Consider the following 72,089-nt stretch of genomic DNA (forward strand, 5'->3'; position numbering starts at 1 on the left):
ACAGTAAGCACACAAAGCACAGCAAGCACACAAAGCATAGCAACAAAAAAGCACTGCAAGCACACAAAGCACAGCAAGCACAGCAAGCTCACAAAGCACAGCAAGCTCACAAAGCACAACCAGCACACAAAGCACAGCAAACTCCCAAAGCACAGCAAGCACACAAAGCACACAAAGCACAGAAAGCACAGCAAGAACCACCACAATGCAGAGCAACAACAGCAAACATGGAAAAATAGAACACATTTGAACTACAGACAGGTTGAGAAGAACTGATGAGGAAGAACAAAATACCTGACTCAGGTGGGATTCAAACCCAGGAACTCAGAATCTCAATACATATGATTAACTTGATGCGCCACTCAGATGACACAGCTCATGAGGCAGCAGAAAAGAGATTAGAAAGCTACAAGGATTAACATATGTCAAATTAGTTTATAAACCCTAGGTGGCGCTGTACTCTGACTTCTCAGGTACCTTCAGGATATCATGTCAAAGCTCCTTATCAATTTTTGCACAGATATGTCCAATAGTTCAAAAAATATAACAATTTATGTCAAATTTCAAAATGGTGGACAGGCGGTTCAGTCAAACCTGGCATAATTCACATCGACAGATGCGGCACGAGGTAAGCAATCCATAGACATCAAGATCATAATTTTCTGACAAACAGTTCAGAAGTTATGGGCAAAAATAGCCTATTTTATTATCTCATAACCCATAGGTGGCGCTGTCACCAAATTTGGCATGGACCCCAAGTTCATGGTCGACATGAAGTGTACCAAATTTCATTTCAATTGATCAAAGAATGACCGAGCTACAGCTTCAGAACCATTTTTGCGTCAACCTTGTTAAGTTTGCGCATTTATTACTTTTGAACAAAGATAAATATCAAAATTCTGTTCGGTCATTTCTATGCGGCTCACTCCAAAGATCATCTGTGCCAAATCTCATAAGAATTGAACCGCATTTGAAGGAGGAGTAGCGAAAAAACGAAATACTGTACATTTCAAAATGGCTGCTACTGTAATGGGTGGAGTCTTACTGTAAAGTATCAAATTCAATAAGCGGGATGAGAGCAATCACGTGTACTAAGTAGAATTTTCATAGATCAAATGGTTCACCAGTTATAACAGTTTGAACATTGAATTTTTGGACTACTGGTGGCGCTATAGAGTTACTGCTAAAGACCCCATTTTTGGTCACATGACTATTTATGACCACCTCTACAACTGTGCCAAATTTCATCATTTTCCTATGTACGGTTCATAGGGCTGCCATAGATGCCTATGGCTAAGAAACGGCAGAATAATAATAATAATAATACTAACAATTACAATAGGTGTCTCAGCACCTTCGGTGCTTGACCCCTAATAATAAATATAGCTGCAAGCAGCAATACGGGGTCAAGCACCTTCAGCGCAATGAGCACCCAAAGCACAGCAAAAACGGCACGACGCAGCAAATGCGCAAAGCGCAGAAAGCACGCAATACAGAGCCCGAAGCAAAGCAAATGCAGAGCAGAACCACTGCAGTGCGGAGCAACAACAGTAAAGATGGCAAAAATATAATATCAGACAAAGTATTCAGAAGTTATAAGCAGTTCCATAAGAACTGTTATAGTTTATAACCCCTAGGTGGCGCTGTACTCTGACTTCCCAGGTACCTTCAGGACATCATTTTGAAGCTCCTTACTAACTTTTGCGCGGATATGTCCAATATTTCCAAAAATATAACAAATTATGTGAAATTTCAAAATGGCGGACAGGCGGTTCGGTCAAACCCGGCATAATACACATCGACAGATGCGGCACGAGGTAAGCAATCCATAGACATCAAGATCATAATTTTCTGACAAACAGTTCAGAAGTTATGGGCAAAAATAGCCTATTTTATTATCTCATGACCAATAGGTGGCGCTGTCACCAAATTTGGCATGGACCCCAAGTTCATGGTCCACATGAAGTGTACCAAATTTCATTTCAATTGATCAAAGAATGACTGAGCTACAGCTTCAGAACCATTTTTGCGTCAACCTCGTTAAGTTTGCACATTTATTACTTTTGAACAAAGATAAATATCAAAATTCTGTTCAGTCATTTCTATGCGGCTTACTCCAAAGATCATCTGTGCCAAATCTCATAAGAATTGAACAACATTTGAAGGAGGAGTAGCGAAAAAATGGAATACTGTACATTTCAAAATGGCCGCTACTGTAATGGGTGGAGTTTTACTGTAAGGTATTAAAATCAACAAGCATGAGGAGAGCAATCACGTGTAATAAGTAGAATTTTCATAGATCAAGCGGATCAGAAGTTATAACCCTTTGAACATTGAATTTTTGCACTGCTGGTGGCGCTATAGAGTTAGTACTAGAGACCCCATTTTTGGTCACATGACTTTTTAAGACCACCACTACAACGGTGCCAAATTTCATCATTTTCCTATGTACGGTTCATAGGGCTGCCATAGACACCTATGGCTAAGAAGAAGAAGAAGCAGAATAATAATAATAAATATAGCTGCAAGCAGCAATTGCGGGGTCAAGCACCTTCAGCGCAATGAGCACCCAAAGCACAGCAAAAACCACACGACGCAGCAAATGCGCAAGGCGCAGAAAGCGCGCAATACAGAGCCCGAACCCGAAGCAAAGCAAATGCAGAGCAGAACCACTGCAGTGCGGAGCAACAACAGTAAAGATGGCAAAAATATAACACGTGTGGAAAACCAGACAGGTCGAGAAGAACGTGTTAAAGGGAACACAAAAGGAAATCTCAACAAGTGAAAGTAAGAGCTGGGATTCGAACCCTTGACCTCAGGTTCCCAAAGCAACGCACTAACCGCATGCGCCACTGAGTAAACGATTAAACCACTGAGTTGGTGTGTCCAAGCTATAGAATAGAGATTTAGAACTGTAAACATTGATATCCAGCAATTACTAAAAGTGCAGAAATGACAACAGAGAGCACAAATAACTGAAATACAATGTATAGTATGACAATCACAAAACTTAAGTGATAAAAAAGTTAAGACAAAAACCACTGCACATGGGATTCAAACCCATGAACTCAGGTTCCCAAAGCACAACAGTTACCGCATGCGCCACTGAGTAAACGATTAAACCACTGAGTTGGTGTGTCCAAGCTATAGAATAGAGATTTAGAGCTGTAAACATTGATATCCAGCAATTACCAAATGTGCAGAAATGACAACAGAGAGCACAAATAACTGAAATACAATGTATTGTATGAAAATCACAAAACTTAAGTGAGAAAAAAAGTTAGGACAAAAACCACTGCACATGGGATTCGAACCCATGAACTCGGGTTCCCAAAGCACAGCAGTTACCGCATGCGCCACTGAGTAAACGATAAAATCACTGAGTTGGTGTGTCCAAGCTATAGAATAGAGATTTAGAGCTGTAAACATTGATATCCAGCAATTACCAAACGTGCAGAAATGACAACAGAGAGCACAAATAACTGAAATACAATGTATAGTATGAAAATCACAAAACTTAAGTGAGAAAAAAGTTAAGACAAAATATCACAGCCCATGGGATTCAAACCCATGACCTCAGAATCTCATGGCATGTGGTTAACCAGATGCGCAACTCAGTTAACACAGCTCAAAGGGCAGCAAAAAACAGCTTAGGGGCTGCAAGGATTGACATATGCCAATCAACACAGATGCAGAACTGACAGTGCAGAGCAGAACTAACAGAAATACAATGTATATGAGAATCAAAAAGCTCAAGTGAGATTGAAGACAAGAAGATCATTCTGTATAGTAATAGTAATATACAGTCACATTAATTTACTATGACAAATAGACAACGTCACAGGCACGGTCAACTTTGGAGTGGTATTTCTAAGAAAGAGAACAGAATATCAAAAATCTGTTCAGTCATTTCTGTGCGGATTGCTCCAAACATTATACGAGCAGTACCTGGCATAAAATAAACAAAATTTGTAAAAAGAGTAGCGAAAAAATAATCTACCATATGCTTTACAATAACACATGAACAGAATGTTGGAAAATGACAAACGAGGTATCGTTGCAATCGGCATAAACCAGTGAATACAATATCACAAAGGAATTAATATCAGACAAAGTATTCAGAAGTTATAAGCAGTTCCATAAGAACTGTTATAGTTTATAACCCCTAGGTGGCGCTATACTCTGACTTCCAAGGTACCTTCAAGACATCATGCTGAATCTCCCTACTGATTTTTGCACGGATATGTCCAATAGTTCAAAAGATATAACAATTTATGACAAATTTCAAAATGTCGGACAGATGTGTGTGGTCAAACCCGGCATAATACACATCGACAGATGCGGCATGAGGTAAGCAATCCATAGACATCAAGATCATAATTTTCTGACAAACAGTTCAGAAGTTATGGGCAAAAATAGCCTATTTTATTATCTCATGACCCATAGGTGGCGCTGTCACCAAATTTGGCATGGACCCCAAGTTCATGGTCCACATGAAGTGTACCAAATTTCATTTCAATTGATAAAAGAATGACTGAGCTACAGCTTCAGAACCATTTTTGCGTCAACCTCGTTAAGTTTGCGCATTTATTACTTTTGAACAAAGATAAATATCAAAATTCTGTTCAGTCATTTCTATGCGGCTTACTCCAAAGATCATCTGTGCCAAATCTCATAAGAATTGAACAACATTTGAAGGAGGAGTAGCGAAAAAATGGAATACTGTACATTTCAAAATGGCCGCTACTGTAATGGGTGGAGTTTTACTGTAAGGTATTAAAAGCAACAAGCATGAGGAGAGCAATCACGTGTACTAAGTAGAATTTTCATAGATCAAGCGGATCAGAAGTTATAACCCTTTGAACATTGAATTTTTGCACTGCTGGTGGCGCTATAGAGTTAGTACTAGAGACCCCATTTTTGGTCACATGACTTTTTAAGACCACCACTACAACTGTGCCAAATTTCATCATTTTCCTATGTACGGTTCATAGGGCTGCCATAGACGCCTATGGCTAAGAAGAAGAAGAAGCAGAATAATAATAATAAATATAGCTGCAAGCAGCAACTCGGGGCCAAGCACCTTCAGCGCAAAAATTAGCACCAAAAGCATGCACACAAAACACAGCAAGCTCACAAATCACAGCAAGCTCACAAAGCACAGCAAACACACAAAGCACAGCAAGCTCACCAAGCACACAAAGCACAGCCAGCACACAAAGCACAGCAGGCACACAAAGCACAGCAAGCACACAAAGCACAGCAAGCTCACAAAGCACAGCAAGCTCACAAAGCACAGCAAGCATACAAAGCACAGCAAGCTCACAGAGCACAGCAAGCTCACAAAGCACAGCAAGCTCACAAAGCATAGCAAGCACACAAAGCACAGTAAGCTCACAAAACACAGCAAGCACACAAAGCATATCAAACACACAAAGCACAGCAAGCTCAAAAAGCACAACAAGCTCATAAAGCACAGCAAGCTCACCAAGCACAGCCAGCACACAAAGCACAGCCAGTACACAAAGCACAGCAAGCTCACATAGCACAGCAAGCACACAAAGCACAGCAAGCACACAAAGCACAGCAAGCACACAATGCACAGGAAGCTCACAAAGCACAGCAAGCACACAAAGCACAGCAAGCACACAAAGCACAGCAAGCACACAATGCACAGGAAGCACACAAAGCACAGCAAGCTCACATAGCACAGCAAGCACACAAAGCACAGCAAGCACACAAAGCACAGCAAGCACACAAAGCACAGGAAGCTCACAAAGCACAGCAAGCACACAAAGCACAGCAAGCACCATAAAGTGCATCAAACACGCAAGGCTCAGGAATCACAGAGCAGAACCACCACAATGAAGCGCAACAACAGTAAACATGGAAAAATAGAACATATGTGAACTACAGACAGGTTGAGAAGAATTGATGAGGAAGAACAAAACATTAATAGAAAAACCTAATACATGACTCATGTGGGATTCGAACCCAAGAACTCAGAATCTCAATGCAGGTAATTAACTGGATGCGCCACTCAGTTGACACAGTTCATGGGGCAGCAGAAAAAGATTAGATATCTGCAAGGATTGACATATGTCAATCACCAAAAATGCAGAAAAGACACAGCAGAAGCAGAAATAACAGAAATACAATGAACATGAGCTCAAGTGAAATTGAAGACAAGCAGATCATTATGTATAGTAATGCTATACAATGTAATATACAGTCACATTAATTTGCTGTGACAAATAGACAACGTCACAGGCACGGTCACCTTTGGAGTGGTTTTTCTAAGAAAGAGAACATAATATGAAAAATCTGTTCAGTCATTTCTGTGCGGATTTCTTCAAACATTATACGAGCAGAACCTGGCAAAAAATAAACAAAATTTGTAAAAGGAGTAGCGAAAAAATCATATACCATATGCTTTACAATAACACATGAACAGAATGTTGGAAAATGACAAATGAGGTATCGTTGCAACCGGCATAAACCAGTGAATACAATTTCACAAAGAAATTAATATCAGACAAAGTATTCCGAAGTTATAAGCAGTTCCATAAGAACTGTTATAGTTTATTACCCCTAGGTGGCGCTGTACTCTGACTTCCCAGGTACCTTCAGGACATCATGTCAAAGCTCCTTACCAATTTTTGCGCGGATATCTCGAATAGTTCAAAAAATATAACAATTTATGTGAAATTTCAAAATGGCGGACAGGCGGTTTGGTCAAACCCGGCATAATACACATCGAAAGATGCGGCATGAGGTAAGCAATCCAAAGACATCAAGATCATAATTTTCTGACAAACAGTTCAGAAGTTATGGGCAAAAATAGCCTTTTTTCATATCTCATGACCCATAGGTGGCGCTGTCACCAAATTTGATATGGACCCCAAGTTCATGGTCCACATTAAGTGTACCAAATTTAAATTCAATTGATCAAAGAATGACTGAGGTACAGCTTCAGAACCATTTTTGCATCAACCTCGTTAAGTTCATGCATTTCTTTCTTTTGAACAAAGATAAATATCAAAATTCTGTTCAGTCATTTCTATGCGGCTCACTCCAAAGATCACCTGTGCCACATCTCATAACATTTTAATCAAATTTGAAGGAGGAGTAGCGAATAAACAAAATACTGTACATTTCAAAATGGCCGCTACTGTAATGGGAGGAGTCTTACTGTAAGCTATTAAAAGCAATAAATGTGAGAAGGGCAATCACGTGTACTAAGTAGTTTTTTCATAGTTCAAATGTATCACCAGTTATAACAGTTCGAACATTGAATTTTTGATCTGCTGGTGGCGCTATAGAGTTACTGCTAAAGACCCTATTTTTGGTCACATGACTTTTTAGGACCACCACTACAACTGTGCCAAATTTCATCATTCTACTACTTACGGTTCATAGGGCTGCCATAGACTCCCATTGGACAAGAGTAAGAATAATAATAATAATACTAACAATAGCAATAGGTGTCTCAGCACCTTCGGTGCTTGACCCCTAATAAATATAGCTGCAAGCAGCGATACGGGGTCAAGCACCTTCAGCGCAATGAGCACCCAAAGCACAGCAAAAACGGCATGACGCAGCAAACGCGCAAAGCGAAGAAAGCGCGCAATACAGAGCCTGAACCCGAAGCAAAGCAAATGCAGAGCAGAACCACTGCAGTGCGGAGCAACAACAGTAAAGATGGCAAAAATATAATATCAGACAAAGTATTCAGAAGTTATAAGCAGTTCCATAAGAACTGTTATAGTTTATAACCCCTAGGTGGCGCTGTACTCTGACTTCCCAGGTACCTTCAGGACATCATGTCGAAGCTCCTTAGTAATTTTTGCGCGGATATGTCCAATATTTCCAAAAATATAACAAATTATGTGAAATTTCAAAATGGCGGACAGGCGGTTCGGTCAAACCCGGCATAATACACATCGACAGATGCGGCATAAGGTAAGCAATCCATAGACATCAAGATCATAATTTTCTGACAAACAGTTCAGAAGTTATGGGCAAAAATAGCCTATTTTATTATCTCATGACCCATAGGTGGCGCTGTCACCAAATTTGGCATGGACCCCAAGTTCATGGTCCACATGAAGTGTACCAAATTTCATTTCAATTGATCAAAGAATGACTGAGCTACAGCTTCAGAACCATTTTTGCGTCAACCTCGTTAAGTTTGCGCATTTATTACTTTTGAACAAAGATAAATATCAAAATTCTGTTCAGTCATTTCTATGCGGCTTACTCCAAAGATCATCTGTGCCAAATCTCATAAGAATTGAACAACATTTGAAGGAGGAGTAGCGAAAAAATGGAATACTGTACATTTCAAAATGGCCGCTACTGTAATGGGTGGAGTTTTACTGTAAGGTATTAAAAGCAACAAGCATGAGGAGAGCAATCACGTGTACTAAGTAGAATTTTCATAGATCAAGCGGATCAGAAGTTATAACCCTTTGAACATTGAATTTTTGCACTGCTGGTGGCGCTATAGAGTTAGTACTAGAGACCCCATTTTTGGTCACATGACTTTTTAAGACCACCACTACAACTGTGCCAAATTTCATCATTTTCCTATGTACGGTTCATAGGGCTGCCATAGACGCCTATGGCTAAGAAGAAGAAGAAGCAGAATAATAATAATAAATATAGCTGCAAGCAGCGATTTGGGGCCAAGCAGATTTAGCGAAATGAGCACCCAAAGCACAGCAAACAACATAGAAGGTATCAATCCCCCAATGCGCATTGAGCACCCAATCAAAAACACAAGGCGCAGCAAGTACCCAAAACGTAGCAATCACAGATCAGAACCACTGCAGTGCAGAGCAGCAACAGAAAACATGACAAAAATAGAACATATGTGAACTACAGACAGGTCAGGAAGAATAGGTGGGAAAGAACAAAACTTTAATAGAAGAAATTAACACCTGCCTCAGGCTGGATTCGAACCCATGAACTCAGGATCTCTATGCATACGACTTAACAGATGCGCCACTCAGTAGACACAGCTCAAGGGTCAGCAGAAAAGAGCTTACATGCCAGAGAATTCAGAAGTTATAAGCAATTCGATAAGAACTGTTATAGTTTATAACCCCTAGGTGGCGCTTTACTCTGATTTCCTCAGGACATCATGCCGAAGCTCCCTACCGATGTTTGCGCCGATATATCCGATACTTCAAAAGTTATAGCAAATTATCACAAATTTCAAAATGGCGGACAGACGGTTCGGTCAAACCCGGCATAATACACATCGACAGATGCGGCATGAGGTAAGGAATCCGTAGACACCAAGATCATAATTTTCTGACAAACGATTCAGAAGTTATGCGCAAAAATAGCCTTTTTTCCTATCTCATGACCCATAGGTGGCGCTGTCACCAAATTTGGCATGGACCCCCATTTCATGGTCGACATGAAGTGTACCAAATTTCATTTCAATTGATCAAAGAATGACTGAGCTACAGCTTCAGAACCATTTTTGCGTCAACCTCGTTAAGTTTGCGCATTTATTACTTTTGAACAAAGATAAATATCAAAAGTCTGTTCAGTCATTTCTATGCGGCTTACTCCAAAGATCATCTGTGCCAAATCTCATAAGAATTGAACAACATTTGAAGGAGGAGTAGCAAAAAAATGGAATACTGTACATTTCAAAATGGCCGCTACTGTAATGGGTGGAGTTTTACTGTAAGGTATTAAAAGCAACAAGCATGAGGAGAGCAATCACGTGTACTAAGTAGAATTTTCATAGATCAAGCGGATCAGAAGTTATAACCCTTTGAACATTGAATTTTTGCACTGCTGGTGGCGCTATAGAGTTAGTACTAGAGACCCCATTTTTGGTCACATGACTTTTTAAGACCACCACTACAACTGTGCCAAATTTCATCATTTTCCTATGTACGGTTCATAGGGCTGCCATAGACGCCTATGGCTAAGAAGAAGAAGAAGCAGAATAATAATAATAATAATAATAATACTAACAATTACAATAGGTGTCTCAGCACCTTCGGTGCTTGACCCCTAATAATAATACTAACAATTACAATAGGTGTCTCAGCACCTTCGGTGCTTGACCCCTAAATATAGCTGCAAGCAGCGATTCGGGGCCAAGCACCTTTAGCGCAATGAGCACCCAAAGCACAGCAAGCAACATAGAAGGTATCAATAACCCAATGCTCACTGACCACCCAAGAGGCATCAAGAACACAAAGCGCAGCAAGTACCCAAAGCGTTGCAATGACAGAGCAGAACCACCGCAGTGCAGAGCAGCAACAGAAAACATGGCAAAAATAGAACATATGTGAACTACAGACAGGTCAAGAAGAAAAGGTGGGAAAGAACAAAACTTTAATAGAAGAAACTAACACCTGCCTCAGGCTGGATTCAAACCCATGAACTCAGGATCTCTATGCATACGACTTAGACAGATGTGCCACTCAGTAGACACAGCTCAAGGAGCAGCAGAAAAGAGCTTACATGCCATACAAAGAATTCAGAAGTTATAAGCAGTTCTATAAGAACTGTTATAGTTTATAACCCCTAGGTGGCGCTATTCTCTGATTTCCTCAGGACATCATGCCGAAGCTCCCTACCGATGTTTGCGCCGATATATCCGATACTTCAAAAGTTATAGCAAATTATCACAAATTTCAAAATGGCGGACAGACGGTTCGGTCAATCCCGGCATAATACACATCGACAGATGCGGCATGAGCCAAGGAATCCGTAGACACCAAGATCATAATTTTCTGACAAACAATTCAGAAGTTATGCGCAAAAATAGCCTTTTTTCCTATCTCATGACCCATAGGTGGCGCTGTCACCAAATTTGGCATGGACCCCCATTTCATGGTCGACATGAAGCGTACCAAATTTCATCTCGATTGATCAAAGAATGACCGAGATACAGCCTCAGAACCAATTTTGCGTCAATCTCGTTAAGTTCACGCATTAATTACTTTTGAATAAAGAAAAATATCAAAATTCTGTTCAGTCATTTCTATGCGGCTCACTCCAAAGATCACATGTGCCAAATCTCATAAGAATTGAACCAAATTTGAAGGAGGAGTAGCGAAAAAACGAAATACTGTACATTTCAAAATGGCCGATACTGTAATGGGTGGAGTCTTACTGTAAGGTATTAAAAACAATAAGCATGAGGAGAGCAATCACGTGTACTAAGTAGAATTTTCATAGAGCAAATGAATCACCAGTTATAACCATTTGAACATTGAATTTTTGAGATGATGGTGGCGCTATAGAGTTACTGCTAGAGACCCCATTTTTGGCCAAATGACTATTTATGACCACCACTACAACTGTGCCAAATTTCATCATTTTCCTATATACGGTTCATAGGGCTGCCATAGACTCCCATTGGGGAAGATTAAGATTAAGATTAAGAAGAATAATAATACAAACAGAAACAATAGGTGCCACAGCACCATAGGTGCTTGGCCCCTAATAATACTAACAATTACAATAGGTGTCTCAGCACCTTCGGTGCTTGACCCCTAATAAATATAGCTGCAAGCAGCAATACGGGGTCAAGCACCTTCAGCGCAATGAGCACCCAAAGCACAGCAAAAACGGCACGACGCAGCAAATGCGCAAAGCGCAGAAAGCGCGCAATACAGAGCCCGAACCCGAAGCAAAGCAAATGCAGAGCAGAACCACTGCAGTGCGGAGCAACAACAGTAAAGATGGCAAAAATATAATATCAGACAAAGTATTCAGAAGTTATAAGCAGTTCCATAAGAACTGTTATAGTTCATAACCCCTAGGTGGCGCTGTACTCTGACTTCCCAGGTACCTTCAGGACATCATGTCGAAGCTCCTTACTAATTTTTGCGCGGATATGTCCAATATTTCCAAAAATATAACAAATTATGTGAAATTTCAAAATGGCGGACAGGCGGTTCGGTCAAACCCGGCATAATACACATCGACAGATGCGGCACGAGGTAAGCAATCCATAGACATCAAGATCATAATTTTCTGACAAACAGTTCAGAAGTTATGGGCAAAAATAGCCTATTTTATTATCTCATGACCAATAGGTGGCGCTGTCACCAAATTTGGCATGGACCCCAAGTTCATGGTCCACATGAAGTGTACCAAATTTCATTTCAATTGATCAAAGAATGACTGAGCTACAGCTTCAGAACCATTTTTGCGTCAACCTCGTTAAGTTTGCGCATTTATTACTTTTGAACAAAGATAAATATCAAAATTCTGTTCAGTAATTTCTATGCGGCTTACTCCAAAGATCATCTGTGCCAAATCTCATAAGAATTGAACAACATTTGAAGGAGGAGTAGCGAAAAAATGGAATACTGTACATTTCAAAATGGCCGCTACTGAAATGGGTGGAGTTTTACTGTAAGGTATTAAAAGCAACAAGCATGAGGAGAGCAATCACGTGTACTAAGTAGAATTTTCATAGATCAAGCGGATCAGAAGTTATAACCCTTTGAACATTGAATTTTTGCACTGCTGGTGGCGCTATAGAGTTAGTACTAGAGACCCCATTTTTGGTCACATGACTTTTTAAGACCACCACTACAACTGTGCCAAATTTCATCATTTTCCTATGTACGGTTCATAGGGCTGCCATAGACGCCTATGGCTAAGAAGAAGAAGAAGAAGCAGAATAATAATAATAATAAATATAGCTGCAAGCAGCGATTCGGGGCCAAGCACCTTTAGCGCAATGAGCACCCAAAGCACAGCAAGCAACAAAGAAGGTATCAATAACCCAATGCTCACTGACCACCCAAGGTGCATCAAGAACACAAAGCGCAGCAAGTACCCAAAGTGTTGCAATGACAGAGCAGAACCACCGCAGTGCAGAGCAGCAACAGAAAACATGGCAAAAATAGAACATATGTGAACTACAGACAGGTCAAGAAGAATAGGTGGGAAAGAACAAAACTTTAATAGAAGAAACTAACACCTGCCTCAGGCTGGATTCAAACCCATGAACTCAGGATCTCTATGCGTACGACTTAGACAGATGTGCCACTCAGTAGACACAGCTCAATGAGCAGCAGAAAAGAGCTTACATGCCATACAAAGAATTCAGAAGTTATAAGCAGTTCTATAAGAACTGTTATAGTTTATAACCCCTAGGTGGCGCTATTCTCTGATTTCCTCAGGACATCATGCCGAAGCTCCCTACCGATTTTTGCCCCGATATATCCGATACTTCAAAAGTTATAGCAAATTATCACAAATTTCAAAATGGCGGACAGGCGATTCGGTCAAAGCCGGCATAATACATATCGACAGATGCGGCATGAGCCAAGGAATCTGTAGACACCACGATCATAATTTTCTGACAAACAATTCAGTAGATATGGGCAAAAATAGCCTTTTTTCATATCTCATGACCCATAGGTGGCGCTGTCACCAAATTTGGCATGGACCCACAGTTCATGGTCGACATGAAGTGTACCAAATTTCATCTCGATTGATCAAAGAATGACCGAGTTACAGCTTCAGAACCATTTTTCCGTCAATCTCGTTAAGTTCACGCATTAATAACTTTTGAATAAAAAAAATATCAAAATTCTGTTCAGTCATTTCTATGCGGCTGACTCCAAAGATCACCTGTGCCAAATCTCATAAGAATTGAACCACATTTGAAGGAGGAGTAGCGAAAAAACGAAATACTGTACATTTCAAAATGGCCGCTACTGTAATGGGTGGAGTCTTAATGTAAAGTATCAAATTCAATAAGCGGGATGAGAGCAATCACATGCACTAAGTAGAATTTTCATAGATCTAATGGATCATGAGTTATAACCATTTGAATATTGAATTTTTGAGATAATGGTGGCGCTATAGAGTTACTGCTAGAGACCCCATTTTTGGCCACATGACTATTTATGACCACCACTACAACTATGCCAAATTTCATAATTTTCCTACATACGCTTCATAGGGCTGCCATAGACTCCCATTGGGGAAGAAGAAAAATTTACTAACAGAAACAATGACCAATATAGCTGCAAGCAGCAACTCGGGGCCAAGCACCTTCAGCGCAAAAATTAGCACCAAAAGCATGCACACAAAACACAGCAAGCTCACAAAGCACAGCAAGCACACAAAGCACAGCAAGCTCACCAAGCACACAAAGCACAGCCAGCACACAAAGCACAGCAGGCACACAAAGCACAGCAAGCACACAAAGCACAGCAAGCTCACAAAGCACAGCAAGCTCACAAAGCACAGCAAGCATACAAAGCACAGCAAGCTCACAGAGCACAGCAAGCTCACAAAGCACAGCAAGCTCACAAAGCATAGCAAGCACACAAAGCACAGTAAGCTCACAAAACACAGCAAGCACACAAAGCATATCAAACACACAAAGCACAGCAAGCTCAAAAAGCACAACAAGCTCATAAAGCACAGCAAGCTCACCAAGCACAGCCAGCACACAAAGCACAGCCAGTACACAAAGCACAGCAAGCTCACATAGCACAGCAAGCACACAAAGCACAGCAAGCACACAAAGCACAGCAAGCACACAATGCACAGGAAGCTCACAAAGCACAGCAAGCACACAAAGCACAGCAAGCACACAAAGCACAGCAAGCACACAATGCACAGGAAGCACACAAAGCACAGCAAGCTCACATAGCACAGCAAGCACACAAAGCACAGCAAGCACACAAAGCACAGCAAGCACACAAAGCACAGGAAGCTCACAAAGCACAGCAAGCACACAAAGCACAGCAAGCACCATAAAGTGCATCAAACACGCAAGGCTCAGGAATCACAGAGCAGAACCACCACAATGAAGCGCAACAACAGTAAACATGGAAAAATAGAACATATGTGAACTACAGACAGGTTGAGAAGAATTGATGAGGAAGAACAAAACATTAATAGAAAAACCTAATACATGACTCATGTGGGATTCGAACCCAAGAACTCAGAATCTCAATGCAGGTAATTAACTGGATGCGCCACTCAGTTGACACAGTTCATGGGGCAGCAGAAAAAGATTAGATATCTGCAAGGATTGACATATGTCAATCACCAAAAATGCAGAAAAGACACAGCAGAAGCAGAAATAACAGAAATACAATGAACATGAGCTCAAGTGAAATTGAAGACAAGCAGATCATTATGTATAGTAATGCTATACAATGTAATATACAGTCACATTAATTTGCTGTGACAAATAGACAACGTCACAGGCACGGTCACCTTTGGAGTGGTTTTTCTAAGAAAGAGAACATAATATGAAAAATCTGTTCAGTCATTTCTGTGCGGATTTCTTCAAACATTATACGAGCAGAACCTGGCAAAAAATAAACAAAATTTGTAAAAGGAGTAGCGAAAAAATCATATACCATATGCTTTACAATAACACATGAACAGAATGTTGGAAAATGACAAATGAGGTATCGTTGCAACCGGCATAAACCAGTGAATACAATTTCACAAAGAAATTAATATCAGACAAAGTATTCCGAAGTTATAAGCAGTTCCATAAGAACTGTTATAGTTTATTACCCCTAGGTGGCGCTGTACTCTGACTTCCCAGGTACCTTCAGGACATCATGTCAAAGCTCCTTACCAATTTTTGCGCGGATATCTCGAATAGTTCAAAAAATATAACAATTTATGTGAAATTTCAAAATGGCGGACAGGCGGTTTGGTCAAACCCGGCATAATACACATCGAAAGATGCGGCATGAGGTAAGCAATCCAAAGACATCAAGATCATAATTTTCTGACAAACAGTTCAGAAGTTATGGGCAAAAATAGCCTTTTTTCATATCTCATGACCCATAGGTGGCGCTGTCACCAAATTTGATATGGACCCCAAGTTCATGGTCCACATTAAGTGTACCAAATTTAAATTCAATTGATCAAAGAATGACTGAGGTACAGCTTCAGAACCATTTTTGCATCAACCTCGTTAAGTTCATGCATTTCTTTCTTTTGAACAAAGATAAATATCAAAATTCTGTTCAGTCATTTCTATGCGGCTCACTCCAAAGATCACCTGTGCCACATCTCATAACATTTTAATCAAATTTGAAGGAGGAGTAGCGAATAAACAAAATACTGTACATTTCAAAATGGCCGCTACTGTAATGGGAGGAGTCTTACTGTAAGCTATTAAAAGCAATAAATGTGAGAAGGGCAATCACGTGTACTAAGTAGTTTTTTCATAGTTCAAATGTATCACCAGTTATAACAGTTCGAACATTGAATTTTTGATCTGCTGGTGGCGCTATAGAGTTACTGCTAAAGACCCTATTTTTGGTCACATGACTTTTTAGGACCACCACTACAACTGTGCCAAATTTCATCATTCTACTACTTACGGTTCATAGGGCTGCCATAGACTCCCATTGGACAAGAGTAAGAATAATAATAATAATACTAACAATAGCAATAGGTGTCTCAGCACCTTCGGTGCTTGACCCCTAATAATAATACTAACAATTACAATAGGTGTCTCAGCACCTTCGGTGCTTGACCCCTAATAAGAAAACCATCAAACGCAATAGTGGCCTGCCGCCCTGCGGGCTTGGCCCCTAATTAACTTCCTTCATTTCTTTTTATTTATACACTGTAAAAATGTATTTTCTGAATTTTTAAGTAAAGTTAGCATTAAATATGTTTTACAAACTCTGGGATGTTTGTGATTATCATCATTCAGAAAAGTGGTGCTTGTGTTTAGACTTGTGTTTTACGTGATTAAATCAGGAAGATTACATTAGTTTATTTTCGGTGTAGAACAGTTTGTAATCAAAATGCAAAAATATAGTATATTTATAAACATCGCTGAAACAAAGAGTGAATTAAAATTAAAAAAGTAATAAAGTTAAAGCTGCTGATAATTTTGTTTATATTTACTAGCATTTTCTGAGTGAAAAATGTTTAGATTTTGTTAAGTAGCCTAAATCCTACTCCAATTTATTTCAGTGTAGGTTTCTCATTTTTATCAGCTTTCTTTTGCTTTTCAAAGGTCCGTCTACCTTTGCTACCGCCATTGCTTTAATGTGGGCCGGTAGGCGCCAGTACTCAGTACCGCCACTTCCAAATATAGCTCTTGAGCGTACCACCACCTCTCCCTGCGCTCAGAACGTACTTCTAGCGTACCAGAACGCTCATTTGCACATCTGTTTAAATCAGAGGCTTAATTTAATCCTTTGGCTGCGCTGCCGCTTTTCAAAGCGCCCTTCACAATGCAAGCTACCTAATTCGTCCCACCTAGAGCAGAGACTACATTACCCATACACCTTTGAGTTTTACAAGTTAAAAGCGCATGCGTAGCTTTTGCTGCTGTCAATAGGCTAGTTCGACTTCATGCGTCGCCCCGAGAATCGACAGCCGGAAGACGTCACAGTATCGCGAGAGCGAGGCGAAATATGATTTCTTGAATCATTCTCGCGGTACTCTGACGTCATCCGGCTGTCGGTTCTTGCGGCGCCGCATGAAGTCGAACAAGCATAGTGTTAACAAAGTGGTTTGGAGAGGTGTGTGAAACCCGCAACCATAGCTGCTCTGTTAAAATGAAAATAAAATGAATACTTAATATGCCCTCCTGGTTTTAGACTCTGAGGAGTAAAAGAACAAGGTCAGAATCAGAGGACTCTCGCTGGCTGACATCCCACCAAGCCAGAATGATATCGCTGCAGGTCAGATGCAAGCTTTTTCCAATACCCTTTTGTAGGTACTTGACAATCTCTGCTGTCGCGGCTGTCAGCTTGGTTCCCCTCGACGCAACTTCGGATTTCCTCAGACGATGTGCAGTGTAAAAACATTATTGAAATTGTATTATACATACTTGGTAAACTACAAGTGAACGAAATTTCAATGAATTTGAACGACGCGCACAGGAGTTTTATCGCAAAATGGAAAACAATGGGACTAAATAAAGTGATGACTTTCGAGTTTCAAATGGCCAATATTTTGTTATTCTTGAACCCATAGACATGGTCTTGGTGTCCAGAGAGTATCTTTGCCCGACAGCGACAATATGTTATTAAAAAATAAATTACATCATTATGGATAAATGAGTGCTTGCAGAATATATATATTTGAGAATGCTTATCAGTACTTTTTTGTTTCTTAAACTTTAAAGATGAATATTCTCCTTTAGAGATGGGCAATTTTCAGCAATAGCACATTATATTCTAAAATTTGAGCTCATAAAAAAGATTTTTCGCTTATTTCAATGACTTTTTTATGTTTTTATGCACATTTAGTTTTGGTGCAATTTCATCAAAAGCTTGTAATTAGGAAATACACACAACATGCTTAACGTATATTTTCTATATGTTAAAAATGTTGTAAAAATTGCGTATTCTTATATAATAAGAATAACAATATGATATATTTATATTGCGCTCAAAATTATTTAGAAATGGAAAAAGGAATTCTTCTCAACTACCACCAATAAATTTTTAAAATTCTTCTTTAGAAAAACGGCATTTAAACCCACGTGCACCGAACAAGAAAACGTATGCTTACATACAGTCCGTGTATGATATCTTTTTTATTTAGTTTTACATATTTTTATTTATATGCATTTAATAATAGTCTACCGTAATGCCATAATTTACACACTGTTAAAAATTATTTAGTGGCTTTGTAAATATCTCTAAAATAAATGATTAAAGTAGCCTAACTTAATAAAATCCCTTAATGCAGTTATGCGATTTTTTTAGTTGGAAAATAAATTTCTAAAAATAAAACAGATATTTTGTGTAAAATGTACATATATTATTTGATGTATACGCCTTAATAATAGAAGTATAACATTTACAGATTATTTTAGTCAATATATTTAAAAAGGTTTTTAAAACTGTAATAATTGCATATTTCAAATTATTATTATTTCTATTTGACATCAAAAATGTGTAAGTTTTTAACTTGAAGTATAATTTGCTTATATTTTCACATTGATATTATTTGAGTAAATGTAGGCAAAAAATAAATTAATAATAAGTAGAAAAAATGTCAATTTTAAACAATCACATAGCCAACGGTTTTTAATCAGCAACAAAGAAACTGCGCATTTTGCCGATGACAAACACCTCAGAAACTCCTCGAATTTATGAATATTTACACTCACAATATGATTTTATTTCCTTAGTACAAAAGTATAACATATTATACAAATTCTTAGTGAAATGTATTAAACACCATTGCATACTTTTTATCGTGTTTCATACCATGTAAAGGGAAACATGATAATATAAAAAGTAGCCTACTGTTCAGTAATGCAGAAAAGCGCAACACAACCATGCAAGCTATTAAAACGTTCAGATGCAAAAATGAACTAAATGTAAAATTAGATAAACTAGTTAATGATATTGCGTAAATGCGCTCGGTCTCTTAAAAGGTCTTCGCGAATTATTTTGTTATAAGACTCGATTATCATACATCACGTCTCTTCTACTGTAAGTACACGGAAAAAATAAGTCAAATGATGCGCGTTTGAGTCAGATTTTTATGAAGAATATGTGACTGTTTATGTAACTGGCAAAAGAAAACTTTGCCAACAAAATGTTTGCCAAAAAGCATGCATTTGTATGACATCAAAGTCTATCGCCTAAACATCGATAATCCGTGTCATGTTACTTCAATATCATACAGTATACGCTCAGCATGAAGTCGAGCACACACATTGTTGTCAGTATGGCCTACATGAAACACGCCTGCCCTCTACAGGTTTTTATATTTCCTGCGTCCCCCACCGAACCCCCCTTCTGCGGGATCTCGCAGAATTTCGGAAGTCTCCGCGGCATTCTGCTCTCAGAGACGCGCATTTTTAAAGGCCACATCTGTACCAATAAATGCTTAATGATGTTTTGTCTGTTGTTCCTTCTTTAATGGCTATACATTATAAGGTTTCTTTGCTGTTGAGTGCAAAACACAAAAAATGTAAAACTTCAGATCAAGCATTTGTCACTCAAGTGACCATTTATGTTCCACCTCATGTTGTTCTAAGGCAGTGGTCACCAATCCTGGTCCTTGAGGGTCGGTGTCTGCAGAGTTTAGCTCCAACCCCAATCAAACACACCTGAAGTAGCTAATTGGTGCTTCAGGTGTGTTTGATTAGGGTTGGAGCTAAACTCTGCAGAGACACCGGCCCACAAGGACCAGCATTGGTGACCCCTGTTCTAAGGGCTATAGTGATTTCCGTCAATGATGAAGCAGTCTGCTGAGCAGTAACCGTCAAAGTATTTGGTAGAGTAAAATGCACGAAGAATTCCTTTCCTTCCATCTCCAACATAGCCTGGCGGGAAATCTTTAAATATGTATCCACAACAAAGGCAAGTGGTCAGTTTATATGCCACTCGATACATCTCCTTGAAGTCACTGGAGAATGCACTCCAGTCGACAACACCTATTGTAAGAAAGAGATTAAAAGTAATGAAAAGTTCTAAGCAAAGCTTAAAATGCATTTGCATTTTAAATGTAATCTGTACTGGTAAAAAAGATAAAACAACTTACTGTCAAGCCAGGCAAAATGAGCTTCTTCTCTGAATGGTGCCTCACAAACAACATCACGGAAAAGCCTGCACGTCAAAGACAGTCTGAATAAAGCCACATCTCCATCTTCTTTGACCACATGCATAAGTATACATCTCAGGACCTTAGGTGGCATCTGCGAATTTTTTTTATATTATTCAATATAAAATAAAAGGCATACATTTAACATATTAAAAAATAAAAACATTCGAATAGGGAAAACTCCCACCTTAGTTATGTAATCAGCTTCTGTTGCCAATGCTCCAGAAAGAAAGAAAAATAAATTATAATCATACCAATACATCAATCATTAAATATTTATGGAAAAGGGAACTAAAATTTTTTATCATCCGTTGTCAGATTAGTTTTTGCAAACCTGTTTTAGTTGAAGTTAAACCTGTCTTCATTGCTTTGTGCCTTTTTCTGAGAAGCTTTCTTTCAGCATCTGATCTTAAAATATATATATATATATATATATATATATAAGTTAAAAATAAATATAAATAAAAAAGTGAACTACAGTTTGCCCTGAACGTATTTACACCACACAGGAAAAAGAAAATTACCAAATACTGTGCAAATAAAAATTTTTAAACAGAGGATAAATACTGCTACTACTACTACTAATAAATATGTTGTATTTATTGGGAGTACTTGCAAATTGGCTTACTTGACATGGTAATTTGTTAGCAGGAGTAAGCACCACCATCTCCTTATTGCAGCCATGTCAGACTGGAAATATGATTAATGTAAATCACAATCATACTTTGAGAATAAATGTTTAACCAAATGATTAGTTTTGATTGCTTACCTCAGCAAAATCAAAGACACCTCCCATTACAACGTACAATGTGTACTGTAACATTAATAGTAAGTTTCATCAAAACAGACATAAATGATAAGTAATAAACTTTAATTAAATGGTTTTGGGAGATTGCATCAATATCTTAAGTTTGTTGGATATTGGTTTTGCTCATAAACTACCAAATAAATTAACAATGACAGACAGCAATCTGACAATGTTATCAAAATTGTTAAAACTTTTCTTATTGTTATTAAAGAAATCTTCCTACCATCAACACAAACACTCCACAGTTATTTGACCAAATCTGCCTTGGAGCACCCTGTTGAGTTAAATTGAAAAACATGTTATAATTATTAAAAAAAAAAAAAAAAAACAATGTGGTTGAATATCTTAAATGGGATTTAGTGATGCCAACAAGAAAACTGCTTACGCTGAGATCATTACGTCCATATTCTTTCCACGGCCCAGGATGTAGTTCCTGTGCAAGTATTCTACAAAGCATTTAAAAAACAACTAGATGAGTAAAGTTCATAGATAAACTTTAAGTTGGCTTGAAAAAGCCTATATAGAAAGTGTGGAGTAGTATAAAAGCATGAAAAAAAAGAAAAAATATACATTTAAGTAGCATTACAGTAAGTTGGCTTTTTCAAGCCAGCTTTATTAAAACAAAAATTGACTAAAATAATAATGAAATGCTAATAAAATAAACAAACGAACAAACTGGGGTGGAACGACCCCAAACAAATTCTTGGCTCATTTAACACTGTTTAAACAAATATACCCATTAACTATAAAATATAATTCCAGAAATTAGGTAGATTTAAACAGTTTAAGCATCAATGAAAAATGAGCCATAGAAAAAAAATGCATGCAAAAGGATGTATGGCACAAAACAGAACTACCATAATCCTGAACTTCTTTTGAACTCTTAAAATTTTCTGAAGAAAACCTGTAGGAATCAATGTAACGAGAATCGCTGATGCCCGTGCCGTGCAGTGAGTCAAGCAAAAACATCTCTCTGCATTTTGGTTTCATGATCTGTAAAACTGGTTATATTAAACGATTCTTGGAAGATACAATTGTTAGTTATGTTAAAAAATCTCAGTGTTACTTGCTTTAATGGAAAACACCACAGTTTGTTTTTTTCTTTGAGGAGAATTTATTTAAACATACTAGACTTACACATATCATCCAGTGGTTTGATGCACAGGAAGGCAGTAAGATATAGTCACATCTGGCTATGTTGTCCTAAATTAATACAGACAACAAACATTTTTAAACATCACAAAAAATGAACCAAGTTATACTTACAGGTAAGTTAGCTGAAGGGTCTGCACAATATGGTGGCAACCATGTCCTGGTCACATACGAGTTATAGCAATGGACCTTTATGTTCTGCCAGAAACCATTTAAAATGTGAGTTAATTTGATTGCATATATAATGAATCACTTATGCATACTTTCTCACTCAAAAAAAAAAAAAAAAGGTTTCACACAGAAGACAAGAAAAACCTTTAAGTCACCTTTAAGTCAGCAATATCCCTGACGACTGCAAGGCAGGCATTCAAAATCTGTAATAATTTGAGAGAAACCAAATTTAATATTCACTCATCACAAAACAAAAGCATGATTGTGCATGTGCTAGTACTCGCAGTCCCTTCAACATTATTTGGATTTCCCAAAGTCATAAAATCTGATCGGTCCAAAACAATTGTTTCTACTTGAGCCAAAAATTGTTTTTCAGATTCCTTTTCATTTAAAGCATTATTTATCTAGAAAAACAAAAACAATTTTAAGTAAGCTTATACACTTTGCAAAAAAAATACAAAATAATCCAATATACCATCTTTATTTGGTTACTGGTGTGTGGATGCATCCAGCATGCTCTGTTTGGCTGGATATTTTGTAGAGCTGTCATGTCAATCACTGAACCCTGGGTAGGGCCTGAACCCTGGGTAGGGCCTGAACCCTGGGTAGGGCCTGAACCCTGTGTAGGGCCTGAAACCTGTGTAGGGCCTGAAACCTGTGTAGGGCCTGAAACCTGTGTAGGGCCTGAAAATTTAACAAAATATTATGACACAACTGTATAAAATGAAGTGAGATTTTGCAAGTACAGTGTTCATCATAATATTACTTACTGGGTTTTACTGGGCCTTTTTGTAGAATATCACATGAGAGTCCCTCACTATCATTAAGGGACTGTGGAGCCGTACCTTCACATATAGTACATGACAAAATTACTGGTCACTCTATGATAATATAAAAATAAAAAAAATAAAAAACACTTACCAAGAACTATCTGACCATAAACATTGAAGGTTAACTGATCACTTGGTGATACAACTTTTCTTAGACTGTCCTCCATGTTCTTATTCTGTGCTGTGTTATAATGGTGAATGATGTTGCGCATCAAAAACGTGTGTCCTGATGGCGTGAGCATGTTCAGAAAATAGTTGTTTTTGCGCATTGCAGCAAAGAGTTGTTCTGCAGTTTGAGTATTTACCCATCCACAAAGTTCTGGGACTACTTGGACTCGTCGAAGAGCATCTCTTGGGTCTTTGGTGTTAAATTCATGGAACTTATCATACAAAGCATAATGCTCTGATGATCCAGTCAAAGGATGGCAGTTGGTATTCTCATCCTCCTTCTTATTTTTCAACCATGGAAGATTAACCTTGAGCTTGCCTTCTTTTGCTAGCTGGATATTTGCTGTAGTTGGTGCAGCAAGTCTCCCTTCGTGGGGACTGAAAGGTAGGGAATCTGCTTCACGAAGATTAACATGTGCAGCAAGTCCTCTAGCAAAGTCGTATATAACAACATTAGGAAAGTGCTTCCAACTCAGCAGCAAGTCTGCAAAGTCTCTTGGAGATTCTGCTCTTATGTTGAATTTGATTGAATACACTATTCCACATGGACACATAATGACTGCCCAGCCACCTTAGAGAAAAGAATACAAGTAACAATTAAACTATTAACTTAATGAAAATCTAGGTTTTCATAATTTATTCATACCATACTATTCATACCATACAGTTGTGTGTAATTCATCTACCTACTTTTACCAACAGTTTGTGAGTGGGTTGACTAGTTTACTGTGTGTTAATTAACCCATGTATAAATTGCAAGTAAGTTCTTAAAGCAAATAAAATATTGCATGTTCCGATGAAACCATCATTGCTCAAAATGAAGTGTCCATCAACATACATTTTTAACTCCTGTGACATTATTATTATTATTTTCCCATCAAAGCTACATATTTATGTATTATTAAAATATATTACTATTTTTATTGTTATAAAGATATTTAAGAAATGAGTGTTTTACCAGAAGCACCCCAAATCTGCTGGAAGATTTTGTCATATGCTGAGCGGTTTTGCATCTCTGTTCGCAAACGTAACACAAGATCCATCCTTGATCCCTTTGTGTCCAATCCACATTCTTTGCACAGCTTCCTCACTGCATCAACCTAAACATATGACAGGCATTGGTTAAAATCAAAATTGTTGCAAAACATAATAAGACATTGTAAATTTGTTCCTACCTTTACATTAAAGAGCTCATCACCTAGCCTTTCCTCTGTGACATCAAGATCTGGAACATCACAGGACTTTGTTTTTTGTAGTTTTGCATGCTCAGTATTTAGAACAATGTCTGACTTCCGGGTATTAGGTCCAATCCAAGGAGCCCAGAAATCATAACTTGGGTAAACTACAAAGGGATTTTTCCTGCCACCTTAAGAGAAATACAGAGTGTATAAGTATACTTAAAAAATGTTTCTTTAGTTACACAGACCTAGATAATATAACATTAAATAACTTACTTGAAAGAAATCCCCGGCCAATCATTTCCATTGTTATGGATTCCCAAAAAGAGACAATGTTTGTATCACCCTTAAATTCTGATGGTGGTGTGGCTATTTCACTGACTGCAACACACAATTCACAAATCAGGAACACAACACTTTTTGAAAGCATTTGTAATACAATGTACAGAAAACACACTTACAGGGAATAGTGAATACACCTTTCTTGTGGAGATCCATGATCACCACTTTGGGGTGATAACCACAATTGATGCAGGTGTAAGAATAAACATGGCTGCTTAAGGCTTCAAAGTGGAGGTAACCATGGAGCACTATGTCTTTGGGGAATTTTACTTTGGCAGTGGCTTCTAGTATGCTCACTACTCTGCTAACAGCAGTGTGATTCTATGCATATTCACAGAGTATAAAGAAAAAAAGATTGTTACATGACATAATACTTATTACACAAAACATTATCAACATCTGTAGTTACACACATTACCTGAAGAGCATTGCGTAGAATTACACACAAGTGTAGAGAAAGCAAAAGATGGTCATTGAAGTTATGGATACCATCAGTAAATTCCTGGTACCTGTACATCATGCTGCAGTTGCTACATACTTTGTAGTAAGTTGAAATTCCTTAATGGAGAGCAGAAAAGTTAATACAAAATAACAGTACACTTCTTAAACAATCTGAATGTTTTATTTAAAGGGATAGTTCACTTTAAAATGAAAATTCTGTCATCATTTACTCATCCTCATGTTGTTCTAAACCTGTATGAATTTCTTTTTTCTGGTGAACACAAAAGAAGATATTTTGAGAAATAATGGTAAACACACAGCAGTAAGTAACCATAGACTTGGACAGAGGTGGAAAGAGTACTGAAAATTTGTACTCAAGTACAAGTACAAGTAGTTGCTAAAAAAATACTCAATTACAAGTAAACGTACTGGTGTTAAAAATGTACTTAAGTAAAAGTACAAAGTACCCCTCTTAAAAACTACTCAAGTACAAATTACTTTTTAGCCGGTGATATTTATTGAATAAACATTAAATCCATTGAATGAAATCAGAGATATGAATGGATTAAAAACAGGCAATTTGTGTTTTATACGAATAAACACATAGTACAGGAATTTTGTCTGTTTAAAGAATGTTAAATGATTTTAACAGCAGCTATATTATTTCATATTGTTTCTTCATATAATTTTTATCAAGTTATAAAAATGGTCTAATGTTATTATTATTAATGAATTATGATACAATATAAATAAGCTTGTTGGGTTATTTTATTTAAAAACAGATTTTTTTTACATTAACTCATTCCCCGCCAGCCATTTTTCGAAAAGTTGCCCGCCAGCATTTTTTATGATTTTCACAAAAGTTTTACAAAATGCCTTCCAGGAATTTTTTTTTCTAAAAATATATATATCAAATGAAAGAACAGACCATCTACTTTCAAACAAACAATAAAAAAAGTGAAAAACCGTTCCATCCTATTTTTTTCCCTGCTTATAAACTCTTAAATATTGGTGTTATTCTTTACAAATACACATTTTTTTTTTAGCAAAAAGCTGAAACAATTGCATTTTTGTGAAGGAATTTAGTTAGAGATCAGATTCAGAACGAATATCAAACATAAAATTAAAACTGCAAGCAGTGATGGAAGGGCCCTCGCACACCTGACACCGCCACGCCGTGGCATGAGAAGAATTAAAGGGAACAGTAGTAAATAGGCATTTAAGCATGTAAACATAGGTGAACCATTTAAAAGTGTAGTATAATGTGCCACATTTCCTGTTGCTAATTACAAATGACAGCGAGGTAGCATCGTGTAAGATAGCATGAGAGAGAGAGAGAGTGAGTGAGCGAGTGTGTGTGTGTATGAGTGACTACATGTAAATATTGGCACGTAGATGTGTTCTGTCCAGGACTCTTATCAATCATGTGAAGTTTGGGACAAATCTGACATTGCATTATCATTGTAAACATGTTACTTCCTGTTACCAGCTGGTGGCGCTATGACCGTAACTGACTATTGGCATCATAAGTGACTATCAGTGATGGGAGTAACGCGTTACTGTAACTCCACTATTTTTTTAAATCAAGTAACGCAATTACAATTACTGAAATTTAAATGAGTTCGTTACGCGCGTTACTCTATTTTGTAAAAAATAGACAAGACATATCTGACGTCGCAGGACTGTAGTTGGCGGCGCAATAATTCATTACACTTCATCATAGCTGACAGTGCATATAGAATGAACATGAAAAATCTAAACGGGACAACATACCTTTGTTTAAAAATTGTGCGCAAGTCATAATCCATCCGGTCTCATGTTTGTAAATTATCTTCACTAAGCAATCGCAGTATGACATCAACTTGCATTTGTAGTCCACAAAGGTAATAAATCTAAGAAATGATCATATATTCTTAGATGTTTACATCGGCTTCATGGAAGAGAACGATCCGCGATTGTTGTTTCCACTAAAATATTCACACTGCGGTGTACACCCGTGTTAAAACTCCATAGTATGTGTGAGCTCGCTTTTAGTTTTAGTTTCAGTCTCTCCGTATCCGAACAAAAAATCCACTCGCTCTGTGTCCATCTGACAAAACAATCCACTCGCTCTGTGTCCGTCCGACAAAACAATCCACGTAGCCTACTCCGTTTTCTGAATAAATATCTTCCTTTAATCCTGTGTATCATTTAAATCCAACAGAAAACAAACAATATATGACCAAAGAGCGCAGTCCCTGTGGCAAGCTTCACAAGCTGTGTTCCAATTCAAGTGCTGCACCCTACTAAGCATGCAATAAAAGGTGAGCACTTGCCCATTCAAGGCGCTCAGAAGTTCGCGAAGAGAACTGAAATGAGACGGTCTAACCTTCGGAGGACCCATAATTTGCCTCATCTGCTGCACACGCATCGTGCCTGTCAGCAGGACACAGCGGAGACGTTTCTAACTTATTAAAATAAATATGAAATCAGAAAAATTATAATTTATTTTAGAAAATTTGACATGTTGACACAATTGTCTCCAAATTTTTAAAGAGACACTACACAATTTTAACACATTTTATATTTTTGTAAACATGCAGAATATTTGTCTAAATGGTCTAAATGATATACATAAATAAACTAAGTTTAAATATTAAGATAATTTCTAACAAAAATATTCAAAAGTTGAATCTAAAGCAAAATAGGCTCCTACAGTATGTGATATATTAGAGTCTTATGTGTAAAATAGCCCATCCATATCATTTTACTGTTTGACTGTTCAGTACTGTTCATATTTACATTTAAAAAGCAGACATAAAAGTAACTATTCAGTTACTTTTAAAAGAAGTAACTAGTAACTGTAACTAATTACTAATTTTCAGTAACTTGCCCAACACTGGTGACTATTGACATGTAGATGTGTTCAGTCCAGGACTCTTATTAATCATGTGAAGTTAGGGAAAGATCGGACATTGCATAATCAGTGTAAACATGTCACTTCCTGTTGTCAGCTGGTGGCGCTATAACCATAAGTGACTATTGACATGTAGATGTGTTCAGTCCAGGACTCTTATTAATCATGTGAAGTTTGGGACAGATCAGACATTGCATAATCAGTGTAAACATGTCACTTCCTGTTGTCAGCTGGTGGCGCTATAACCATAAGTGACTATTGACATGTAGATGTGTTCAGTCCAGGACTCTTATTAATCATGTGAAGTTAGGGAAAGATCGGACATTGCATAATCAGTGTAAACATGTCACTTCCTGTTGCCAGCTGGTGGCGCTATAACCATAAGTGACTATTGACATGTAGATGTGTTCACTCCAGGACTCTTATTAATCATGTGAAGTTTGGGACAGATCAGACATTGGATAATCATTGTAAACATGTCACTTCCTGTTGCCAGCTGGTGGCGCTATAACCATAAGTGACTAATGACATGTAGATGTGTTCACTCCAGGACTCTTATTAATCATGTGAAGTTTGGGACAGATCAGACATTGGATAATCATTGTAAACATGTCACTTCTTGTTGCCAGCTGGTGGCGCTATAACCATAAGTGACTATTGACATGTAGATGTGTTCAGTCCAGGACTCTTATTAATCATGTGAAGTTTGGGACAGATCAGACATTGGATAATCATTGTAAACATGTCACTTCCTGTTGCCAGCTGGTGGCGCTATAACCATAAGTGACTATTGACATGTAGATGTGTTCAGTCCAGGACTCTTATTAATCATGTGAAATTTGGGACAGATCAGACATTGCATAATCAGTGTAAACATGTCACTTCCTGTTGTCAGCTGGTGGCGCTATAACCATAAGTGACTATTGACATGTAGATGTGTTCAGTCCAGGACTCTTATTAATCATGTGAAGTTAGGGAAAGATCGGACATTGCATAATCAGTGTAAACATGTCACTTCCTGTTGCCAGCTGGTGGCGCTATAACCATAAGTGACTATTGACATGTAGATGTGTTCACTCCAGGACTCTTATTAATCATGTGAAGTTTGGGACAGATCAGACATTGGATAATCATTGTAAACATGTCACTTCCTGTTGCCAGCTGGTGGCGCTATAACCATAAGTGACTAATGACATGTAGATGTGTTCACTCCAGGACTCTTATTAATCATGTGAAGTTTGGGACAGATCGGACACTGTATGCCTGAGTTCCAGCAACCTGTTTCATAGCGAAACATCAAACTTTGGCTGGCCGAAACAGACACAAATTTTAATATAGAATCAAATCCTTCGCAATTTAGCATCACAAAGGCCTTAAGATGACACTCGCCAAATATGATGATGATCCGACGAAAACTGTAGGAGGAGTTAGTTAAAGTATGACTGCTGGAAATGAGAAAAACTGAGCCAAAATCTGAGAAATAATTCAAAATAGCTGACTTCCTGTTTGGTTTAGGGCGTTGCTCCAAGAGACTTTTTTGTAGGGCTTGTAATAATACATGAGCATACCGAAATTCGTACATGTAAGTTAAACACAGTCCAAGGGCTGCTTCATTCAATATTTGAAAGTGGCGCTAAAACATGTTCCTTCAGGTTGCCAGCTGGTGGCGCTATGGCTATAAATGAAAATTGTTATGTAGATGTGTTCAGGTCAGGACTCTTAGCAATCATGTGAAATTTGGGACAGATCGGACACTGTATGCATGAGTTCCAGCAACTTCCTGTTTCATTGGAAAACATCAAACTTTGTCGGGCCAGAACCGACACAAATTTTTACGTAGAGTCAAATCATTCGCAATTTAGCATCACAAAGGCCTTAAGATGACACTCACCAAATATGAAGATGATCCGACGAAAACTGTAGGAGGAGTTAGTTAAAGTATGACGCCTGGAAATGACAAAAACTGCGCCCAAATCACAAAAATAACTCAGAATAGCTGACTTCCTGTTTGGTTTACGGCTTCGCTCCAAGAGACTTTTTTGTAGGTCTTGTCATGCTACAGACGCGTACCGAATTTCGTAATTGTACGTCAAACACAGTCCGAGGGCTGCTTCGTTGAAAATTTGTAGGTGGCGCTATAGAGCTATTTTCTCACGCCTAATTCTAAAGCATACACCACATGTAAATTTTCATCACTCTTGACATCTGTGCAAAATTTCATGAGTTTTCGAGTATGTTTAGGCCCTCTAAAGTCCCGCTGAAGTCGGAGAAAAAGAAAAAAATAATAATAACTCCTTGAAGAACAATAGGGTCCTCACACCCCGGTGTGCTCGGGCCCTAATTAGTAAATAACGTTTTGGCTTCAGTTTATCCATAAATTGGGTAAGTCCGCTATCTAGTGGACAATCGCGGTATTGCACATTAACATAAATTCTTCAGAAACACGTTTTATGCAAATGTTTTTTTTTCTTAATTGACAAGATAACTCGTCAATGGCGGGGAAAAGAGTTAAAAATATTATTGGACAAGAAAGCTTTCCAAAAGTACACTACAATATTTCAAAAGTTATCAGCATTTATGATTTAGCACTGACATATGTGTAATTTAGACAGGCTGTCAGTGCAGTTACACTGCTACGCCAGTGGGACACGGCAACAGACTAATTTGATAAAAGAGTCCTTATTTGACTGTTTATTATTATAAGCTTAAAACACTGATTCAATATGAATAATACAATGTTGACAATGACATGAAATTTAACTTTGAGCGCCATTTTACAATGTTAAATCTTTTTTTACGGTCTACGTGCTCGTCACCTAGGTAACTGAAGCTCATGTTTTAGGTATGTGACAAAAAATATAAATACATATATAATTATAACCATATGATAGATAATAAAAAGAACTTTAAAATGGTTTTTAAATTATTAAAATCGGATAATTATTAAGAAAGATATGGAATTTTTTAACTCGAAAATTAGGGGGCATTTTTGTACCCAATTAAAACTATAAAACTATGAAAAACTTCCGCTTGACCAAACACTTTAAAATATCATAACTTTCTCATTTCTTGGTCTATTTGCATAATTCAAACACCACATTGTATGTAATTAAAAGCCCAAGATTAAGATGACATCTTTTTAAAAGATATATATATAAATGTTATTATTTTTGATTAACCACTAATTAATGAAACCGAGAGCATCAATCCACGCATATCTTTCCATATGAAATCAAAGCCCTCTCAAATAAAAGCTGTATTTTTATATATTAAAGAAACATTTCATTGTTTCTTTAATATTTCTTAATTGAATAATACTGCTGGCGAGCAATTTAAATGGTCAGATATTATTAATACATTAATTGATGATTATGTTATTTATCATTAATAATAATTCAATAAATGCATGCATGTTGCATGCATGTATTTATTTATATGTTTGACAAAATTATGCCAATAATGTAATCTAGAGATTCTAATCCTTCGTTCTGTATGATTACTTTAAAAAATAATGCACGGATTAATGAAAACGGAGAATTTTTGTAAGCCAAAATGATTGAATGGGCGATTCTGCTTTTGACAACAACGTCAATTGCGGATCTTAAAAAAGCACATGCGAATGTTACAATCAATCCCAAACTTCACCTAATTCAAGTTAAATGTATATTCTATCAAAAGAATTTGGTTTGAAACAAAAAAATACTCGCCTTCATAGAGGATTTCAATGCCAAACACGAGAGAAATTTTGCTTCGCTTATAACTTTCTTCTTACAACAGCAATCTTGGAAATTCGAACGTGAGAATCAACGTGAGGAAGTAATTTATGTCACTAGTATATGGGCTTTAGAGGTATTCACAAAGCAAAGATATGACAGATTTCCTAAGTCAACAACGCGTCTGGCGCTGAATACCTGCTAGGAACACAGCCGTGGGAACAAAGCGCTCGTGCGTATTACGTCATTTTGTCACATACCTACCTGTTTCAAGTGATGTTTTCAGGCAAATTATCGTGAGGTCTACCCAACATTAAAAACGAAAACGATCAAATAAATATGGTTATAAGTCTTCTTACCATAATGTGCTTTTTGAGATTAGAGGCTGAAGTATTGTAAGCCGAAATCACTGCAGATGGCAAACAAAGTTTGCATTACATTTACACGCTGTCTCCTTTCCTTCCTCTGTTTGAACAACTCCCAGGTGCGGCCATGGGCACTCATCATCCGGTATTTCTTCTGAATTTTTAATTAATTCAGCGTCCATAACACCAAAGTTCTTTGACATTAAAACACTAAATACAACGTCACAGTGAAGGACGCACGAGGATCGATTGAATAGCTCTCCAGAGACCGGGCTTTTTTCCGGTTCAAATACAAGGGTTTTTATTGGCCCGCCCACGATCAATTATTTCTATTGGATATCCAAATGCTGTCAAAGATTTGAATATTAATTTGATTCAAATTTTACAAGTACTTAGTAACGAATGTGATTTTCAAAGTAGCGAAGTACATTACTGACCTTAATTTGTACTTAAGCACAAGGGAAATTACAGACTTAAAAATGTACTCATAAAAGTAAAAGTACACGAAAAAACTACTTAATTACAGTAACGTGAGTAGTTGTAATTCGTTACTTCCACCTCTGGACTTGGACTATGACTATGGAATTCAATGGTTACTTACTGCTGTGTGTTTACCATCATTTTTCAAAATATCTTCTTTTGTGTTAATCAGAAAAAAGAAATTCATACAGGTTTAGAACAACATGTGGGTGAGTAAATGATGATAGAATTTTCATTTTAAAGTGAACTATCCCTTTAAGAATATTTACCTTCAACTACCCCAGTAAAGGTCAGAATCTTTGCTCGTGAGGTTATAATAATAGGGTCACTTAGAACATGACTACCCTCACATTCGGAGCAGAATGTTTCTTCAGGTATTAGTTGGTGTCTTAATTCACTACCATGTTGTAGACCACTGGTTCTTAACGTTATTCCTGGAGGCCCACTGCCCTGCATGTTTTGTATGTCTCTTTTATCTGGCAGACTCAGTTCAGTTCATTGAGATCTCTTCTAATGAGCTGATGATTTGAATCAGGTGTGTTAAATAAGGGAGACATACAAAATGTGCAGGGCAGTGGGCCTCGAGGAATAACGTTAAGAACCACTGTTGTAGACCACTAGTCAAATTTTGAGGAAGGTCTACAGGTAGAGATTTATTTTTCATCAAATAGCGCACCATCCTCTCTATTCCATCATCATTAGGTGGGTACTGATGATCACTACTGTCATCTACACTCTCAGACTGCTGTTGAGGTATCTGCATGGAATCAATCATTTCGGTGGTCTTCACCTTCTGGAAAAGAGCTCTCTGACATTGAAATAAATGCCATTTAGCTATTGCTTTCTGAATACATGACTGTTTTGTTGTATTACAAGGACAGGCCCATGTGATCTTTTTACTGTCATATACAACAGTCACTCTTCCAAGTCTGCAGTAATAAGACATTGTTGGCTCAAACACTGATATATATCTTTTTGTTGAGGGCCCAGCAAATGTGATCACTACAGAAAGTGGCACATCTTCTTTGTTTGCCATGCATTGTCTTTCGATGCATGCAGCTTTCCTTCTTTCCCCAAGCCACTTTTCTTTTACCATCTCTGTTAGGGTTTCCTCTTCAAGATTAACAGAATTGCCATCATCTTTGGGACAGAAAGCTAAGGACATGAGATGGCAGCACTCAAATGGCTTCAGGCCACTCCTTTGTGCAAATTCAGCATTGGTATTGCATTGGTCTAGCTCACACATAACTTTGTCATTTACACCCCAAATCCTTTTTTGAACATGGATGGGAATTGATGGTGCACTAAAAGATTTTGCCACTGCAAAAATGCCACGCTTACTGTCAATGCACTGGCAAAGTAAATGTTGTTCCAATGTGACTGCCTCTTTAACTATAGTGTGCTTTCTTCTAATGTGAACACGCAAGTTCTTTTTATTCAACTCCATATCACAATGATCACATTTGATTTTCCTCTTCTTTGCTTGAGGATGTTTTACCTTTGGTTGTTCTGGTGGAACATGGGCAGAGGAAAGAGTCGGAGATGGAAGTACTTGGGTGGATGCAGAAAGAGGAAATGGAGCTTCAAAATGAGGGCACATTGTCCCAGGTTGCAAAGATTGACATAATGGACTTGTCCAAGACTGTGACGTTGGTGGAGACTGAAATACTTTGACTGATGTAACTGGAGGTGATGATGTTTGGATAACCATGGGGCATGACGGGAGGCGCCTGTGTAATGACATGAGAGGTCTGTGCTGGTGGAGCAGTGGCTGCTGGACTATGCGGAAGTGTACATTGAGCTTGCTGGCCAGGAATAGCCAACATTTGTTTACATTTTTTAAGATGAGTAATTAACTGCACTTTTCTTATTACTGTAGCAGGACAATAACAGCAGTGGAAATGTGAATTTTCTCTACAGTTTAAATTGCACTTAACAATGACAAAATCTGGGGGAAAAGTTATACATGCATTACTCTGATGATTTTTTTAAAGCAAAATAATATTAAAAAGGTTAAATTATACTCACCGTCATGATGTACTGCCAACTTTAGATGATTCTCTACATGGTTATCAATGGACAGTTGTGATATGGTTTTGAACGTCTCACAAAAAGGACAGTGATACTGGTCACAGCACCGTGTGCATCTTGAAATTACTGGACAACTGTCCTTTTTAAAGACATTCATCTAGAACAATGCAATAGCAAAAAAGTATTAATTTCCCCAGGAAAACCAGGTTGCCCTTCAGTGTATCCATATGGGATGTTATGTTTTGAAGTATACGATTAAAATGAGAATCGCTGCGATCCTTTAAAAAGTCATCAGCTCTACAGCTTCGGATAACTACACAAGTCTATACATATAAAACAACAAAACAGTAAATAAAGATTCCAAAGATTAATTACCTACCTTTATACAATTTTTGTTGAAAGATCAAAACACGTGCGATCGCTCACCAACACTATTGCGCAAGCTTATATGAAGTCACCAAACACACTACCGCGCATGCGCGTAACAGCGTCCAGTACGTAATGGGTTAATATTCACTGCGCATGCGTGTTTGAACATCCACTACGTATTGGATTAATCCACTACGTCATCGCGCTGCAGGCTGCAGCGAGGGGTGTCTCAGAACGTTACCATAACAGATATAATAACGTTCCCTGTTGGTTCCCCCTGGAAAGTTTTTTAGACGTCAAGAGAACGTTCCCTCTAGGTTTGGGGAACGTCCCCGTAACCTTCTGCGACCATTAGGGGAACGTTCTCCTAACGTCGCGCTAACGTTAGCTTAACGTTCTGATAACGTTCCCCTAACCCGGGTGTAGGCAAGTTCGGTCCTACAGAGCCGCAGTTCTGCAGAGTTTAGTTCCAACCCTAATCAAACACACCTGAACAAGCTAATCAATGTCTTTATGATTTAGACATCAGGTTAGATTATCAGTTCTTAGGCTAAAATATGCAGGACTGCGGCTCTCTAGGACCGAACTTGCCTACCTCTGTGCTAGTTGAAATGGGAGTAGCGTTGACTGATCTAACGTTTTAACATCTTATTTGTTTATTATCATATAATTTCACATAATGAATCCACTGACGCGACACAGCATATGCCGGTGGTAAACACTCATGTTCAAATATTCGTGCAGGAGTTTTGGAAGGCGTTCCCTAGAAATGAGCTGTGAAGAAGGGAGGCTGTTCTTACGCATGCGCTCATTTAAAAACTCAGTAACCGTTTTTGGATTCTCAGTCGGCGAAAAACATCCTCTTTTGCGCCTTTAAGTTAAATGAAGTAATGAATGATGTCATTGAATGCATAATGTGCCAAAGCAATGATAAATGATCCACAGTTTAGCTCACACAGACTGCTGTTGTGCTCACTGTGTGAACAGTATTGAAAAAGTCATTAAAGATTGGAAAAAAAAAAAGTTTAACACTTTTTACAGGAGTATGTAAACATGTGCAAATCAAGCCTGTATGTACAGAGTTTTGCCAGTTGTTGTGTTGAAATGAAAAAATTATTAATTTAATTTTGAAGCATTTTTTGCTAAAGAAAAGATAAATGATTCACAGTTTAGCTCACACAGACTACTTTTTGTGCTCTCTGTGTCAAGGGTTTTGCAAAAGTCACCAAAGTGATAAGAAATGTGTCCAAGCGATTGGAAAAAAAAGTTTTCATCACTGACCTCATTAGTTATCACTGTTAAATGTCATTGTTGCTTACCATTTTAAATGTCTGTGGGGCATATTTTAAAACAAGTGAAATGAGGTCCTCCACATCAGTTGCCCTAATCCCTTTAAAGTTTTTTTTGTGTTGCTGTTGGAAATCAATATCATCCAACTGCGGCCACAAATGGGCGTTCTCGTACTGCTGGGGGTTCCCGTTTTCGCAGACAGAAACGGCCCATTCTTCTTCGCCGCCTTGCTGAACTATAACATTAAATGTCAACATCCGGTTATCTGGGTTAATATTAACAACATTTGCTATGGTGAGTGGATGTGTATTTTGTCTGTTACTAAACGGCCCAACTGAGGCAGTAATAATAAAAACGCGTTATGTGTGCTGAAAATCATGGAAGTAGTGTGACCAAATCTGTAAAAGCTCAGCTGAAGTCATTTTTATAGTCTTCCTACTTAGCATAAAGTGAATATACTTTGAAAATACAACGTTGGTATCTATAATATAAGTAATATTACATAAGAAATTAAAGTCAGTGATCGGAATCAAATGAATGCTTCTAATCTCATGTTTAGATTATGATACTTTAGCTCTGAGTTTAGAGACAGCGTCACATAGTATATACAGACCTACTATACAGACCTTTTGGCCTTTTTTAAACGTTTTTGTTTCTGAGAAATGATGCCTACTTAAGTCATAGTTCTGTCTCTCTTTCCACAGACTGTGTAGAGAGAGATGGATAATTTTTTCCAAGAGAAACTGAAAGAATGGAACTTAGAAAATCTGATACCAGCATTTACAGGTAACATGAAAACGCACTTGTTTGTATTTTATTATTCAAAATAAGCCATTAAAATTACAATGAGGCATATTAGGTCATTTCTTTATTAAGAATCCCTGCTTATTTTGCCTTGGGAATTAGTAGGGATGTGCATGTATGTCTTTTTTTCATTTCGATTAATCCATTGGCCCAGGGTTGTGTGGGATTTTTATGTTGTTTTATTAATCAGTATGTTATGTTATAATCCATATGTGCCATTAGGTTTTCTGTGCTGAGATATGTGAGTGAATGTCTGTGTGTGAAGTTGAAGGGCTGTTTCAGTTGGGGGTAGGAACAAACCCCTGAAGAGAAAACACGCAGAACAGATGGTTTCAATAAACAAGTTGTTTGCTTTATAACTATGTTATATTTAGAGAAAGTGAAAATTAGTATGTTTAACTAATGAATGCATTTAACCAATTCATGAACAATGGAGTACTGTTGTGTTGTTGAATAATTATGTTTTACATATTTACTGCCTACATTTCATGCTGATTGCTAAAAGTGTTAAAGTTACAAAGATGTCCAAATAAGGACTGTGCAAATTGATTTTGTTCCATGTTATATTTCTTTAATTAATCATTTTATTCTATAAACATTGTGTGTTTTATATATGCACTGAGCTATTATGTAGAAATGAGGTGTTTATGTTTGAGAGTGGAGAGTTACCAGTTTTTGTGTGTGTGCTGCAAGGAGGAATTTAGGAATTTACGACTGGTATCGATCAAGATAAGAGAGAGGCCTGAGGGGGAAAGCAAACAGGCGACTATGTCATTAACTAATGCCTTAATGTTCACAGGATAAAATATGCAATGTATTTCTTACTTAATCAGTATTAATCATTGAATAATTGATGTAGTAAATATAAGATGTTGTCTTTGATAAATGTGTATTAACCAATGAAATGAAGGTTGCATACAGAATAACTTAATGGGGGCAGGGCAGCTCAACCTTGAAGAAACAGAATCTCATGTGTGTGTGTGTGTGTGTGTGTGTGTGTGTTTTCTTTCCTAACAGATGGTTTTAATAATGATTAAAGTGTTTGCTTAGAAGTAGTATTGCAGTAAAAGATTTAATATGTGTTTATCTATCTAAAGAAGTTAATGTGTGCCTTATTCATATAACCAATTTTACAAATAATAAAATGATGTCATGATATTGAAATATGTTTTACATAATAATCACTTTCATCTTACAGCTTATGTTTTTTATAAATGAATGTTTTATTAATGATTTGTTTCTAAGAAAGCATTATAACATGCTATTCAAAGTGGAGGAGTACTGGAGAGGAACTGCAGGGCTCCCAGGGATGAGAGGAGAACAGATTGTTTTTCTTTGTCTATGTGTGTCCATCTTTGCCTACAGGCTAAAATTGGGTGTGGTGATGGAGTCAGATGGACGAGGGGAACGGCCTTTGTGGGTGGAGATTTTCTGAAGAAACATCGACGTCACATATTTTATAAATAAGCATGTTACTTCCTGAGCTGGTTGTTCGCTACTTGAGAGGACCCAGCGCTGTTAAACTTTTTCAATCTGATCAATAAATATTTGAACTTAGATATTTGTATCTTGTGCCTTTCCTCTAAATTATGAACATGCAAATGGACGCCTTAAAGTCCAACAATTGGTGACCACCGACGTTTTGTGGAGGGAAAGGAGAGAGTGAGAGGAAGGAGGGTTTCACATTGAAGAAACCAGAGTAAGGGAGGGCTCCATTTCAACACAAAGAGCGCTCTAATAAACAAGGTAAGCAGAAACCTGTTGTATCGAATTCTGCTATTTGGATATATCAAATTAATTGTGTTGATAGGGAGCTCCGAACTGAAATTGATTATTTAAACAATAAGAATTGATCAGAGTGAAAAACTTTTTGAAATTTTTGAATTTTTTTGTTAAATATAAGGTTGAGGATTCCTTTAACGCATTAGGCGTTATAAAATACCGACTCGGTTGTAGCCGTAAGGAGTGAGAGGCTCTTGGATGAAAGGTCCATAAATACTGTTAATGGCGGTGTAAGTTAACAGAATTAAATATAAGGTTGAGGATTCCTTTAACGCATTAGGCGTTATAAAATACCGACTCGGTTGTAGCCGTAAGGAGTGAGAGGCTCTTGGATGAAAGGTCCATAAATACTGTTAATGGCGGTGTAAGTTAACAGAATTAAATATAAGGTTGAGGATTCCTTTAATACATTAGGTGTTATAAAATACCGACTCGGTTGTAGCCGTAGGGGGTGTACAGCAGCCCGTGAGGTGTAAGGCCTACAAATACTGGAAAAGAAAATTGACGTCTTACTGTTATTGTTGTGGTTTTGTCTGAGAAATTGTATTGTAATAGTATTTGTACCGTGTATTGAACGTTGATATATATTATGGCTGAATTTCAGAAAGAGTGTGATGAATATGTGTGTTCACCGGTGTATGTGCCATGGCAAAAAATAATTCAATTAATGATGGCCCAAACTGATCCTAAAGATGTTAAGAAAAGACAGAAAGAGGTTGCATTAGTTAGGGGAAGTTGACAGTGGTGCAGCTGCAAAGCCAAAGGAAGTTAAACAGGGAAACAGTCAGCCAGACTCAAGTATGACACCTACGGCTCCTCCTGCAGCTCCACCCCCAGTGAAATCGATCTACTCCTCCTTGCACACACCTAATCCTTATGAGAAAGCCAAAGCCCAAATGAAACAGCCTGTTTTTCAAATCAATAGCGGTGAATTAAATGTAGATGCAGATTTTATTTGTGTGAAAATGTAGTGTGTCTGTGATATAATGAGTCTGTTAAAACCATACATGGGATTAAGCAAAATCTAGCAGAAAGACTGAGGCGAAGCTTTGAAAGAAAAACAACAAATTAGAGAAAAGAGTAGAGACCAAGTTATTAAATGTGGAAATAAAGATGAACAATTAAAAAAAGGACAGAAAATTGTTAAAAGGTGAATGAAACAGATAGATTGTATAAAGGACAAAATATTTAACAAAATGTAGAGGAGTCTTCATCTGATGATGGAAGGTGGTCACAAGATAAATTTTATTTTTAAATTGAAAGGCAATATTTTGCATGGGTCAAGCTGAAACCTTGTGGGCTGATTATTCCCATCCTTTGACATTCAAGAAAGTGACTAAAAGCTGGCAAGAAACAGACAATGAAAAACTGTGTGTGATATCAAAGTGCTGGAGTTGCAAAGAGAGGAGTAACTCATAAACTGGACTGAGAACACATTCTATTTGAATGGGACTATACTTGAACTCAAGCGGTGAAGGGGGCACTGCATATGGTCAGAGACATTTACAAGGATGAAACACCAAAAAGACTGAGTGGAATCCAGAAAGAGACTAACAAAGACAATAATGTTCTTGGAGGCAAGAGAAACTGGACAATATTTCACTGGACACTGAACTTTTTCATCTTCATACGAGCCTTTGAGTGAAAAGGGGGAAAGAGTAAACAGCCGTTCAATGTTTAGTAAAGACCTTGTTACTATAGGGACACAGACAATCTTTATGAGAAAATCAGCTAGACAAATTTAAAGGCTGATCAAGAACTTTGTTGTTAGGTGTGACTACCTGTTCTGAAATCAAATCAGACTCCTATTAATCTGACAGGAAGAAATGCATAATTGAATTTGGTATCTACAGAGGAAGTCAGAACTCCACTGATGGTACTGAGCTAAAAAGCAAATACATATGGCATAGAACAGCTATGGCAGAAAGGATATTAAAATAGATAAAAGAAATAAATTGAAAAAGAAAAAAGAACACCATAGAACACAATAGAAGGTAAACAAGAAAAGCTGTGACAATAGAAAAATAACTGATTATTGTAACAAACTTTGTATTTAAGGAAATTGCCAGCCAAGACATCATATATGTGCATGAAGGTGTTCACATGGCAGATCTGATCACTGTGGGTGAGCCGCAGGATTGTATACCATTGACTGATATAAAAATTATTGTTATTGTAATTAATTATAATTGTTATACCATTGACTGAAAAAGCAAATAGATTGAGAGATGGTTTGTTCGCGGTACCACTGACAACTCCCCCACCGTTAATCACACTGTTTACAGATGGTTGTTGTTTCAGAGCAGCAGATGACACATTGAAGGCAGGCTTTGCTGTGGTTGAGCAAGTTGTGGGTGATTTTGTAACACGACTGAGTGGTAGATTGAAAGGTAAACGGTCAGCACAGAGAGCTGAAATGACAGCTGTTATCAAAGCCTTGCACTACACTGGTGAAGAGAGGGTGATTGTTTATAGTGAATCTGCATATGTGATTGGTGCAGTATATATGGAACTGCCATATGGCAGATAGGTGGGTTTGAAACCAGGAAAGGCCGGCCTATAGTAAATGCTAGCAAAGCCTGACACATACTACAGGCTGTGAAGGTACCTAATGACGTGGCTGTTGTCAACTGCCTAATAAACCACTTATATCCCCAACCATGGTTTCCCAAGACAAAGTTAGATCTGACATACTGACAAACACGTAATGGAATTGACATATAGTTTCGGGGCTGCTTATCACCCCAATGTTAGAGCAAAGATGAAATAATGAACCTGACTTTGACATTAAAACTTGACTTGACAAAATCTGTGCAAAGACAAAAATAACATGGCTTGAGGCATTATCAATTGCATTAATGTCTATTCGTTATTCTGTTAACAGGATTTCTGGTTTCATAACCTTTGAATTGCTTACAGGTCGTCAGTTTCCGGGTCCGAGGAATGCCCTGGTGAAGGACCCTATCATGCCACTAACTAATGATGTTTATTTCTACAGACTAACTGCTATGTTTAAACATTTTTCTTGCCAGGCTACCAAAAAAAAAAAACGACATTGTGAGAACGACCCAGATGTTAAAAATGAAGATTGGGTTTCTAACAGACACAGGTGTGGACCTGAGGACTCAGGTCCAAGAGAGGGAGAGTGTTGAAAGTGAAAGTGAATCAGCTGGAATACAGAGAGGACAAACAGGAAGTGGTAACACATCAGTGGTAACACTCACACAACACCAACAACAAAGTCAATAAACACACTGTAAAATTGTGCATAAAAAAGGTGAAATTTTTTTCAGCCCAGTAACAGAACCCCTAGCACACTGTGTGAGCACAGATTGTGCCTATGGAACAGGTATAGCCGTACAGTTCAAAGCGAAGTACGGTACACAAAAGGTTGTAAGACAGAACAAACACACAGGTGAATGTGCAGTTACCCACGAGGATGACGGCAGATTGATTTTTCATTTAATAATAAAACAAAATTTTACTGATTTATCAACATATGAGAATTTTACCTACAGCCTCAGATGTATGAGAGAGTGGTGTGAGAAAGAAAACATAACAAGTGTATCCACTCCCCGGCTGGGGTGTGGCCTGGATAAATTGGATTTCCACAAAGTGCTGGAAATCCTGACAGAAGTGTTTAGAGACCTGAATATCATAATTACCATATATTCATTATAACCTGGGTAACTACATTCCGTATTGACCTTTGAATTTTGATCTTTGAATTTCTTAAGTTTCTTATACAATTCTACAGTATTAATTTCATATTTCATTTTTCTTTTCCTTTTTGAATTTACGATTGTTATTTGAGTATTAGCCAATAGGCATAAGTGTATTTTTTCCACAGAGATGAAGCTATATGCAAATTGGAAGGTTCTGTGGGCCGTAGGAGTTATAACTGCAATTATAGTCACCATAATATTTGGCATAAACAATGGAGATCCCTGTGTAACAGACTGATAGTGTCTGCAATAGAGAAAAAAGAAAATCCACCCAAATACAGCATGCCGCTATTAGGCCTACAGAACCTGGATGAGGAGGAGGAAAAAAATGTGTGACCTCTTTCAGAGGTCAAGAGAGGGAATTGTGGGATTTTTATGTTGTTTTATTAATCAGTATGTTATGTTATAATCCATATGTGCCATTAGGTTTTCTGTGCTGAGATATGTGAGTGAATGTCTGTGTGTGAAGTTGAAGGGCTGTTTCAGTTGGGGGTAGGAACAAACCCCTGAAGAGAAAACACGCAGAACAGATGGTTTCAATAAACAAGTTGTTTGCTTTATAACTATGTTATATTTAGAGAAAGTGAAAATTAGTATGTTTAACTAATGAATGCATTTAACCAATTCATGAACAATGGAGTACTGTTGTGTTGTTGAATAATTATGTTTTACATATTTACTGCCTACATTTCATGCTGATTGCTAAAAGTGTTAAAGTTACAAAGATGTCCAAATAAGGACTGTGGAAATTGATTTTGTTCCATGTTATATTTCTTTAATTAATCATTTTATTCTATAAACATTGTGTGTTTTATATATGCACTGAGCTATTATGTAGAAATGAGGTGTTTATGTTTGAGAGTGGAGAGTTACCAGTTTTTGTGTGTGTGCTGCAAGGAGGAATTTAGGAATTTACGACTGGTATCGATCAAGATAAGAGAGAGGCCTGAGGGGGAAAGCAAACAGGCGACTATGTCATTAACTAATGCCTTAATGTTCACAGGATAAAATATGCAATGTATTTCTTACTTAATCAGTATTAATCATTGAATAATTGATGTAGTAAATATAAGATGTTGTCTTTGATAAATGTGTATTAACCAATGAAATGAAGGTTGCATACAGAATAACTTAATGGGGGCAGGGCAGCTCAACCTTGAAGAAACAGAATCTCATGTGTGTGTGTGTGTGTGTGTGTGTGTGTGTGTGTGTTTTCTTTCCTAACAGATGGTTTTAATAATGATTAAAGTGTTTGCTTAGAAGTAGTATTGCAGTAAAAGATTTAATGTGTTTATCTATCTAAAGAAGTTAATGTGTGCCTTATTCATATAACCAATTTTACAAATAATAAAATGATGTCATGATATTGAAATATGTTTTACATAATAATCACTTTCATCTTACAGCTTATGTTTTTTATAAATGAATGTTTTATTAATGATTTGTTTCTAAGAAAGCATTATAACATGCTATTCAAAGTGGAGGAGTACTGGAGAGGAACTGCAGGGCTCCCAGGGATGAGAGGAGAACAGATTGTTTTTCTTTGTCTATGTGTGTCCATCTTTGCCTACAGGCTAAAATTGGGTGTGGTGATGGAGTCAGATGGACGAGGGGAACGGCCTTTGTGGGTGGAGATTTTCTGAAGAAACATCGACGTCACATATTTTATAAATAAGCATGTTACTTCCTGAGCTGGTTGTTCGCTACTTGAGAGGACCCAGCGCTGTTAAACTTTTTCAATCTGATCAATAAATATTTGAACTTAGATATTTGTATCTTGTGCCTTTCCTCTAAATTATGAACATGCAAATGGACGCCTTAAAGTCCAACAGTTGCCAGGTCCAAGAAAAATTTCCAGCCCAATGACAACTTAAAACCCGCCCAAAAGGAATGAAAACTAGCCCAATTTTTACATTTGTCCAATCACAGTTGAAAACTCCGGGATTACAACAAAGGCTCTAAAATAAACTCTTACTATTGCTTTCAATGTACTTTCCATGCAGATGAACATTTTCTTAATGCACATAAAGTGCTCTATTTTCACACACTATTCTGTTCTAAACAAAAAAAATTCTACTTTAGTAATTCGTAAGATTATCTTAATGTTAAATGTACCCAACAGGGCCATTTTGAGACAGCATGAACTCTGCGCGTTTAACATACTATCTATGTATTTAAAATTTTCTATTTAACTTGAAAATATCATCAGGGTTCTTGCAGGTTTCAGCAAGTTAAATTTAAGACCTTTTAAGACCATTATGAGTCAAATTTAAGACCAACACGACACATTACTAGAAGCATTCAAATGATCTCAGAAATTCTTAAAACGTTCTATTTTTATTGATTCAGTTATAGAAAAATATTAAATGAACGCAGTTTTAAAACAGATAATCAAAATACATGGAAATACATTATGCTTAACTCTATTAGACTGCGAGTGTTGGCGCCGACAAATTTTACCCATAGCCCAATGGAAGCCCAAAAATGGCTAATAGTGAGCCATTGAAATACATTGAGTTAGAGGCAAAGAGCTGTTATCTTTCTTAATTAATTGTCAAGAAATGCATTGATTTACAATATTTATACATCACACTATTATGTGTAAGTAGTATTTTTATAAAATTCTATCAACAATGTTTTTTGACAAATAAAATTCACTAATATTAGATCAGTCAGTATGGTCAGCTGCTGGTTTGTGCCTAGTTTTACACTGCCTCATACAACTTTAAAGCTTTAAAATGCATCACACTCTGTAGTACGTAAGCTTATAGGGGAGGTTTCCCAGACAGGGATAAGAGCTTTCCAAACTTGAAAACAATTTGCACTGACATATCTTAAAATACATCAAAATGCACACAAGTAATGGTTTTAGTAAGGCATGTTTATTAAAACTAGTTATATGTCATAATTAAACTAAGGCCTAGTCCTGGTTTAAGCTAATCCCTGCCCGGGAAACCACCCCATAATGTTTAATGTACAACTGACTGTGTGCTGTGTATATATCTTGTGCCTGTTTATAAATATACAAAGAACAAAAGATCACTTTCAATTATTATTAATCCCTAAAAACATTAATATATGCATTTTATCAATACAAGTTATTAATAAATTAATGTATTGCATTTAATTGAATACAGAATCACAGAGCCAAAAAAACACTCCACCCATACGTTTTATGCATAAATATGCACTATATACTGCCATCAGGTTTAAAAGCCTCTCTAATTACACAATAACGGATTAATCTGCATTAAGAAAATGAAATTTACCATTAAAAGGCTGTTTGATATGTGTTGCTAAAGTTATCCACTAAGACCGTTTCTCAATCCGAAGGCTGTAGCCTACAAAGGGTCGCATTTCTTATTTCAGAAATGGTCTTATTTCAGAATATAAACTTTGATATTAACTTTAAAATATTGATAATTATTCTTAATTAATTGTTAATTGTTGTAATATGCTTATGACTTGCGAATGTAATGCTCAGTTAACTTAAATAAACCAGGCTTGATGCCGTATGCAGCAGCCTGCCTATGCGAAAGGGCTCTGATTCTACCGCTGTTCATTTAACCGTAACTCCTGAAGCATTCGCGCAATCAAAAAGTTTGAATTGTTCCTAAAAGAAGACAATTGCACTTTTTTTTAAATATATGGTTTAATACGGTACTTTCTTGCTTTCCGTCTGCCAATCGCTGCTGTTTGTGGAGAGCTGAAGGGAAAAGCGTTAGGTTCAAGTGCATCGCAGCAGAGAGCAATATTTAAGTCTAAAATATAAAACTGTGTAACACTAAAGTTGACACGCTGTTGGTGGCTCGTGACTCGACGGCCCGACTGTTTAAGTTGATTTTCAATAAAGCAGCATTTATTTTTGTTCGCTTCTTTGTCCTCTATGTTTCAGATCCTGGCAAATGCTCAGGTAAGCCACAGGCTTATAAATTACCCCGAAAAAGATTATTTGCTTAAGTTTAAGGATTGTTTCTCGCCAAATCCACAGTAAACAGTCAGATCACAACACCTGAAATATAGCTTATGGCACGATTTGCGTGGATTATGACAAAGGGCGGAACGTTTCTTTTTAGAGACCCACCATCATACACTTTCTACCTCCGCCATTAAGTTAGTTCTTCAGCGTTTTAAATTACTATTTTATTTTCTGCCGACAACGCTTTTTGGGAATGAAAAGAGGTAAGAAATTTAAGACTTGGGTAAATTAAATTTAAGACCTGGGATAAAAATCTGGGTGTTTTTAAGACTTCTTAAGGCCTTAAATTTAACATTCTGAATTTTAGACTTTTTAAGACTTTTTAAGACCCCGCGGGAACCCTGTATCATACAAAGATGGGTTCACATAGTGTGTAAATATCCTCTCAGTATAGACGTAACTTCTTATGTAAGGTAATTTCTTGTTTCTAACGTGATATTAAGAGCAAAACGTGCCCCTCCACTCCCTTTTCCACTGACTTCCTGACCCCTCGTTCAGACAGCCAACGACAAGCAGTAGCAGAGCGACGCGATCTCATTCATTTCAATGGAAACCTGGCGACTTCCGGCGACACGAGCGACAGTGACCGTTGGCGACCGTATGGGCGTGTCCAGCGACGCGAGAAAGTTAAGAAAAGTTTAACTTTATGCAAATGTCGAGCGACTTTCGGGAGCGACTACCAATGAGAACAAAGCAGTGGAGTTCTCGTCACCCTTCTCTCGTCAGTTACTGGCGTGGATGGTACTCATTTGTTTATGACAAGCAGATTTAGAAACGCCTCATTGAAAGAGACAAGCGACACACAGCGATAACGTTGCTGGCTGTCTGAACGAGGGGTGACGCTGCAGCTGTCCTTGGGGTTGACAGGTATTTCTTATGGGATTAATGCACATTAGGAAAATAAAGAATGTTCGTTTTATAAGTCTACAGATAAACATTTTTGTGGCCGCGGCACATTATAAAACTAGCCCAAAAAACCGCAACCCGCGGCTCCGAAATTTTTCCCGCAACTGTATTTTCAAAATAGCCCAATTGTGCGGGAAAACCGCAAACCTGGCAACACTGCATTGGCCTGAAAAATGATGCACCGAAATGAAAATTCTGGGCCGAAACCAAATATGTAGGATTCACTTATTTAATTTTAGGAAAACCGAAACTGAAGCCAAAAGTGGCTAAAATGTTAATGTCTCTCTGTATATTTGTGTGTATATATATTAGTTTTATATACACAAACACCTAAATTGCTTGAATTTAATGAATCAGAATTCTGAAACATATAATGGCAGCGCATGGGGCTTGGTTCTGCTGTTGCATGTAAACAGCGCATAAACAGCAGTAGAACTTAATCCAAAGTTAAACTGTAAACACATAGCCTATTTAGCTTTAGCAAAACACAGTTGTGCAGTGCTATGCACATTTTAATGTAACTGCTATATTACACTCACAAAATTGGAATGTTGTTTATTTAAGTAAACGTCGTTGGTCTTTTTTTAAGAACAAAAGAAGCTTTGCTTTTTGGCTAGAAATACATTAAGAACATGAGATGATGCACTGATTAGTCTCTCACTAGGTACGTTTACATGCAACCAAATAATCTGTTTGTAATCGTATTGATGGCTCAATCGTATTGAAAAGCCGTCATGCCTAATCAATACGATTGAGGTCGATCATATAAACACGTGCATGTAAACACGTGAATCGTAGTATTTTGTCAATCTTATGCAAAAATACATTGTGCATATGCACAGAACATTTGTGCTCAAGTTCACATTTTATATTTACCTCTTATATCACATGATTATCATCACAGAAACACACAATAGCATGGCAATGGCATCATGCATTATTAAGGCAACGTTAATGGGGTTGCAATGTTTATGTGTACTTTTAAAACATTAGGCTATTTATAGCAATAAAATAGCATTGTGCCTTTTGAAAAGTGTTACCTATATCTGAAAACTTCTTAAGAACAAATTTCTCCAATTATGTTTTGACTTTAAACCAGAGATAAAGCATGAACTCTACGATAGATGCTATTTAGGGTGCATGTAAATTGTATCGTCTTAACCTTAAATCATATTAAATTCAGTCGGATTGTCAAAATCCGATGCATGTTAACATAGCCACTGTCTGTGCTGGTGCAGATAAATACCTGCGTGCCATCCATGCCGTGAATTTCTGAGCTGCGCTCGCAACAGAACCACAATATGACAGGCATGTGAAAGGGCTGTTTGTCATCACCAAAAGACTCAAAATAAAAAACACAGACTTAACATTACGATGGGTTCCACTGTTAAAACAGCGATTTGTTCAAAACAATCACATCCTAATGCAAAAAAGGGCGCCCAGGCTTAGATCAATAAAAGTTAAGTGTGAGTGCGTGCTTCTGGGGGAGTAGGGAAGGGGAAACCTAAGCGCTTGCTCAAGGATTGGGGCGACATTCATTTTCTGCGTTTTCGGTGTGTTTTTTATTTCGGTGCACCACTAACACGATTTACTTGGGGCAGGGCAATAAAAGGGTGGTTTTAATAATATAATAAAATAAAAGTATTTTTATATAAAAAAATGTAATAATAATTTTTTTTGAAGAAACTATGACAGATAAATGAACAGATTATTAATTAATTAAATGTTTTTTAACAGAAGTGTCTAACAGGAATAACTGCCCGATGAAGTAATACGATGTGTTTAATAAACACAAACTGATGTGCTTTCTATATATGACGCTCTCTACATTATATAATTACTGCATAAATGTAAATCTACTCATCTGCGTGAGTAAAGAATGTGAAAAGCCTTTGCAAGTTCACATTATGCTGTTTTAAATACATTAATGAGCAAAACCTCTCCGAAATGCTTATTTAACTGATGAAGCAGATTGTATATCTTGGCTACTAGCTATGATTGAAGAATGTTACTTTTAAAATGGGATACATCTGTTTTAAATGCAAAAGGACTGTTGGAACCAGTTTGGGATTTTTGTTTTCTCACCTAAGAAGAAATCATAATGTACATAGTTCATCAAGTTATTTTCAGTGTGCCCAAGCTGGCTGTCACAGAACTTTTAACTACAGAAGATCATTTTATCGACATCTGCTCAAGCATCATGTAGAAATAGGGCTCTATAATTTCAGACCAGAATCGTGGAATTAACAAATTAACACAGAATTTAGTGTTAACGCGGAATTTCGCGGAATTATACATATTTTGAATAAAATTCTGTTTTTGTGTGGAAGAACATATGTCTGGGGGAAATGCAGACCGGGGGAAGCAAATCTGGGCAACACACCTCACGTCATTTCAGACCCCCTCCAAAACACTGAAACCATGGCGAAGCGGCTCTCCACGACTCTACTTTCGTCAGCGAAAAATTAAGAAATTCAAGGCTAAGCACTCAGTTCTTAGCAATTCCTACATGACTTTAATGAGACCGGAAAACTGTTAATTTACAAGTTTTGTCAACATTCCGTTCACTGGGAGCGCAACGATCTCACTGCACCTCTATCACATGCACGCGCTCGCATCTGACCAAAGTCCGAACACAAATCCTCATGTATTTGTTCAGTTTTATGCTTTTCAAGCAACCTGAGGCAAATTAACTATCCCTCGCATTAAAAATACAATGATCTGCATCGTGGTGCCGCTCTCTGTCTCTCTTTCGTTCACACGTGCAGTGTGCTGCACGCTCATGCTGTCCGAAGTCAGATCAGTAATCCTGTGTATGTTTGCAAAGTTATATGCATATTAAGCGATCGTATTTAAAATATGCATCGCGTTCCGCTAGACCGATGTGTTTAAGGCACTTCTGAAGGCACCACTGCTTTGACACGTGTAGCCTTCTGCAACAACACTAAACAATGCATTGAATTGTGTGTGTGTGTGTGTGTGTGTGTGTGTGTGTGTGTGTGTGTGTGTGTGTGTGTGTGTGTGTGTGTGTGTGTGTGTTGTGTGTATGCATGTTTTTACAGTCATTAAGTAATCGTGTTATCCCGTTTTCCCAGCCCTACTGCAAACAGGGAATGTGAAAAATTTTTACCTCAATAAATTTAAGGTAATTCCTATTGTATTTGTGTACATGTTAATCATTAACATTAAAGGCACACAAATTTTATGACTAAAATAACAGTAAAGGGTAAAACAAATATTTGCCAAAAATTAAATGGACAAAACGGAATTTGCTAAAATTAAAACGGACAAAAAGGAATTTGGGAAAAAATAAAACGGAATTTGGGAAAAAAATAAAACGGATTTTATAGGGCCCTATAGAAATTGAACCTTAAGAATCCATCAAGTCAAAACAAATGTCTGTGACATTGACTGACAGCAGTCCCCTGACTATTGACAATCAGCCTGATTAGGAGGAAGATAATGCTGCTAATGATGATGTAGGATCATGGGAGGATTTAGAGCAGAAAACTATTACAGACAGATTGGCGCAGTTTTTAGCAAAGCTAAGGGCAAAATCATCTATGACGCTGTCTACTGTCAACTTTGTAGTTCAGCAAACATCTAGTCTGTTTTTTGATGTTGTAGATGGTTTACAAAGACAGACTATGTCATTTCTACAAAGGATTGGTCAAAGTGAGACTCCAGAAGGGCAACATCTGAAAGAGCTTTTTGAAAATACAGCAAAACCTTTTCAGTGTTTGGAGACGGAGTTCCAGCAAATGAAATATTTTGCTCAAACTGGGTATTTTGTTCAGCCAGTGAAGCAGATTCTTCTTGATGTCTTATATACACAGCAAAGGAACTCAAAGACAGGGACGGTAAAACATGTGCCAGTGCAGTATACCCTCCAACGGATTCCTTTGCGTCCACAACTGAAACTCATTCTTGAGAGCCCAGGGACAGTGAGGAAGATAATGGAGTGGAAAAGAAACCTGAGTGACTCAAACACTCTTGATGACAGCACTGTGTTAAAAACATCCTCTGCTTTTCCACCGGAGCCCTCTATTCCTCTTATTCTGTATAATGATGATTGTGAAATGGTTAACCCACTTGGTTCCAAGCCATCTGTCCAAAAGTTGGGATTCATCTATTTTACTCTTAAGTGTCTTCCTGCAGAATTCCTTTCAAGTCTTGATTCTCATTTTCTTTTGGCAGTGTATAAGGCAGATGATGCCAAAACTTATGGTATGGATGCTATTTTAAAGTCAATTGTTGACGATATCAAGGACTGTGCAAGATGTCAGTGCACATTGTTTTTTAGTTTGGACAGCTCTTACATTTATTTTAGTCTATAACTAGTCTAATACCTGTCTGGGAAACTGCCCCTTTATGTGATTAATGAGTGTTGATCTTGATGTTGACGGGACAGAGAATGAGCAGAGAGTTGCGCAAACCCTTTCTTTCTCCAAACTATCTCTCTGCTCTCTCTCTCTCTCTCGCCCGCATGCATATTTCTTAAAACAAAACTAACACGATGGGGAAAGTTCGGAAGAGCAAATCACATCCGGCAAGGAAATGTTATCTGTGTTGTTACAGTAACAATTTGTTACAGTTTTAGGTTGCCCAGCCTGGATTAGCGCACAACGTGTCCGGTTCGCGAACTGACTCCTTTGAAGTGATTCATTTGAATGAATAGTTGAAACAACAAAAAACTGTCCAACACAGAACTCACAAGACGTCACTGTCAGCACAATGTTTCACTCATAACACCTCAGAAATGAGAACGTAAATGTGCTTTGAGAGTGTTTAGAAAGATTTGCCCTAAATAAGAAACGGCATCGGCAAGAGAAAAAATCTAATTGGTAGACCTCTAGTATCTACAAGCATTACCGCTGAATTACTTAAACCATTGGTTATTAACTCTGTTCCTGGAGGCCCACTGCTCTACTAATTTTGTATGTCTCTCTCATCTGACACAATCGTGTGTTAAATTAGGGAGATATACAAAATGTGCAGAGCAGTGGGCCTCCAGGAATAACTTTGAGAACCACTGACTTAAACCAACTTGTCTGGTGAGATATAGGCCTATGACAAATTGCTGGTGAAAATTCTTTCCAATTAGAATTTAAATAATGTATGAACATGGTTTTCTAGGCCAATCTCTGAAAAAATATGCATTTAACTGCATCACTTGTTTAGCAATTTCCCTGCCTGAAGGACTCCAAAGGTAAAGGCTATGTGAGTACATTTTAATCTCCGCTAAATCTCCTTATCCGTTCTCCCAAGGGTTTTTCCCTCCTAGGACTTATTTTTCCTCGGATAAAAGCCCCGGGGTTTTTTTTCTCCTAGGGGGTTTTTCACCCCGGGAGGCAGCCTTTTTGGGCTTTACCTAGCTTCCTCTTCTATACGTTGCTTTAGTAATACGTGCACTTATAATATTGAGTCATAGCCGCAGCAAATTTAACTGTATGTATTTTGTTGTGCTATCTGTCGTTTTTCTGTGCTTTTCACTGCTTTATGTAAAGCTGCTTTGAAACAATTGACTTTTGTGAAAAGCGCTATATAAATAAAATTGAATTGAAAAAATTGAATTTTCTCATTACTGTTTCAAATTCAAGATCTTTATTGTCGTATCTACTTTGGTACAGTAAAGGTCTAATATTTTTTTCAAACTAGTTAAAAGACAAATATGTTCATGTTAAATAAATCAAAAACGAAGAAAAATACAAACAATACATAATAACAAAAGAAAAAAAGAGTACAGTTTAAATGGATAGTTCACCCAAAAATCTGTAATGTTGTTACAAACCTGTATAAAGTTCTTTATTCTGATAAACACAAAGGAAGATATTTTGAGAAATGTTTGAATCAAAATGGATCATGAGCCACATTCACTTCCATAGTAGGATGAAAGAATACTTAAAGTACATTTACAGGATGTTAATACATTATGCATTTTTAGGAGGCATGGTACAGCCCATGGCGCGGAAATCGTCCATCTACAGGCTTCCTTGAAGAACGCTTGAGGAATGTAAAGAAGAAAATCTGCCATGATAACTTCACACACCGTGAAAATGGTAATCAACAATTGGTGAACAGCAACTTGGTCTTACCAGGTAAACATTTAAATTTGTAGTCTTTTAATAAAAAACAATGTTTAACATTTTGGTAAATTCCTTTTATTTTACTCATTTCATTAAATGAGATTACAAAGTCCTGATTTCTTTGATCATTAGAATGTGTTTTTTCATAAATGTGACACTTTGTAAAGCTGTAAATCTCCACTGCATGGGTCTCCAACGATCATTATATTAACGCGTTAATTTTAACATAATTTTCATGCGTTTTGAAAGTTTACACTTTCATTTACTTGACGCGTGCTTTTGGCTGCGTACACCCAAACCACGCGTGCACAGACAAAGCCTGTCATCATTGCACATGTACAAAGCGATCTCTTTCAAGTCTTAAAGCTACAGAAACCTAATTCATATCTGAACAAAATCACCCGCTGCTCTTGACTGAAGAACTGTTGTGCTTTATATGAATGTGTGTATATTTAACTCATACACTGAAGATTGTACAGTGTCTTAGTTTCATTACTTTTAACAGACATGAGCCTTTTTAAAGGCATATTAAATTGCTCTTTGTAGAAGGAATATTTGCTTTGCTTATTTAGTTGATTCTCTATAGAAACAATAATATAGGCTACTTATTACTGCAAGTAATATTACTAAGGCAACATCTGTGTTCTCTATAAAAATTTTTAACAGTTTCAGTCGTCAAAGAGCTTGCAAATCAGCTTGAAGAATCGTTAGCGGGCATTGGTATTGGCCGTGTTATGGAAATGAAGGACTCAAATGCAGGAACTAGCAGAAAAATGTTCTCAATTTAATGAAGCTGACCACAGGCAAAAAACGGCATCAACACAAACACAGATGAACAGAAAAATATCCAGATGGCTGGCAAAGGGTTAACTCAAAGTCCTCTGTGGCAGAGTAAAACGAAAGAGGCAGCAAGGCTTCTTCAGGGCAGCCGGTACAGGTGAAGGCGAGACCAGAGGCAAACGTACACCCCTCACAGGTACTTCATAAGCACCACACTCGCCAGAGTTCTGTAATAGCACACGATAAAGGATGCAGGGTAATTCCAATGAAGCAACAGACAGCACAGATGACGATAAACTCTAGACAGGACACGACACGACACGACAGGACTGATAACAATATTTAGCGTAACAGCTCAGCTTGTAATACAAGTTAACACTGAATTAACAATCTGACAATGAGACAAAGGCAGAGCACGATAGATAAAGCCAAAGTTAATGAGAGAAGATGAGAGACAGGTGGAGAGGGGAGAGAGTGGAAACAGCTGCGGCTGTAGGTAATGAGAGCGGCTAATGAGTGAGTGAATGTGTGTGTGTGTGTAAAAGAATGAAGAGAAAGAGAGAGAAAGAAACTAGATCATAACAGTGCCCCCCCACTAAAGAGCGCCCCCTGGCGCTCCCAAGGGGGAAGCCTGACGAGACCGGAGGAAATCATCAATGAGCGAAGGATCCAAGACGTCCCGGGGGGAAACCCAACTCCTCTCCTCAGGACCATATCCCTCCCAATCGACCAAGTACTGATGCCCACGCCCCCGACGACGCATGTCCAAAATCCTGCGGACCCTGTAAACGGGTGACCCCTTGATACGAATAGCGGAAAGCGCGGAGCGAGGGGACGAACGGGTGGCAGGCTTAATGCACGAGACATGAAAAACGGGATGTACCCGGCGAAGGTTAGACGGGAGACGGAGCTTGACAGCGACAGGATTAATAATCTTAGTGATGGGGAAAGGTCCAATAAATCGAGGAGCCAATTTACGAGATTCAAATTGGAGAGGTAAATTAGCTGTGGATAACCACACTCTCTGACCCGGCAAATAGCGGGGGCTTTTAATCCGACGTTTATTGGCTGTAACGCACATGCGTCTACGTGAGCGGCAAAGAGCGGATCTCACCCTTCTCCAGGTTTGTTTACACCGAGAAATAAATGTCTGAACGCTCGGGCACCTAGAATCAACCTCTTGTGAAGAGAATAAAGGAGGCTGGTACCCAAGGCAGCACTGAAACGGAGACAGTCCCGTGGCAGAGGATGGGAGCGAATTATGGGCATACTCTGCCCACGGGAGCTGCTCAGACCAAGATGATGGGTTACGAAATGCGAGACTACGTAAGAGCCGGCCTATGATCTGGTTGGCTCGTTCAGCTTGGCCACAAGTTTGGGGGTGAAAGCCCGACGAGAGATTGGCAGTGGCACCAATGAGGCGACAAAACTCTCTCCAGAATAGAGAGGAAAATTGTGGTCCTCTATCAGAAACTACTTCAGAGGGTAAACCATGTAATTTGAATACATGATTGACAACAATCTGGGCGGTCTCCTTGGCAGAGGGGAGTTTAGTGAGCGGTATAAAGTGTGCAGACTTTGAGAACCGGTCAACCACCGTCAAAATGACCGTGTTACCATCTGACGGGGGAAGACCGGTGATAAAGTTGAGCGCGATGTGAGACCATGGACGAGAGGGTACGGGTAATGGACGAAGCAGACCCGCTGGAGGGGCATTACCAGCCTTAGTCTGAGCACAAACAGGACACGAAGCAATAAAACGGCGAGCATCGCGATCTAAGGTAGACCACCAAAAACGCTGGCGAATTGCCGCAAGTGTGCCCCGAACACCGGGATGGGCAGATAATTTTGAAGCGTGTCCCCATTGGAGGACAGCCAAGCGTGTGGGCACCGGAACAAAGAGCAAGCCTCTAGGGCAATTTCGTGGCACGGCAACGTGAGATAAAGAGCGCTTAACCTGTCCTTCGATTCCCCACCTAGCGGCCCCCACCACGCGACCTGGAGAAATAATTTCCCCTTGTGACGTGGAGGGGGTCGAGGAATCAAAGAGCCGAGACAACGCATCCGGTTTAACGTTCTTAGAACCGGGGCGGTAAGAGATAGAAAAGTCGAAGCGCGTAAAAAATAAAGCCCAACGAGCCTGACGCGCATTTAATCTCTTAGCGGAGCGGATATATTCTAAATTACGATGGTCGGTCCAGACAATAAAGGGAATGGAAGAACCCTCCAACCAATGTCGCCACTCGCCGAGCGCTAAGCGTATGGCGAGCAGCTCCCGGTTGCCGACATCGTAATTACGTTCTGCAGGCGAAAGGCGATGGGAATAATAGGCGCACGGGTGGATCTTTCCATCAACTGCAGATCGCTGTGATAGAACAGCACCCACCCCTACCTCCGACGCATCTACCTCGACGATGAACTGTCTAGTGACATCAGGCGTAATAAGAATGGGTGCGGTAGAGAAAAGAGACTTTAAATGATCAAAAGCCCTTTGAGCGGATTCTGACCATTCAAAGCGTGACTTGACAGATGTTAGAGCGGTGAGAGGGGCAGCTACCTGACTAAAGTTTCGGATAAAGCGGCGATAAAAATTTGCAAAACCAATGAAGGGTTGTAACGCGATACGAGAATCGGGAGCCGGCCAATCTACCACCGCTTGAACCTTAGAAGGATCCATACTTATCCCCTCTGCCGAGATTACTGAACCCAGAAACGTGACCGAGGATACGTGAAACGAACACTTCTCTGCTTTGACAAATAGCCGGTTCTCACGTAAGCGTTGAAGAACGCGGCGTACATGCTGGACATGAACCTGGAGAGACGGGGAGAAAATTAGTATGTCGTCAATATAGACAAACACAAAAATGTTAAGCATGTCACGGAGAACATCATTGACAAGAGCCTGAAACACGGAGGGGGCGTTGACTAGACCGAAAGGGAGGACCCGATATTCAAAATGACCAAGGGGCGTGTTAAAGGCGGTCTTCCACTCGTCTCCCTCCTTAATACGCACCAAATGGTAAGCGTTGCGGAGATCGAGCTTGGTAAAAATCTTAGCTCCCTGCAGGATCTCGAAGGCTGAGGACATCAATGGCAAAGGATAGCGATTCTTAACAGTGATGTCATTCAGCCCTCGATAATCTATGCAAGGACGTAGCGATCCGTCTTTCTTCTTTACGAAGAAAAACCCCGCACCAGCGGGAGAAGACGACGGAACAATGGTACCCGCACTAAGTGAATCAGAAAGATAATTCTCTAGCGCATCCCGTTCAGGAGCCGACAGAGAATAGAGTCTACCCCTAGGAGGCGTAGTCCCCGGTAAGAGATCGATAGCGCAGTCATATGGACGATGAGGAGGAAGAGAGGTGTTAACACAAGTTAATGAGAGAAGATGAGAGACAGGTGGAGAGGGGAGAGAGTGGAAACAGCTGCGGCTGTAGGTAATGAGAGCGGCTAATGAGTGAGTGAATGTGTGTGTGTGTGTAAAAGAATGAAGAGAAAGAGAGAGAAAGAAACTAGATCATAACAGGCCGATCATAACGACAAGAAATCTGTATGTGCATTTTGTATGCCTTTATTTGCCTTTATGACTTTGTTTTATACAGCTTTGGAGCTTAAAATCCATTCCCGTTGTAAATAAAACACATTTTTTTTTACCATTTTGGTTCCAAAGATCATAGAAAACCAAAAGTTTGAGTGATGCCAAGGGTGAGTAATGATTCTAAAATTATAATTTTTTTAATGATCTTGGTTCATTAAAAACCGCCTGCAAGCCATTCGATATCTGTATTGAAAGAGAAAATGAAGCAGTGGGAAAAGTTTTTTTGTAATTTCTCCATTGGTTTGGCTCATTTCTTGAAACAGAAATTACATTCTCAAAACTCTAAGATCATTTGGCAAAAAAGTCTTAAAGTTCAGATCAACACTATAGTTCACTTGCAAAAGCTCATTTATTTACCAAAACTGTTCACTCATGCTTCAAAACTAAATTCCTTTCCCATATAAAGCGTCAGTGCCACAAAAATGGCAAATATCCTTCTCAATTGCTTTGGCTCATTTCTTGAAACAGACTGGACGTTCTCAACACTCTTGGTGCTTTTGTCAAAATAACGTGGATGGTTCGCCACAACACCATGGTTCACTTGCAAAAGCTCATACCTCTCACTCATGTGTCAAAACTAAATATCCTTCTCATTTAAACAGTCAGTGCCCCTAAAATGCTTCATCCCTTTGGCATTGTGTAAGCACTGCAAGTCAAAATGTTTAGATGTTTTGTCACTATGGCAGAGGACCATTGAAATATCCCTTATGTCCACCTTTCAGTCTTAGACCAGTCCTTCATTGACAATGAACACTGTACTGTTTTTTTGTCTAGCTAACAGAAATACAATTGTGTATAAAACTTAATAAATAAATAGGATCTTAGGGTAAGAGTAGCCTCAGAGGTTTGACATCACACATTGCACTCACACTGCCAAGGAAATTGTAACCAGTTTTATTCACACACAAATTAACTTCCATACATCAGAGTAAAAAGAAAATATATACAGCATAATATACTATAATATAAACACAAAATTATATACAGCCTACAGGGCTGTAAATAATGCTGGAGTTTCAGAACTAACATTTCTTCACTGGTAGCTGTCCTCACCCTCCTTGCCTTCCACAGGCTGCTGTCTGTCTGGCCACAGATCCTCGTCCACATCACAGCGTATATTATCCCTTGCGATGCAACGAGGGAAGAAACAGCGTGAATGTCGCAACCGTACCCTACACTGATCTCCTGTTATATCCTCACACGCAGCGTCCATTGCATGGAGCAGGGACCGTTGATCTTGAGCCCGATGTCATAAACTCTCCACCTCCAAGCGGAGAAAAACTCCTCAATAGGATTGAGGAAGGGAGAGTAAGGTGGTAGGAACACCATGACCATCCTTGGATGTGTAGTGAACCAGGCCCTGATGAGCGGGCCATGGTGGAAATTCACACTGTCCCATACAATTACATATTGTGGTAGGTCAGGCCCTACGAGACCTCTCTCATTTCAGGGATCAAATCAAAATAAAGGCGCTCCAAGAAGATGAGGAGTTTCGGTGTATTGTATGGGCCAAGACTGGGGATGTGAGTGGGAACACCATTCTCAGATATGGCAGCACACATGGTTATATTGCCCCCTCGCTGGTCTGGGACATCAACTTTGGGCCGATGGCCAATAATATTACGGCCTCGTCTTCGGCCCTTGGTCAGGTTGAAGTCAGCTTCATCCACAAACAAAAGGATTTGAGGGGTCTCGTTTCCTTCCAATGCCATTATTCTCTACTATAGCGTAAAAAAAGAAAACATCAAATCAGTCATACAGACAATTACATAGGAATGTTCAATGTTCTCCACAAGTGCAATATACTACTGGCCACTACTACAGTGGTTCCATACCTGGGGTACATGTACCCTTATGCACTACTACAGGGGTACTACAGGGGGTATTTGACAAAAAGAAGGGGGAAATCATCAATAACTAGACTTGCTAAAATGTTACAATAAAACCCACAGTATCAGATTTACATGGGAGGTACTAATTGCAGCTCTTTGTCCCTTTTCTTGCTATATTTTTCAAAATAAGGATTATAATGATAATTGCATAATACAGTAAGCTGCAGTTTTTAGGAAAAATGTGGAAGTCGGATGAATCAAATACTTTTATACCTGGATACACAAATCAGGTAAAGTGAGAACTAAAGCAAAAAAATGTTTGGGAACCACTGCTTAACTGTAAAAAGGTTATAATGATGGAAAACCAGTAACTGACTTACATACTGTTACCGCAGCTCTTTGACTCTATCAGAGTTCCTCTCAAATGCTTCATTGTCAATTGATGCTTCTTCAATATCCGGTCTATTGTGGAGATGCTTATAGAGTTGACATTTTGGACTATGGCATTGTCTTGTAGGATTGCAGCATGGATCTGTCTCAATGCGATGGCATTATTTGCCATCACCATGTTACAGATCTCTTGTTCTTGTAGGTCATTAAGAAGTTTTCTCCTGCCACCCGTGCAAGGTTGTCGTCCAATCCTAGACATAAAGGACTAAACACTTCATTCTAAATGTATACCTAGAGTGAGATACCTATGTAATTATATTGTTGATTTACTTACAGTAACTTTACCACAATTCTAATGCATCACTGATACTCCAGGCATGGTAAGTAGAGCCTGACCGATATGCATTTTTTTTTTACAGATATTAGGGGGTTAAAAGCTGGTAACGAAATATCGGCAGATATTCTTTATCTGTATATTATAGTTCAGTTCACATATACTACAGAATATTATAATTAGTGCTGTACATAGAATACACTACATACATTAATTAAGGTATAATTAAGTATATAGTTATACTATATTATCAATAAATTTCAGCTAATTAACCATTAATAAGACAGTAATAGATGATTAATTAAAAATATAGTAAGACTATATTACCCATTACTAATTAATTAACTATGGGTAAGAAGATACTTAATTGTTATCTGCATAAATAGTATGACTATGTTAGCCAATATTTACTAAGTAAAACTTAATAACAAATATTTCAAATACACGTACTAAGTAAAGTATATAATGCTATTTTTGTGAGATTCTAAGGCTATGTTTACACGTGGGTGGTTATTTTCATAAACGGACATTTCAACCTCTCCGGTTTCAAAAATAATATTGTGCACACATGTCAGTTTTCAGAAAAGTGTTTATTTACACGTACCCGTGCATATATGCCGTCAAGAGAAGCTCAAGCCCACGTAAGCCAATCACCGGCTGCGCTGGTGGTGACGCGAACTGGTTCTTCATGTTGGAGGGAGGAGTTGTTGCAGTAGGTGATCGATGACGTCAAAGTACCGCGAGAGCGAGTTGAGGAATCATATGTAGAGGTCTAATTTCGAATCGCTCTCGCGGTACTTTGACATCATCCGTTGCAGCGCCGCATGAAGTCAAACACGCGTAAAATTGCTGACCTCAGAGCACTCGTCTCTGCTCCTCGACATAATGGAGCAGCTGTATTTGCAAATACAAACACACGAAACGAGTTTGCATGAACATAAATGTGATCTTGGAAGCGTTCAGAGTAGCAGTCACATGTAAACATGGGTCGCACTTTTGACGTAGGTGCGAGCTCTGGCGCATACTCTGTGACGTTGCCTGCTTAAACATCCGTTTGTCTCACTTTACATGCAACCTTGCAACCGAAGATTTTCAAGATCTCCACTCTGGCCGGAGTTCTTAGAAACAATCGGTTTCAGAGGCGAGATCTCCGTTTGCGTGTAAACGAGGGGCACAAACGAAGGTAAATCTCTCAGTTTTTAAAAATAACCATGTACGTGTAAACAGAGCCTAAGATTCAAATCAATATTGAGAGCAATTATGGCTTATTACTATTAGAACTGCCACCAATAAATTGCTAATATCTTGTAATAAAGTTAGTTTGACCCCCAATTCTAAAGTAAATCTTTTACCTTCAATTATTTATTGGAATTTGCATTTATTAATCATGATTAAGTTACTTATAAATGGCTAATAATCTTGTAGAAAAGCCATTTTGACCGCCTGTTCTAAATTTAAATTTTATTTCAAGTAATAACAAATGTTTCTATGCTTTCTAACGAGGTGTAACACATGGAAATCTGATAAGATTTGGAGAAGTTGTGGCCATTTGAATGTAACACATTCAAGAAAGAGAATGCTGAGAAATTTGAGAAAGAAAAAAGTTAACACTTTCCCTTTTCCCTGGCTGGAGAGACAATAGGGCTCATTTACATCTCATTTAGCTAAGACATACCCCCTGTAAAGCCGTTTTGAGATAGGCTACAGATGTTCTAGCATCATATGTAGTATTTTATTACAGAAGTCCAAATGAACAACATGCAAAAATAAACAGGACTTTTACCTTTGTGGGGATCACAAGTCGAATCCAGTCTGTTTCAGATGTTTGAATCATCCAATGATTTTTGTCCACAAATGCGTATAATCCGTGAAATATAGATATATAGTCTATTGTTTACATCAGATTTCGCATGAACTTCTGGTAATACAATATAATATACAATCTGAGGACTATTTACATCGTAACATGTAAGGGTATATCAGATTACACTCCGGTATTTACGTTCCGTCAAACACATGAACCCGCCTTTAAATTTTGTATTTAAAGTAGGGACGTAGTATAATAGATAATCCAAAAACAGCACAGTCGAAAACGTGAAGTCCTTAAGGGATGTTACCGATCGCTCGCTCGTTGCTCCATCAGCCAATGACTTCATGGAAAACATTGATAGACAAAAAATGTAGCCAATTATATAAAGAATTCTACGATCTTTGTGTAACTTATGAGTTTGACTTCATGCTGCGCTGCAAGACGTCAAAGTACCGCGGGAGCGAGTCGAAATTGAACTACTCCGTAAGATTTCTTGAAAAGCTCTCGCGGTACTTTGACGTCATCCGACTGCGGCGCCCCATAAAGTCAGTGACGCGGCTGACGTACGGTGCGGCTGACTGTTATTTATACCATGGTCTGTTTAAATACTCGATTCTGATTGGCTGGAAGGTGTGCATTAAAACCGTTTAACGCACAGGTAGTTCCAGTCAGTTTGATTAAAGTTAGAAATTAATCCACTACTATAAACATTGGTAACCATAGTAACACAGTTACACTTGCAGAGAGAGCGAGAGAGAGATTTCCAACTGTTTGATTTTTGTTTTCATTTAATTTAATCCATTTCAATAAATGTAATGTGTCCTTATATAGTAATCGTGGTTAGAGACGTCGGTTTTATTTCACACTTTACATAATTCATTTAAATAAATGATTAGTTCAAATAAAGATTGCCTTGTCACTGTCAGTGTTGGCTGTCATTCATAAATTATTTAATGAGTTTAAATAAATATGATAATTCATTTAAATAAATGCAATATAATGGCACTACTTTATTTAAAGCGGACGGAGTGCGAGCCTTAACTTAAGAAGATGACCGTCATTTTTTACCTGTCGGTTAAATTACACTGTAAACATTAATTACAGCTTTAACTTGGCAAATAACCAAGGTATAAGCGGGATAATCCACGGCTAGCCATGCATTAAAGGGTTTTAATGCACTTCGCAGAGGCAACCACCCTCCGCTACGCGTCGGGTGGTTCTTCGCCTCTACGTCGTGCATTAAAACCCTTTAATGCATGGCTGGCCGTGGATTATCCCTTACTTGTTCCGCCCCAGCTTCTTTTCTTTTGTTTTGTGTGCCGGAGCTTTATTTACAGTCTGGGGAGACGCACGCTATAAGTAAAAAAAACAAAAAAAATAACTAAGCAAACATGTCTGAGGAACAGGGCAGCCGCGTCACTACAGTCAAGTGACTTCACGCTCGAGCCGGAAGAGAAGACAATGCTGAATAAAGTCGTAATTCTTGCTATTTTTGGACCAAACTGTATTTTCGATGCTCCAACACATTCTTACCGACCCATTGATGTCACATGGACTACTTTGATGATGTTTTTATTACCTTTCTGGACATGGAAACCGTACATAGATTTTCAATGGAGTAGACAGAAAGCACTCGGACTAAATCTAAAGTTAAAACATGTTAAACTGTGTTCCGAAGATGAACGGAGGTCTTCCGAGTTTAGAACGACATAAGGGTAAGTCATTAATGACATTATTTTCAGTTTTGGGCGAACTATCCTTATTCAGTAGTCACGCTGTTCCCTTTGGGGGCGGAGGCAAAAACACAAGCTTATACAGTATGTAAATATACACACAGACAATGACGCCCCCCGCTGCACGCTCGAAAAACAAGCCTATTTCAACCGCAAAATGGACGCTTTTAAATATACATAAACTGCTATCTCAAACATGGAGAGGCTTCTTCATGATCTTAATTAACAGATTCTGCAACTTTGATTCTCATTTTCTCGAAACTTGTGCTGCCGACTTGTGTCCCTGGTTTCCGTGACGGGTCACAAATGTTATTATGAACTTCTACCACACATTAAGAAGCATGTGAGACGTGGGACAAGAATTGTAAGTGACCACTGGTGAGCATATAACTGCCTCCGTGACCATGGCTTCAATCATGTGGCTGTGAACCATCAGTTGTGGTTTGTAGATCCAGCAACAGGTGCTCACACGCAACATATTGAAACGCTATGGGTAGCATGCAAAAATGAAGTGTGGAGACTGTGTGGCAACAAGAGTTTATCCACATTCAAAGACCACTTGCTTGTGAGGAAAGGTACACAGAGATGGTCCTCCTGGAATGCTTTTTATTAGCCTGGTTAGCCAGACCTACATCAAGATGTAAGGTCTGGCAACTCTTCACACAAACGGCTCAATGCAAGGGGCGGGATATAAGGTTGTCCCTCAAAATGCCTCTGCACGCAATAGGATAGCGCTATGACCAATCAGAGCAACGAAGAACGAAGTTTTCAAGTAGGAACCGTCGCAGCTCTGTCGTCATCATGTTAAGCCCGCCCCACAGACGCTACACACGATGTGATTGGCCTGACCAAATTTTGGTTTTTGGAGCTGTTAAGTGTATTGTGAGTGCCTAGACTAAACCCTGGCAGCAAATATATTTTGCGGCCGCTAGGGTGCGTCTAGATTTCTAGGCTAGCTTTTTATGGTATTTGTAAAAAATATAAATTATCTTAAAGATTTGCTTGATTTATTTGTAGATTCTGCTCTAACGATACTTTTACTGTTGTAACATTTTTGCCATTGTATACTGTTTTTACTGTTGACTGTTATAAAATCCAAATGTAAAAAAACTGAACATTTTAAATATGAATACATCAACACTAATAGTTGGTCACTGTTGTATATATTTATTAGCTGAGGAAGCTTCTGAAATAATGTGAAGAAATGTTGAAACTAATTTGGCAGTGTTGCACATGTGTTAAATACTACAATACATAATTTTGAGTTTTATTTTAGTTGTCCATAAATACTGAAATTATAAGTGTCGTGAACACCAATAGAAGCTCAGATATATTGGCATTTTACGAAAGCAGTTAAACATTGTTTTGGTATGTTGTTTTGTAACAGATTAACCGTTTTCTTTACTTTGTTTGATGTATAGAGACCTCTGTATTAGTCTTTTCATGTTAATGTTAATAAAACATCTTCATTAGCAGTAATTCTGATGAGCAAGTGATTTATTCTTTACTAATTACTAGAAATAAAATTTCACTTTAGAACAGGGGGTCAAAATGGCTTTACTACAAGACTATTGGCCATTTATTAGTAACTTAATAATGATTAATAAATGCAAATTCCAATCAATAATTGAAGGTAAAAGATTTACTTTAGAATAGGGGGTCAAATTGACTTTATTAGAAGATATTAGCAATTTATTGGTGGCAGTTTTAATAATAGTAAGCCATAACTGCTCTCAATATTGCTTTGAATCTTAAAATCTCACTAATATAGCATTATATACTTTACTTAGTACGTGTATTTGAAACATTTGTTATTAAGTTTTACTTAGTAAATATTGGCTAACATATTCATACTATTTATGCAGTTAACAATTAATTATCTTCTTACCCATAGTTAGTTAATTAATTAATTAATTAGTAATGGGTAATATAGGCTTACTATATATTTTTTATAAATCATCAATTACTGTCTTATTAATGGTTAATTAGCTGTAATTTATTGATAATATAGTATAACTATATACCCAATTATGCATTAATTAATGCCTTATTAATGCATTATTATAATTAATTAATATTTAACTGCTTTGTTTTACCATTCTACATGAACTTACTAAGTAGTAGTGTTTTGCCAAACTAAACAAGACCGGGCCTTACCAACCCGGCTTTTCCGACGAAGTTAACATTCCCCCTTAAGTCTCTTATCACTGTCTCAAGATGCGGTCCTGACCTCCCGCTTGCTTCTAGCAATTAGCATGCTGTCCACAAGCAGTATACATCCCCCGCCGGGTCTTAATATCTGTAATTTGCGAAAATAATGCATTTGAAAATGTTTTATAACGGGAATATGAATATGTTAGCATTGTCCAGGGAAAAGTAGTGTATTTTTGAGACTGCTACATCACAATTTACTCTGGAATCATTATGTGTCATGAGTTTCTTCTCCTGGAATGTACTTATTAGTGATACTTTTTGCTTGATTTGTCTGTTGGCAATACATAAACTGTTAATAATAATATATATAATAATAAATATAATAAAATATATAAAATAATAATACAGTCTGCACTGCTCGTTAGTAGTGGGGTGTGATCAAAGGAGCAGCAGCTCATAAATATGTAAAGACCACCACAAAAACACAAAACAGCACAATCTGAAATGCACTGAAACAGAGGCTACTAGAGATGGGTAACAATCTTTTCCTACAAGCTATTTCAAGCAAACAACTTTTGAAACATGTTTTATGGAACTCATACACCTATTTAACTTGGGGAAAAGCAGTCATAAGATGGGCACTTTAATAAACTTAAGAGAAACAGATTTAATAATGTATATGCTTCTTAAGTCTATAATTGTGTTAATATCTGTCATTACATGGACTAGAACTACACGAAAACAATGTGGATTAAACCAATCAAGTTATAAAAATTACACTGACCATCAAAAGGCACATTGAAGAGGTTTTGCTTATAAATGCATGTAAATTAAAGTAATGTGAACTTGAGATCATTATAGACCTTTCTCACAATTTCCGTATTTACGACCGGAAATACGTAATCGTCGCAAAAAATCTACTTCCTCCGCAGTCAAAGCAATGGTGCAAACAACTAGCAAGAGCCATTGTAGCGTACCGGGCTGTTCTTGTTATTCCCAAAAACAGCCATATCTGTCTTTCCATTCATTCCCTGTTGATGGTGAAGTTAGAAGGAAATGGATTCAGGCTATCCGGCGTGATGAAGGACCAAATTTCCCCATAAAAAAGGGGAGTACGTATGTATGCAGCAGACACTTTACTGAAGAAGATTACGTTTTAGGGCTCACTGTTCGCCGTTTGCAACCTCATGCTGTACCTAGCCTTTTTTCGTGGAACGACTTCACCCCAAAAGGAAAAAGGGACTCCGTGTATGAGAGGTGCCAAAAATGGCAGCCGTCAGGGTCTGCAGGAGTTGAGATAATATCAAATAAAGTTTTGAAATTGGACCATGATTATGCGACACCACCGCCCGCAGGTAAGACATTCATAAATGGACTGGACTGTCATAAATTTACAGAATTATGCACACTGCGTGATGTTTAAACTATTTGGAACTGTAGCCAAAGTCCAGACAAACAAGATATCATATTGGTCAAAGAAGATGTGTCATGTAATGCTGATTCTTTATGGCTACTTAATCTGACACTTATGTAAATAGTGCGAATTGTTCATTATAAATAAGATTATACATTTTTATAAATAAGATTCTAGTTTATATTATATTATTATATTCTATATATTATAAAATATAACAATATTTTTACAAAAACATTAAATACTTATATTATTATTACACACACACACACACACACACACACACACACACACACACACACACACACACACACACACACACACATATATATCATTTTTATTTTATATATAGACTATTATAATAATAATAAGTATAATAAAATATAAACTAGAATCTTATTTATAAAAAGATTTAATCTTAAGTAATACTGTGTTCACAGGGCTTTAAAATTTAATTCTGGGTACCCTTCCTCTTTGGGTGAGTAGGGAAAAGGTGAAGTCCGTCATGCCAGGAAAATTCAAGAAGTATTGTCCCAATGTCCGTGTAATACTGGACTGCCCTGAGATCGCTGTGGCGGCACCCTCTTCACTGACCCTGCAATCAGAAACTTTCTCCCACTACAAAAATAGGACAACCTTGAAGGGACTGATCGGAGTCGCCCCCCATGGTTTAGTGACATTCTTCTCGCCGCTGTACACTGAAAGCATCTCTGACAACGAGATAACAAAGATCAGCGGAATCCTTCCCTTACTTGAATCAGGTGATGAAGTGATGGCCGACAAAGGGTTTATCATTGAAGATCTCCTATGTGATGTTGGGGCAAAACTCATAATTCCACCCTTCAAACGTTCAGCACAATTTACGACAGAGGATACTGAAAAGACACAAGCCATAGCCCGTCTCAGAATAGTGGTCGAAAGGGTAATAGGTCGAATTAAGTCCAATCACATCTGGGACTCATCTGTTCCTCTCACTCTGATGGGCTCTGTCAGCCAGATCTGGCACAACTGTTGTGTTATGGTGAATTTTCAAGGACCTTTGTCTTTTGAAGAAGACTGAGATGTGGAGAGTGTATTGCCATGTGCTGTAGCATACTTATACTCGTTTTGTGTTTGCTCTCTTTTTGTCATTTTTTTGTGTATATATGTAAATAAGTGCCTCTTTTTCACTATTCTCTTCTGTAAGTGCAATTGAATTGAATGCTTTTTATTGTCATTGCACTACATACAATGAAATGTGTTGTGCTACTCCAACAGTATCATTTTGGGTCTTTTGTACCAGGAACAATTAATTAATTTGACATTAAAAGCCATTAAATGAATAAACACCAGATTTATTGCAATTCATTTTACAGTACCAGTAAGTATGGAAAGTATGTGCATTAGCAGGTCAATATGATAATTACTAATTAACTTTAAATATGAAAAGAAAATTACCTACACAAGTTATTTCATGGACATGTAAAATAATGAATGAGTAAATGCAACTGATTAATAAAAAACATTCCAATTACATCAAATATTTTTAAAGACAAATAGTGTAAGTGTAGTTGTACAAAAGGTCGAACTGATTGATTGATTGATTGATTAGTTCAATAACATGAAACCTCTAGACAGTTACTGTGAGTCCAGGACAGTTCAGTGCAATTTCAAGTACACATGCATGTATGTGTTGTAGTAGAAAAGGTCTAATTTCTCCTTCATTTTGAGGATGAAAGAATCATCTCGCCAAATTCTTTCAACATATACATTTGCCTGAGTGTCTGTGACAAAGTCACACCACTCAAGACCGGTTACTGCTAATTGACCCTGAACCTGCCAGTAGTATCGGTGTGACTGCCTCAGCCTGACATAGCCGTTTTCCCTCTTAAGGTGCGCAACCTGCGAATCATCATGTTTTGTGGTGCTCTTCACTTCAACAAGTCCAAACGGCGGTGACTCTGAAGGTTCATAGACCCTACCGTCTGGACTAGCCCCAAGATGTGGAGCTTCTGGGGGAATGACAAATCCAACAGACAGCACATTAACTGCCATTAATTTAATTAATTGGTCAGGACTTCTGACTCCACTTACAAACCTTGTACCATTGCAGCAGTTTGTTTTTTGGAGCCTCTTATCATTTGGGCTGCAAGGGCCTTTGCTGCAGCCCCTGGATCTGCATTTCCCTCCCAGGAAGAGCAGGCCTCTTGAAAGCGACTGGCAGTTAACCGTGGTTGACGTAACTGCCCCCATGCAGGACATTTGGACTGCTGCCTGGTTCCCTTCTCAATTTCCCAGGCCATTTGTGGTGACACTTGTAATGACTGTAGGTGCAGTTGCTGGTGCAATGTTGGAACAAAGTCCAGGGGCCTCATTTATCAAGCGTGCGTACGAACAGAAGTGTGCGTAAAGTGTGCGTAGGAACAGTTTTACGCAAAGTGTGGAATTTATCAAATTGTACTTATACGTAGAAATGTGTGTAAATATACGCACACCTCGGAGTATGCGTACGCAGAGCATCTAGTGGTAGAACAGCGATATTACACAGGACCGTCCATCCCCAGCGTTAAAAGAACACTTTGCCTATTTATTATCCACCCCAAGGTGTTAAAAATGATTACTGTTAATAAAGTAACTGCAAAACAGTGTTGAAGTTAATTAATGAAATAAGTGTCTAACCCTATATAAGAAAGCTCCATCAAATGCTTGACACAGTGGCTTATCTTGCATTATTGGAAGACTTGGCAAATCATCCATTCCGCCGGGAGCGCGTTTTCAGAGATCGCGCCGATGATGCTGGTTATGCGGCTGTCCAAGGTAAGTTCTGTCATTGTCTGTCCTCCTACAGATTTCACGTCGGTGTGCTGTGACGCGTTTTTTTTTTTTTTGCTGATAATTTAATGTCAAACCACTTTTTTTATTTCTAGAAGTGTTCTCATACCCAACGGAATTAAACTCACTGGTAACATGTTCCCATGCAGATTTGTTTTCTTTTGTTAGTCATTCCTCCCGTACTAAGTGAACCAAACAGATGTGTTATTAACCTCATCCACCAGTAACTCAATTTCTGTGTCTGTAAAGTTCCTATTTTACGCTCTCTTTGTCATTATTGCGATGAGGGAAAAAGCACAACCACGTGACTTATAACGGGAGGTGTTGTCACCATATATGGTTCATTGGAGGCGTTTCGGAATGCAAATGACCATGAACGTGCACAAGCATGGTGCTTAAGAACACATGGGATTTATCATCAAGGATTACTTACTGATGTGCGTACGAACCCCGTGCGCACGTTTGATAAATCCCGATTTTTTTGTACTTAGACACATTCTAAATTTCATTCGTAGGTACAAATATAGAACATTTTCAACGCACTGTTGATAAATGAGGCCCCAGGTTATATAAGGTATGCTGATCCAGAGGAAGAGCTGGAAATTCAGGAGCAAAGTAGTGCAGGATAATGTCACTGGATGTTTCCAGTGGAGGTGGACAATGGTATGATAGGGGGGATCCACGTGGAACAGGGCCAAATTTGGATGGAGTCATCTCCATGTCACACAAGCCGTCTAACACAAGGGCAATGAGAGGCTGGGGTTGCACCTCGCACATCTTGGCTCCAGCAGCCATCAAATCAGGGTCAGGAAATGGTCCTAAAGAAAGAAAAGATACAGTAAGTAAACCTTTTAAATCAACATTTTGCTTTCATAGTAAAAGTAAAATGGACATTTAGTTTGTCACGTAACCTGAATATGCCTGGTACAATGTGGACCTTACTTCACTCTTGCCTATTGCTGTTGGCTTTCGCACCACCACATCACTCACAAGTTCTGGGTGGATTCCCTAAAATTCAAAATAAAATATGATCACTGTGTGTGTGTGTGTGTTTGTTTATATTACATGGTGGGGTCCTCAACCTGTAAACACACTCACAAAGTGGGGACCGAAAACAAAGTGGGGACCAAATCCTCGGTCCCCACA

At 38.1% G+C, this 72,089-nt stretch overlaps 2 protein-coding genes across 4 annotated transcripts; both read right to left on the bottom strand.

The window, feature by feature from the left end:
* Positions 1 to 19,362: 19,362 nt before the first annotated feature.
* Positions 19,363 to 22,981, bottom strand: LOC135718170 (uncharacterized). Of its 3 annotated transcripts, XM_065240436.2 has the most exons (11): positions 22,855 to 22,981; positions 22,643 to 22,726; positions 22,514 to 22,579; positions 21,762 to 21,822; positions 21,600 to 21,650; positions 21,338 to 21,382; positions 21,197 to 21,258; positions 20,903 to 20,976; positions 20,756 to 20,787; positions 20,509 to 20,662; positions 19,363 to 20,401 (listed from the first exon to the last, which is right to left on the bottom strand). In XM_065240436.2, exons 5-11 carry the CDS (start codon positions 21,600 to 21,602, stop codon positions 20,175 to 20,177), a joined length of 597 nt encoding a protein of 198 aa, XP_065096508.2. In that variant the 5' UTR covers positions 21,603 to 21,650; positions 21,762 to 21,822; positions 22,514 to 22,579; positions 22,643 to 22,726; positions 22,855 to 22,981; the 3' UTR covers positions 19,363 to 20,174. The 3 variants fall into 3 exon arrangements, with proteins under 3 accessions (XP_065096508.2, XP_065096504.2, XP_073672209.1); XM_065240432.2 differs by having other exon boundaries at positions 21,762 to 22,579; XM_073816108.1 differs by having other exon boundaries at positions 21,762 to 22,579; positions 22,639 to 22,726.
* LOC135745169 (HMG domain-containing protein 3-like) lies at positions 22,846 to 35,670 on the bottom strand. Its single transcript, XM_073816123.1, has 12 exons — positions 35,523 to 35,670; positions 35,141 to 35,300; positions 25,636 to 25,775; positions 25,337 to 25,538; positions 25,152 to 25,256; positions 24,873 to 25,063; positions 24,656 to 24,797; positions 23,621 to 24,268; positions 23,470 to 23,544; positions 23,175 to 23,383; positions 22,980 to 23,103; positions 22,846 to 22,880 (listed from the first exon to the last, which is right to left on the bottom strand). The coding sequence occupies exons 2-12, from the start codon at positions 35,298 to 35,300 to the stop codon at positions 22,846 to 22,848; spliced, it is 2,031 nt and encodes a 676-aa protein (XP_073672224.1). The 5' UTR covers positions 35,523 to 35,670.
* Between the last annotated feature and the right edge of the window lie 36,419 nt (positions 35,671 to 72,089).

This window comes from Paramisgurnus dabryanus, chromosome 10, assembly GCF_030506205.2.
Source record: "Paramisgurnus dabryanus chromosome 10, PD_genome_1.1, whole genome shotgun sequence".
NCBI lineage: Eukaryota > Metazoa > Chordata > Actinopteri > Cypriniformes > Cobitidae > Paramisgurnus > Paramisgurnus dabryanus.

Bases quoted from the DNA above. Each gene is read 5' to 3' on its own strand.
- LOC135718170 (XM_065240432.2), bottom strand. From the start codon at position 21,833: ATGCTTTGTAGAATACTTGCACAGGAACTACATCCTGGGCCGTGGAAA. The intron at 21,259-21,337 runs GTAAGCAATCAA...TCATATTTCCAG, and splicing joins GTGTCTTTGATTTTGCTGAG to TCTGACATGGCTGCAATAAG. The intron at 20,977-21,196 runs GTAAGCCAATTT...ATATATTTTAAG, and splicing joins CTAACAAATTACCATGTCAA to ATCAGATGCTGAAAGAAAGC.
- LOC135745169 (XM_073816123.1), bottom strand. From the start codon at position 35,300: ATGAATGTCTTTAAAAAGGACAGTTGTCCAGTAATTTCAAGATGCACA. The intron at 25,776-35,140 runs GTGAGTATAATT...CTCTCCATTAAG, and splicing joins GTTGGCAGTACATCATGACG to GAATTTCAACTTACTACAAA. The intron at 24,269-24,655 runs GTAAAACACTCA...CTTTTCTCTAAG, and splicing joins GCAGATTTGGGGTGCTTCTG to GTGGCTGGGCAGTCATTATG.